Source organism: Tachysurus vachellii, chromosome 4, assembly GCF_030014155.1.
Source record: "Tachysurus vachellii isolate PV-2020 chromosome 4, HZAU_Pvac_v1, whole genome shotgun sequence".
NCBI lineage: Eukaryota > Metazoa > Chordata > Actinopteri > Siluriformes > Bagridae > Tachysurus > Tachysurus vachellii.
Window position 1 is genome coordinate 7,808,036 of NC_083463.1, and position 72,089 is coordinate 7,880,124.

The 72,089-nt window shown below is 37.8% G+C and overlaps 5 protein-coding genes across 9 annotated transcripts; 3 read left to right on the plus strand and 2 right to left on the minus strand.

Annotated features, from left to right (window-relative positions):
• The first annotated feature begins 3,082 nt into the window (after positions 1–3,082).
• On the plus strand, positions 3,083–14,430 carry mpl (MPL proto-oncogene, thrombopoietin receptor). The gene is made up of 12 exons (XM_060867535.1): positions 3,083–3,200; positions 4,592–4,712; positions 5,647–5,819; positions 5,893–6,050; positions 6,301–6,454; positions 6,827–6,932; positions 7,027–7,190; positions 11,376–11,518; positions 11,637–11,796; positions 11,875–11,944; positions 12,043–12,130; positions 13,293–14,430. The coding sequence occupies exons 1-12, from the start codon at positions 3,119–3,121 to the stop codon at positions 13,722–13,724; spliced, it is 1,851 nt and encodes a 616-aa protein (XP_060723518.1). The 5' UTR covers positions 3,083–3,118; the 3' UTR covers positions 13,725–14,430.
• A 522-nt stretch (positions 14,431–14,952) lies between these two features.
• orc1 (origin recognition complex, subunit 1) lies at positions 14,953–32,439 on the minus strand. 4 transcript variants are annotated; one of them, XM_060867533.1, is made up of 19 exons: positions 32,191–32,439; positions 31,291–31,392; positions 31,001–31,128; positions 29,927–30,099; positions 26,866–27,244; positions 26,316–26,565; positions 24,251–24,373; positions 23,842–23,904; positions 22,132–22,233; positions 21,830–22,052; positions 21,257–21,363; positions 20,624–20,725; positions 20,356–20,527; positions 20,165–20,272; positions 18,466–18,615; positions 18,198–18,317; positions 17,601–17,767; positions 16,602–16,689; positions 14,953–15,607 (listed from the first exon to the last, which is right to left on the minus strand). In XM_060867533.1, the coding sequence occupies exons 2-19, from the start codon at positions 31,386–31,388 to the stop codon at positions 15,413–15,415; spliced, it is 2,748 nt and encodes a 915-aa protein (XP_060723516.1). In that variant the 5' UTR covers positions 31,389–31,392; positions 32,191–32,439; the 3' UTR covers positions 14,953–15,412. The 4 variants fall into 4 exon arrangements, with proteins under 4 accessions (XP_060723516.1, XP_060723515.1, XP_060723514.1 ...); XM_060867532.1 differs by having other exon boundaries at positions 21,830–22,055; positions 32,163–32,439; XM_060867531.1 differs by having other exon boundaries at positions 21,830–22,055; positions 32,191–32,438.
• Positions 32,440–33,815: 1,376 nt separating this feature from the next.
• Positions 33,816–42,225, plus strand: prpf38a (pre-mRNA processing factor 38A). The gene is made up of 10 exons (XM_060867536.1): positions 33,816–34,030; positions 36,013–36,172; positions 37,191–37,312; positions 37,440–37,525; positions 37,615–37,728; positions 39,035–39,141; positions 39,312–39,338; positions 41,570–41,679; positions 41,917–41,965; positions 42,058–42,225. The coding sequence occupies exons 1-10, from the start codon at positions 33,901–33,903 to the stop codon at positions 42,092–42,094; spliced, it is 942 nt and encodes a 313-aa protein (XP_060723519.1). The 5' UTR covers positions 33,816–33,900; the 3' UTR covers positions 42,095–42,225.
• A 1,439-nt stretch (positions 42,226–43,664) lies between these two features.
• On the plus strand, positions 43,665–58,187 carry pomgnt1 (protein O-linked mannose N-acetylglucosaminyltransferase 1 (beta 1,2-)). 2 transcript variants are annotated; one of them, XM_060867537.1, is made up of 22 exons: positions 43,665–43,798; positions 44,778–44,931; positions 45,045–45,147; positions 46,099–46,214; positions 46,505–46,570; positions 47,385–47,498; positions 47,585–47,702; positions 48,508–48,606; positions 48,771–48,898; positions 49,079–49,149; positions 49,229–49,304; positions 50,663–50,746; positions 50,844–50,885; positions 50,963–51,021; positions 52,346–52,418; positions 53,789–53,917; positions 54,042–54,167; positions 55,354–55,418; positions 55,519–55,563; positions 55,748–55,883; positions 56,193–56,302; positions 56,394–58,187. In XM_060867537.1, the coding sequence occupies exons 2-22, from the start codon at positions 44,812–44,814 to the stop codon at positions 56,473–56,475; spliced, it is 1,962 nt and encodes a 653-aa protein (XP_060723520.1). In that variant the 5' UTR covers positions 43,665–43,798; positions 44,778–44,811; the 3' UTR covers positions 56,476–58,187. The 2 variants fall into 2 exon arrangements, with proteins under 2 accessions (XP_060723520.1, XP_060723521.1); XM_060867538.1 differs by having other exon boundaries at positions 44,781–44,931.
• Positions 58,188–64,527: 6,340 nt separating this feature from the next.
• Positions 64,528–71,623, minus strand: LOC132843924 (tetraspanin-1). The gene is made up of 4 exons (XM_060867060.1): positions 71,567–71,623; positions 66,852–67,061; positions 66,539–66,613; positions 64,528–64,647 (listed from the first exon to the last, which is right to left on the minus strand). The coding sequence occupies exons 1-4, from the start codon at positions 71,621–71,623 to the stop codon at positions 64,528–64,530; spliced, it is 462 nt and encodes a 153-aa protein (XP_060723043.1).
• Positions 71,624–72,089: the final 466 nt, after the last annotated feature.

Genomic DNA, 72,089 nt, shown 5'->3' on the forward strand with positions numbered 1-72,089 from the left:
GCGTATGACAGGGTGCCAAGAGAAGAGCTGTGGTACTGTATGAGGAAGTCAGGTGTAGCAGAGAAGTATGTCAGAGTGGTGCAGGACATGTATGAGAGGAGCAGGACAGTGGTGAGGTGTGCTGTAGGTCAGACAGAGGAGTTCACAGTGGAGGTGGGACTGCATCAGGGATCGGCTCTGAGCCCCTTCCTGTTTGCTATAGTGATGGACCAGTTGTCAGAGGAGGTCAGACAGGAGTCTCCTTGGACGATGATGTTTGCAGATGACATTGTGATCTGTAGTGAGAGCAGGGAGCAGGTGGAGGAAAACCTGGAGAGGTGGAGGTTTGCGCTGGAGAGAAGAGGAATGAAAGTCAGTCGTAGTAAGACTGAGTACATGTGTGTGAATGAAAGGGAGGGAAGTGGAACAGTAAGGTTACAGGGTGAAGAGGTGAAGAAGGTACAGGAGTTTAAGTACTTGGGGTCAACAGTCCAGAGTAATGGAGAGAGTGGGAAAGAAGTAAAGAAGCGAGTGCAGGCAGGTTGGAGTGGGTGGAGAAAGGTGTCAGGAGTTCTGTGTGATAGGAAATTATCAGCAAGAATCAAGGGGAAGGTGTACAGGACAGTGGTGAGACCGGCCGTGCTGTATGGTTTAGAGACAGTGTCACTGAAGAAGAGACAGGAGTCAGAGCTTGAGGTAGCCGAACTGAAGATGTTGAGGTTCTCTTTGGGTGTGACAAGATTGGACAGGATTAGGAACGAGTACATCAGAGGGACAGCCCATGTTGGACGTTTGGGGGACAAAGTTAGGGAGGCGAGATTAAGATGGTTTGGACATGTTCAGAGGAGGGAGAGTGAGTATATTGGTAGGAGAATGTTGGACATGGAGCTGCCAGGCAGGAGGCAAAGAGGAAGGCCAAAGAGGAGGTATATGGATGTAATTAATGAGGATTTGAAGCTAGTGGGTGCAAGTGTTGAGGATGCAGAAGATAGGGTTAGGTGGAGAGAGATGATTCGCTGTGGCGACCCCTGAAGGGAAAAGCCGAAAGAAGAAGAAGACTTAATGCCTCATATTGACAACCTGCTCAATCAATTAGGTGTGGCTTGCTTTCAATTGACACTGGATTTGACAATGAGGTAATGGCAGACCCCCTTTACTCCCCTTCCTTTGGGGTTGTTCTGGGATCCTGTGATGTTCCAGCAACTCATGGACAGAATTCTTTGCCCACACACAGCATATACACGCTGCCTGTGGCACATGCAGCAACTGATGGCTGTCCTGACATTTCCCAGTAAAACCAAAGAAGTGTGCAGGTGGACAGGTGGATGACAGCAGAAAATGCAGCCTGCCTGAGACATCAGATCATCCTTTTGACCAAAAAGGATGTGAGACAGCTTTTGTTCATGTCTTACTAAAAAAGGAGCATCAGTTCCAGTCTAGTAGATGGATCATGGCAACAGGCTTTCACAAAGGTAACAGGTGCACTCTGTGGTGGCCACCTTTTAAATTTCCTTGATTTCTTCCTTGTTTTTTCCTCCCTTTTGTTTTACAGACAGACACATCGGACAGGGGCTGGCAGCCTTGTTGTCGCAGGTTTTACAAGGGAGAGGATTGCCCCATTCTGTACATTAGTAGTAAGCTCTAGGTGTGAGCTCAATAGTACATTTTTGTCTGGCCATCAAATGGGTGGTCCTCGTCCTCTGATACTATATGCTGGGACAGGCCTTCACCCTCTGTTTTGACATCCCATTACAGAGGCTCCACCAGAAGAATGATGCCAGCATGAGGATCACTTGGTATCTGACACTTTAGCTGTTTAAGTTTCAGGTTGTCTACAGGCTGGGGGAAAAATTGGCTGTAGCAGATTTCCTATCATGTTTGGGGAATTAACGGTAGGCTGAAAGGCTGCCCGGCCTGTCTTACCTGGTCACCTGACCTAGAAGACTGGTTAGATACATGGGAGCTGAATCATTTAAAACCTTGTATGTAAGTAGCAGCAGTTTGTAATCAATTCTAAACTCAACAGGTAGCCAGTGTAGAGATGATAAAATTGGGGATATACTGTATGGTCATATTTCTTTGTCCTGTTAAAAGCTCTGGCAGCAGCATTTTGGACTAACTGTAGCCTGTTTATTGAAGATGCAGAACAACCACCTATAATATAATACATTATAATGGTCTAGTCTGGAGGTCATGAATGCATGAGACTAGCTTCTCAGCATCAGATACAGATAGGATTGAATAGAGGGTGGAATCAAGGAAAGTGAGTGGAAAGGAATACCTGAATACCTGTGCTGAATCGCACAAAGACTCTTCTATTGCAGGGAAAAAGAGGGAAAGTGAGAGAGCCATGTGTGACAATGTGTGTACTTGTATTGGTTTAAAGCGAAAATGAACTATAAAGTGCACTTTGAGTTTTCCAAGCTTGCCTCCATTTTCTTTTCCTGAACCCACTGAATCATTTGCTGTATCAACTGATGATGTCACCAAATTTACCATATTAATGGATTTAATACGAATAAATAATATCACTCTTGGAACACTGCTTACTCAGTAAAATTAGTAGACTAGAACTAATTGTTGTATAATTACTTTTTAACATGAATTTGAATGTGAATTGTAAATATAGAGCATCGTCACATGCCTCATTGTAAAAAGGTTCGCAAGCAGGTTATTGTAAGGTTTTTTATTTCTGTACTAAAGTGTCCCTTTTTGTTTTTCACTTGAATTTTATAAGTTGCTAAACCATATTAAATTTTATATCCACGTTATTCACTGTACATGCTGGATTTCATGCTTTTATAGTATGAATTACTTTAAAAGTAAGTTAATAGTATTGATACTAGACATACTAATATGTCAGCTTTTAGCCTGCTTGTAAAGATTTGTTAGAACATTGTGACTACTTATCTTTTAATGTGCAAAAATGTGGCACTGCATAAGAGAAAATGTGTTTCTGAAGAGCGTTTGTGTGACTTCCTTTTGTGCCAAGGCTCAACACATCAGACCGCCCTCCCCATTTTTTTATGCTCAACACCCAATAAGAATTTGCACCTTTAGTTGTTTTGCACAAATTACCAAGACGATTACCACTCATGCTTCTGAATAGTCATGGGTTAAATGTGTAGCTGCCTAAACAATGGATCTACAGATAACCTGGTTAACATTGTTCTTTACTCTGACTGTGCAAGTGAATTGCAATTCTCATCTGTCAAAACAAGGTATGTTTTTGTACTAATTTAATAAATAATTTAGTTAATAACTGGACTATCTACTTATTTTAAAACATATATTTAATAAAGTGTTCCTGTATTCATTTGTAGGTACGATTAAATTACAGATTTAAAATGTTACAGCTGTCAATACATGTGTATACATTTACATTTACATTATTTACTGTAGAGTGTCACCCAAATGAGTTCCTGTCTGAGCCTGGTTCTTCTCCAGGGTTCTTCCTCACATCATCTCAGGGAGTTTTTCCTTGCCGCCGTCGCCTTTGGCTTGCTCTTTAGGGATAGGGATAGACAGAGTTATAGTATTTTAATTAATTTTAAACTTTAATTGTATATATATTCATTTATTTATTTCTTTATTTTTATCCTTATTTTTTCTTCTTCTTCTTATATATTTATTTATTTTTCTCTCTCTTCTGTTTCCAAACGTCTGTAAAGCTGCTTTGAGACAATGGGAATTGTTAAAAGCTCTATACAAATAAAATGAATTGAATTGAAAGATTGACTTATTGTACTTAAACAAGTTGATATTTTTAATCCATCTGCAACAGTGAATGCTTTCTTACTAGTTATATTATAGTTGCACTTAGATGCATCATGCATTTAGATGGTTTTATGTTGATTAGTTGATTAGTGCCAGGTGCAAGAATATCAGAGTGATATTCAGAGACTTCTATAATGGATAAGTCACTTAATCTGACTTAATATGTTTATAAAACATAATCTGACTTAATATGTTTTAAAAACCTATCGCTTTTTAACAATGAAAATATATCATTGGTATGGTGAAGCTTTCTTTGCGAACATTTTTGAAAGGATTCTCCGGTGTCAGGGCTTTGGATTGTCACTATACTATGTACAGCGAAACTAAAGCAATCCTTACAGTGCAATTCACATATAATTTGGTGCAAGCTACAATTTTAAGAATCATAAGATAGATAGATAAATAAATAAATAAATAAATAAATAAATAAATAAATAAATAAATCAACAAATAAATAAATAAATAACAATTGCAGTCAAGGCGATAGTAATGAATGAGTCAGCTATTGTAAATGATGTATAAAGTATAAATAAATACCTTGTGAATATTTATAAAGATAGAAATATATAGATAGAAATAAGTTATTGCACAATATTCAAACAGGGATTTGTATATAACGAGAGGGTAATAAAGTGTAACAGAATGCAAACGTCAATAATAATAACAGGACAATAAGGCATTAAATGCATTGATAAAGCATAATAGAGTAGAACATCTTGTTTTTTTTAGTAATAAAAATATGTCATTGTTGGCAAATTGCTTTGCTGTAAGAGGAAATGTCTGTTATAGTTAAATAATCATTTGTATACTAACAGTGCACCCGTTTTGTTTTCAGATCTGGAGCTGAAGGGAAAGGCATTCCCAATGTGTTTCACAAGAAAGTTTTCTGACTTCACCTGCTTCTGGGAGGCACCTGTAGGACAATCCTATGACTTCCTTTATCAAACAGATGAGGAGTGAGTACAGTACATAATAAACTACTTATCTATTACAACTATGATATGAAATAATAAATAAACTATGTGCAAATAAGCAAAAACCTTTCTATGATAAAAAAAAACAAAAAAACTTAAACTCATGAAAGGCTGTTAATTTCCTGCTATTAGCTGACAAAACACTAAAATGTGTAGGACATAGGATCCAGGACCAGGTCTGTGTGCCTGTGTGGAGTGTGGAGGCACACTGCACTGCAAAAAAAATATCCTTTTAATATTATATTTTTAATGTATTTAATATTTAAAAGTTGCTTTCGCAATTCCTAAAATTCCTTTTTGCCATCACAAAATTTAAATCTCACAAAAGTTACTGAAACGCTTGAATACTACAAATGGTTTGCCTGTAATTGTCAAAAGAATTTGACAGAGAACAAGAAGCGAGGCTGTGTCTAAACAACAACTTTGACCCTAGCAAAGCTCATGTTAACGCCACCTACTGGTCAAAATCAAAATTAACATGGTATGAATTAAACTCAGTGCCTCAGACCTTTTCTCCCACAGTCAGTATTCCAACACTATCTGTGGTCACAACAGACACATCTGAAACTAGTGAAACTACAAACCACTTTTAAATATCTTTGCCTAAAGTTATGGCTCTGCTTTTCTGAATTTAGCAAATTTGTTTTCAGTTTTTGTTATTATTATTATTATTATTATTATTATTATTATTATTATTATTATTATTATTATTATTATTGTTGTTGTTGTTGTTGTTGTTGTTGTTGTTGTTGTTGTAATTGTTGTTGTGTTGTTGTTGTTGATGTTGTTGTTGTAATTATTATTATTATTATTATTATTATTATTATTATTGTTGTTATTCTTCTTCTTATTATAATTATTATTATATTGTGTTTTTAAAATATATTTTTTGTTCTTCTATTATCATTATCCACAGTGAAGAGAGAAGATGTAACATAAGTCAGCGGCAGACTGCAGAAGGAAAACTCTTCCATGTCTGCTTCTTCCCATCCAATGTTGTTTTTATGTTCTCCTCCATAAACATCAAAATGGTTGATAAAGACACCAACACAACTGTCTATAACGACATGCTTTATGTAGAGGACAACTGTAAGAGTTATGTAAACATTATGTAAAGTTGGTGTCTGTGAATGAGTTATTAATAAGCATTTCCTCTCTGTAGGCCTGTTATATCCCCCATCAAATATATCTGTTCACCATACTGGAAAGGCAGGGGAAATTCTGGTTAAGTGGCCAGCACCAACAGAAATCATTTTTAAAAAATTGGTTCTGTATGAGCTACATTACACCTCGAATGCATTACAGGATACAGTTAAACTGGTGAGTTGCAAACAGACTCAAATTTATAAGGACAGAATTTCTATAGAAATGTTTTGTAATAATAATAATAATAATAATAATAATAATAATAATAATATTTTATAACAAATTATTTTATTTTGTTTTGCTTATTATTATTATTATTATTATTATTATTATTATTATTATTATTATTATTATTATTATTATTATTATTGCTGTTTTTTTTATTTATTTATTTATTTATTTATTTATTTATTTATTTAAATAGAAAAAAGGTTCCAAATGTGAGCACACGCTGACCTCCCTGGTCCCAGGACAGCTATGCACAGTACAGATAAGGGTTAAATTCACTTTAGCTGATACTAGTGGCCACTGGAGTCACTGGTCACATCCAGTTACAGTCATGGTACCTCAGACAGCAGGTGAGAGAGCTCATTAAAAGGTGCTTATTTACATTTTATAGAACTATGTGCATTTCCATCTAAATGATTTCTGTTTGTTTTATTGTAAAGCCATATCCAGACTTATCCAAATCTTTTAAACTGCTATTCACGGTGTGCCTTTTTTAAACTTGTAGGATATTTTCATTTAATTTAGAAATCCATATTTACGTACAGAAATATTTGTGTATATATTTTAAAATAAAACTGGCCATGGCAACATTAGGAAGAAACAAAAAAAACCTGAAAAGAAATCTAATAAACTGTCCCAAACATGGCATTCACTGATTGTACATGAATGAATTATCTGTGGCTTTAAAATCTGAACTCCTCATGTTTTTTTTTTTGCTGTAGCTGACATTGAGTTAAAGTGCCACACTTCTGATCTACACCGAATCCGTTGTCAGTGGAACGAGGAGCGATATGGTCAAGCAAACCTTCATTACCAACAAACTATCAGGTAGATATGTTGTCCACACTGTATAAACACTGTAGTCTCTGTAGTTATTCAATATAAAACAAATCTCTGGATGCGAACGATGATTCTTTTTCAGGAATATTTGGGGGAGTTGGAAGACCTGTGAGAAGAGTATTGCCTCTGCAAGTCAATGTGTTCTCTACGGAGAGAAATGCACCATGTTTCAAGTTTACCTTAATGCTACATTCGGGCTCTTTAACCGAACCTTTTACATGGACGTGTTCAGCATGAACAATAGCAGTAAGCTATTTTTCAAATACTGTGACTTTATTAATATGCACATTTATATTTTAAAAGACAGTCCTAGTACAGAATATTCACTACCCATTTATTTCCCATTCTAATAGCAGTTCTTATATATTAAAGAATGACACGTAGTACTTTTCTAAGTTATATTTAATGCTTTTAATCTTCTGCAATACAATGTCATTCCAGTTATCAATTACATTATAGTAAATATAATCTTCAGCAGTTTTCACTAAACAGCTAAGTCACTATGCTGTGCAAAAAAAAAAGAATAATAATGACACAATGCATCTCATTCATCAATCTTTTAGTAAAGCTATGTATAAATGTTTGTGTAAGCCAAACCGAATAAATCTCTCATAATTTATCACACATTCAAATTAACAGGTAAATAGTAGCAAAAACTTATCTATTAGTTAACAAAACTCATACCCTGGTGATGGTGTAAGGAGCTCTCGGTTGCACAATTATAAACTGTTGTACAAATGACATTGTCATCCAAATGAGGATGAGGATGCCTTCTGAGTCTGGTTAGTCTCAAGGTTTCTTCCTCATATCATCTCAGGGAGTTTTTTCCTAGCAGCCGTCACCTTGGGATAGATATATAGTATGTATATTTATATATATATATATATATACACTCACCGGCCACTTTATTAGGTACACCTGTCCAACTGCTCGTTAACGCAAATTTCTAATCAGCCAATCCCATGGCAGCAACTCAATGCATTTAGGCATGTAGACATGGTCAAGACGATCTGCTGCAGTTCAAACCGAGCGTCAGAATGGGGAAGAAATGGTGATTTAAGTGACTTTGAACGTGGCATGGTTGTTGGTGCCAGACGGGCTGGTCTGAGTATTTCAGAAACTGCTGATCTACTGGGATTTTCACGCACAACCATATCTAGGGTTTACAGAGAATGGTCCAAAAAAGAGAAAATATCCAGTGAGCGGCAGTTCTGTGGGTGCAAATGTCTTGTTGATGCCAGAGGTCAGAGGAGAATGGCCAGACTGGTTCGAGCTGATAGAAAGGCAACAGTAACTCAAATAACCACTCATTACAACCGAGGTATGCAGAAGAGCATCTCTGAATGCACAACACGTCAAACCTTGAGGCGGATGGGCTCACACCGGTACTAGTAAGGTGTACCTAATAAAGTGGCCGGTGAGTATATATATATATATATATGTATGTATGTATATATATATATATATATATATACATACATATATATATATATATATATATATATATATATATATATATATATATATATGTATGTATATATATATATATATATGTATGTATATATATATATATATATATATATATATATATATATATATATATATATATATATATATATATATATATATATATATATTATGGCATGCCGTTTAGGAAATTATTCATGAGAGAATTGAATGAAAACTCGGAATATATTGAATGGATTCTCCAAAACTCGGAATATATTGAATGAAAATTCGGAATATATTGAATGGATTCTGAATATATTGAATGAAAACTCGGAATATATTGAATGGAAACTCGGAATATATTGAATGGAAACTCGGAATATATTGAATGAAAACTCGGAATATATTGAATGAAAATTCGGAATATATTGAATGGATTCTGAATATATTGAATGAAAACTCGGAATATATTGAATGGAAACTCGGAATATATTGAATGGAAACTCGGAATATATTGAATGAAAACTCGGAATATATTGAATGGAAACTCGGAATATATTGAATGAAAACTCGGAATATATTGAATGGATTCTGAATATATTGAATGAAAACTCGGAATATATTGAATGGAAACTCGGAATATATTGAATGAAAACTCGGAATATATTGAATGAAAACTCGGAATATATTGAATGGAAAGTCTGAATATATTGAATGGATTCTGACGTCATCAAGGCGCACCCGATATCACTTGAGTAAAGTTGGCTGCATATTCACAGATTCGAGTTTCCCAAGTCAATAACTCCTGAGCTAAACGCTCTAATTACACAAATAACACCTTTTTTTTATGGTAGTAATGTAGAGAGGCAGCTACAACCCAATTTTCCTCAATATCAGCTTTCCTCCGCGTTGGAAAAAATACATAAGTCTCTATGTGCGAACACCTAAGAGACAGATTCCAAGGGACCGTCTGCAAAGTGCAAAACCGGGTTTTCGGGCTTTGCAGACGGTCCCTTGGAATCTGTCTCTCAGTCGTCTGCACTATAGAGACTTATGTATTTTTTCCAACGCGGAGGAAAGCTGATATTGAGGAAAATTGGGTTGTAGCTGCCTCTCTACATTACTACGATAAAAAAAGAGGTGTTATTTGTGTAGTAACACCCTTTAGTTCAGGAGTTATTGACTCAGGAAACGAATCTGTGAATATGCAGCCAACTTTACTTAAGTTCCCCTATTTACATATCTAACAGACACGGATCAAGATCACTAATTTGGATCTCTTTTGGTGTCCACTACACTACTGTCTGCCTATTGTCTGATGCTAGGTAGGTGGGTTAATATGGGTTTGTAATAGCAGATTTGGTTGTAAATAATTTTATTGTTATAAACTTTCAAATTACACTAGGCCATCTCACTGTATCCAAAAGACACATATTGCTGCTGAATTGACAGTTGTAAGACACAATATGCCTGAAGTATTGGAAAAGTCACGCAAGACTGGTGACTTTGTTAAATTTCTTTAAACCTGCAAATATCTGTCTTTTGGATACAGTGAGATGACCTAGTGTAATTTGAAAATTTATAACAATAAAATGATTTACAATTTACAACCAAATCTGCTATTACAAACCCATATTAACCCACCTACCTAGCAGCGAATAAGTTTATCGCTCACTCAGTCATTCTGCCTAAAGTACAAAATATCGGGTGCGTCTTGATGACGTCAGGATTCATTCAATATATTCCGAGTTTTCATTCAATATATTCAGAATCCATTCAATATATTCCGAGTTTTCATTCAATATATTCCGAGTTTTCATTCAATATATTCCGAGTTTTGGAGAATCCATTCAATATATTCCGAGTTTTCATTCAATATATTCAGGATTCATTCAATATATTCCGAGTTTTCACTCAATTCTCTCATGAATAATTTCCTAAACGGCATGCCATAATATATATATATATATATATATATATAGGGATAGATATATAGTATTTTAAATTTTAAGTTATCAAATTAAATTATAGTTATTAAATTATAGAATCTTTTTCAAATGGATTTTAAACTTTAATTGTATGCATTCATTTATTTATTTTTATCCTAATTTTTTCTTCTTCTTTTTATTATTATTATTATTATATATTTTTATTTCTTTTTTTTTCTCTCTCTTTTGTTTCCATACTTCTGTAAAGCTGCATTGAGACAATGGGAAATCTTTAAAAGCGCTATACAAATAAATTGAATTGAATTGAATTGAATGGCTCCGTCCAGGGTGTATCCTGCCTTGATGCCCAATGACGCCTGAGATAGGCACAGGCTCCCCGTGACCCGAGGTAGTTCGGATAAGCGGTAGAAGATGAATGAATGAATGAATGAATTGAATGGTAGACACCAAGCACATTGCATAGAGAAAACACTTTATTGTATATTTTAATTCAAAGCACTTATCGGTTACTTAGTGCTGGCTCTAAAAAGTGTTGTACAGAATTAAAAGATGATGCTGCAGGAAATTGGGCAGACCTATACACTGCAAGCGGTCCTCCTTTGAATCTCCTTCCAGTTGCATTTCTTCTTACTGAAATGACTAAATGTCTAATTTGTCTTAATTAACAGATTTTTATTAGCTTGCATTTATTGTTTGTTTGTTTTTTCACATTTAATATTTTTTCAGTTTCTTAAGATTTCTTCTTCTTTTTATTTAATCTGACAGAATAACGTGTCTGTAAATGTGCAGAAACTCATAATAACTGAATATAAGTTATGGTTTGAAACTGAACAATCAGTAAACAAAAAAATAAATTTGGTCTTCTTACGGATACATTTAAACACGTACCGAAGACCACAATATGATACAAAGGTTTCTTCTTAAATTACAGAATTTTCGTGAATAAGAAATATCCTACAAACAAATCCATTTTCCTACATAGTTATTGTAATATCATGCTTTGTTATGAAAAGTCTTTTTTCCCCATGATTAGTCAAAACAGAGCCTCCAGGAGAGCTGAAAGAGGAGATCATCGACGAAAGGCTTTGTCTGAGATGGCTTTCTCCTCTTCCACAAATATCTGAGCATTTACTGTATCAGATTCGCTACCAGACACAAAGAGAGAACAAGTGGAAGGTAAGGAACATACACAAGAACACGCATAAAGGACAAAGTCTAACTAAATAAGAATGGATTATGACTTTATAGAAGATTTCCACTTTTTGGTTGTGAATTAAACGCTTTTGTGTGCCAGATTTTTACAATGCAAAATCCTAATACCAGCACCTGTCTGGATGTACAAGCCAGTGGCTACTACACCATTCAAATTAAAGCTATCCCCAATGGATTATTGTACAGAGGGCAGTGGAGTGATTGGTCTAAACCTCTCACACAACAATTTATTCCACAAACAGGTACTCAAGCTTTCTCGTGCGCAATCCACAAGAATTTGAATTACTAAGATGTTCACCAGTGTTTCTATCCTAATACAGGGTTGCTGTTTCTTGCCTGTGGACTATTTGGCTTTCTCATTTCTGTTGTATTGTTCTTCTCCTTCTCCAGGTATGTTAAGCCAGATTAAACAACAAACATTAACACTGTACTAAATTCTAAATAGGCAAATGTGTATTTAGTGTGTGATTCATGTCATGTTTCTTTAGAACGTTCAAGCGGCTTCTGTGGCCACCTGTCCCAAATCTGAAAAATGTTCTGGAAAATATCCTGAAAGATATTGATGGAGAACACTGGGTACATTACATCTTGGCATTGTAGAATTTACTTAAGCATAATCTTAACCATAATGCTATTATGTTTAGCATGCCATTCATGTTCTAAAGCAAAAAAAAAAAAAAAAATTCTAAGTTGTGTTTGTGTTACATATTATTAACCCATAGCGAATAAATGCACATACAGGTGCATCTCAATAAATTAGAATGTCATGGAAAAGTTCATTTATTTCAGTAATTCAACTCAAATATGGAAACTTTTTTCCACACAGACTGAAGTAGTTTAAGTCTTTGGTACCTTTAATTGTGATGATTTTGGCTCACATTTAACAAAAACCATCACAACAAATTAGAATATGGTGACATGCCAATCAGCTAATCAGCTCCAAACACCTGCAAAGGTTTCCTGAGCCATCAAAATGGTCTCTCAATGTGGGTCACTAGGCTACACAATCATGGGGAAGACTGCAACGTCAGAGGCGTCTTAGCTGGACTAAGGACAAGAACAACTGGACTGTTTTCAGATGAGAGCAAGTTTTCAATTTCATTTGGAAACCAAGGTCCTAGAGTCTTCCTTCTGCTGACCAGCATTTTAAAGATGCTGATTTCATTTTAAAGCAGGATTTGGCACGTGCCCACACTGCCAAAAGCACTAAAGGTTGGTTAAATGACCATGTTTTTGGTGTGCTTGACTGGCCAGCAAATTCACCAGACCTGAACCCCATAGAGAGTCTACTGCAGAATTGAGGCAGTAATTAAAGCAAATAGAGCCCCTACCTAAGTATCGCGTACATGTACGATAAATAAACATACTTTCCAGAAGGCCAACAATTCACTAAAAAAAAATTTTGTTGTGGCTTATGAAGTATTCTAATTTTTTGAGGTAGTGAATTGGTGGGTTTCTGTTAAATGTGAGCCAAAATCAACACAAATAAAAGTACCAAAGACTTAATCTACTTCAGTCTGTGTGTACTGAATTTAATACGAGTTTCATTATTTGAGTTAAATTACTGAAATAAATGAACTTTTCCACGACATTCTAATTTATTGAGATGGACCTGTATTACCAAAGAATTGTTCAGTGTATTTTTATTTGCTGTCACAGACAGTACAAGAGTTATTAATTCCATATTTATTTTATTTACTAGAAGTAATAATACTGTGCTAATGTGCTCCTATTCTAGGAGCCCAACATCAAGCTGTGTGATGATGAGGCCCCTGCTTCTGTGGTGGAGATCATGTCTGATAAGGAGGCTCAAGTCATGAAGAAAATTTCCTGGATATCAAACTACTCAGATTTCCCACACTTCCAGTTGGCTGTGGATAACAAGGAAGAGCAGGGCCTGGAGATGAGCCAAGAGTACGTCATCTTAAAATCCAGCCCCGTCTACGACATCTCAAACCTGAACGGGAACGATTATGTTTATGGACTGAATGCTTCATTGGATCAGCTTGAGGAAAAAGTCTGCTGTTATTCTTCTCTTTGTTCGGACACTTTTTCAGTCTCCTCCACCAACATCCTAAACCATTCTTATTTAGCTGAGATTGAGAGTCTCCGAACCATAACAGGCAATTACACCAATATTGAAAAGGTAGCAACGGCTAAGGACAAGTGAAAAGGGCAGGGCCGGGCAGATTCATCTTCCGGTAGGCATAGTGTAGGAAAATCTTTTGGGGTTTAATTTGCATGCTGTCAGTTTTGAAAGCATTAAAGTAAAATGGAAATCTCTGTGTATCTCTGAGAGTAGTACAAATATGCAATTTCTCTGCTTAAAACTAGAGGCTGTGCAGTATCTCTGAATACATTATACTGAAAGCATAAGGCATGCCAGATAGAGGAAAAAAAAACCTGCAAAACTTTAAAATGAGCCAGCAGTAAGTGTTATTTCTGTTGAACCACTTGTGGTAAAAACCAACTGATTTTCCAAAGTCATCACTTTGAAATTTTTTTACCACAAGTTAAAAAAAAGTGCCAGACTTTTCAGACTCAAATACATATCGATAAAAAAAAAAACAAAACTCCTCACTGAAGCAAATGATTATCACAATTTTCAGTTTCGTGTGTGTATATATATATTTTTATTAGAGGAGAAATAGAGTTCACCGTGTTGTAAACTATTACATTTATTCAGTGTGCAATCACAAATAGTTGTTTATATTATATTAACAGTATGTTACAGGATAGCAAAATATGTTGCAGATGTATTATGTAATAAATATTTAGCAATCTATTGTACGTCATTTTAATTTAGATGAATTTCTGCATTATTTTCTCAATCTATTTTTTTTTTTAAATAAAAATTCTTCATTTTACTGAAAATTAAAATGTATGTGTGAATAGGCTGGACTAATAATCTATTACCGTTATACCTATTTTTGGAGTACACTATAAAGGACATGACAGTTCGGCACCATTCGTAACAGCAGAGAAATATTCACAAAATCGTGTTTTTGCTGTAGAAATGTAGACTAAAATTGTACACACAGATAGATGACACAGACTACAGACTCTTAATGCATACTGTACGTTAGGAGAGGAACTACTTTTTACCTTTTTTTTTTTTTTTTCCATCCCCCCCCCAAGAGCGGTGAATGACCCGAAGCTGTAGTTATACTAATCTCTCTCATGCAATAAGCATATATGTTATTAGAAAGTTGAGTTTGGTTCATAGTTATTTACTCTCTGTTTGGTTTGACCACTTTTTTCATGAACAGGAAGTCCTGAGACCACAGATTTAGTTTCTTTTGACCTTATACTTGTGAAATGCACACATGCAGGCTTACGGGTGTGCTCACACACACAAACTCACTCACACTCTCTCACGCTCACACTCTCACACAATCATTTTCAATATTTATTTAATAGTAGTTCATTTTATTTTGTAGTTCAATGATATTAAAACTAAAAACATAAACATTATAAAATTATTTGGCTCATGACAGAGCTACAACATTCATCCCACACACACCGAGACAGACCTGGACAATAAGCACTGAATACAGAATGGGGAGGCTTGCTCTCCAATGTTAAAAACACATTATTTCTTTGCTTGTCTCTTTCTTGCTCCGCACCAACGCATTAGTGAATTACTTGACTGAAAAGCCCAATTCGATGTAAAAATATTGTTCTTGTAAGTGCACGATGTCACTACCTAGAGTCGGAGTTCATCTGTTGGTGTAAATCCAACAATGTATAAACTCCATTTCAGCTTCACTGAGGTTTTAATGTATAGCTTCTGAATTAATGTCAGTCTCTGTGTGTGTGTGTGTGTAAGTGTAAGTGAGTCTGTCCCTCACTCACACCTCAATCTCCCTTCAATGCATACAACACATCATCCTGGCTGAGATTTAGGCGAACACGGAGGAGAAGATCCAGACGGCTGGGCTCGAGCAGGAGCAGACGACAAGCTCCTAACCTCTGACACACAGCCAGGCTCTCGGACACGCTCGCCGGCTGCAGCCCTTCTACCCGACACAAGGCCTGGTGCTGTACAAACACCTGAGAAAGAGGAATAGAAACTTATTTAGCACCAACTGATTCTATGCAAAGGTCAGCCATACTGTTTGTTTCAACAGGCTTAGGGTGTGAGAAAGAGTGTGAGCCGTTGCCACGGATACGACTACACCAATGCGCTGCTGGAGTCTCAAATCGTGCTAGTTACATAAACACTCAGTTATAACAGCAGCAGTATGCAAGATTCTCTACATAAATGGAATTAGAAAAATTGAAATTTGCTGTGATGAGAAAACAAGCATTTCTAATTTTGGAAGGAGTCTCCAGTATCAGTGCTCGTAAACAGTCAGCCATTTTGCCTTTTTTTTTTTTTTTTATTTAAACACAGCTATATATTTTTTTTGTCTCTTGTGAAGTCAAGAGTAAGGGGGCAAAAAAAGAGGCTGATAGAACGATTATTTACAGGAGAGTGTAAATCTGTCTAAGTAGTATATCTAAGTAGTATAATGTGTTGTTTATTAAACAAAAAATTAGTATTGGAAAATTGCTGTATGATAATAAAAATACAAATACAGTTAAAGGAATAAAACACTTTGGGACATTCCTTACAGTAATAAAGTCAGTGAGAAATGAATGTAATTTGCAGATTTAAATGACTTAATTTTGAAAATTTTGACATTTTGACTTTTTCCTTGTCTGTTTCTTATAAACAAATCTGTGCTTTCAGCTCTATTTTATCTGTAGGGAGAAAATTAATTACAAAATATTCGATAATTTAATCTGGCTATTAAGTCATACATAATCCAATAAATAAATAAATAAATCTTACAAAACATCTGGCACTTTATAAGGTTTTTGTAATGATCTGTTTATGAGTCAAGCACATGTGAACATGTTTCTAAACCATTACTCTAAATTTAACTCATTATGGAAGTGGTTTTAAGTCTCCAGTCTTCAACAGACAACGCAATGATGACATTTGCACAGACGAATATGATGATGATGGTCACCTTACAGCCACACATTAATCAGACATTACCTGCTGAAAAGTGGCCTCTTCAAGACCCAGCCTGCGAAACTCTGCAATCACTGCCCTCAAGAAGAGCTGCTCCTGCAGTGAGGAACACCTGAAATAAAACAGGATCATGACTAAGTACAAGGAGCAGGAATATATAACTAAATAAAATAATTGATTCAAATTCAGTCAATTAAAGAAAGAAAAAAAAAAAAAAAAAAAGCCCTCTCTAATATATACATATATATACACACACACACACACAGACACACACAGACACACAGAGAGAGAGAGAGAGAGAGAGAGAGAGAGAGAGAGAGAGAGACTGGTGTTTATTGTAAGCGTCTGTTGCCTTTTTGGACTCCCATTTAAAAAAGTTCGGCTCAAGCCCAGCCATTTTTAGGGTCATGACTGAGGACAATGTCATGTACAGAGACAAGCTGTTTCGTGTTGAGGTTTTGCTCAAACAGACCATCGAAAATACCCTCTCTAATGTATACGTTTTTTTTTATTGGTTGTTGCATTAAATCTTACCCAGATTGTGTACCCTCTTTTTTTGATTGGCTGATAAGTGTCAGGCTCGACTAAGAGCTCGCCCTTGATTCCTTCCCGGTTCCATAGAGACAGGGGTGCGGACAGATATATTTAATATGCCGCAGCGCCCAAAATGTATGATAAAAAGTTTTTCTGTGTGAGAAATACAATGTGTGGCGGGAGAGCGTGACAAAAGACCGAAATGTGTGACTGTCACTCTCAATGCGTGACACTTGATAGTCCTGTATATGTATATATGTGTGTATATATATATATATATATATATATATACACACATATATACATATATATATATATATATATATAAAATATTATATTATATATCTATATCTATATATATCTATATATCTATATCTATATCTATATCTATATCTATCTATCTATCTATATATATATATATATATATATATATATACATACATACATACACACACACACACACGCACACACACGTGTTCTCCAACATACCTGATCGCTGTGACGTAGGATGAAGAGAACATTTCGTCCAAGGCTTCCATCACATGACTCATTCCAACCAACCCGACGGCACCCTTCTGATCGGCGTGCTCACAGATCTCAGTGGCACGTCTGCAGATATCCAGGCAGCGACGTGCATCACCTGACAGAGCTGCAACCTGGGGGCAATCAGAGAAGCAATCAGACAGTCAGAGGGAAGAGTTTTAGATTTTTGACAGGGAGTACGTGAGGACATTATTCAGTGTGGGCTTCCTGCGGCATTACTTTTATTTCAGAATCTTAAATGGTGCTTTATATAATATAGCCTTTAGCTAATAACTGACATTATTTTATACACCAAAACCATTAAGGACCAGTGTGGATACTGGTATTACCTCCATGAAGAATTTCTTTTCATTTAGATTTATTTGTGATAACTTTTTCTCTACTCCTGACATTATTCCTTACAGCATAATGGTTTTTCGGGATGTTCTATCACATTTGCTTTAGTTTTCTATTCTGTAGTTGTGGTCGTTTTGCCTCGGTCACATTTATGATAAACTTTGCTGCGTCTCTGTGGGTTTTTGGAAAAGCACTAAACCTTTTTACCTTTCTGGAGACCAGCTGTAGAGCGTCTTCCTCAAAAGCTTTTACTCGGTTTAGTCGAGATGTGATGATTTGCTGCAGTTGCTTAAAAGTGTACGGTTGGAAGGACATGCGCGTAAGACCCTACAAAGCCAAACACACATATTGGTCAAATTTCTTAAACATAAACATAGTTTACTAATGAATCCAAATACTAATGCTTATAATTTGTCCAACAACTCATAAAAATCACACTGTAGTTATTGTAAGGTCTTGTTGATGGGAGATTTACCAGGCGACTGGCCACACGGTTGATCATGATCCTCTCAGGCAGGTCCATAGTGTTAGCAATGGTCAGGACCACCAAGCGTGCATGCCGTCTCGTTGGCCAGTCAAATATATTATACATGACGTTCTGCTTCCTGGTCCATAAAAGATCCAGCTGGAAAAAAAAAAATCCATAACTATATTAAATCACTGGTGTTCAGATTAATCTAGTGTACATGTTTATCCATTTAACACACTTTCACCAAGAGAGCGTTATGTACACGCTTAATGATGGTGAAGTGATGTCATAACATGGGCTGCGATATGCAAATTAGATGATTTAGGCATTGTACTTGATTAACAATGTGACTGTTAAACAAAACTGTATTTTGTGTGGGTTTTTTATTTAATTATTAGTTTTACTATGTGACAACTTGAGATATTCTCAGTGACGGGTCATATTGTACAGACGGTGACATTGAGGAAGCTAGTTGTTTGGTAGATTAGTGAGACATTAAGCCATTCTTGTACATCACACAAGATTAAATGTTCTTAGGCCACTTTGAATGTTTTCTTTGAAAGTGTTTTTCTTTCTGTAACATTTTTTAGCCACTTTTGCCATGATATTTGTCCGTAACATAACAGGGGTGAGGATTCCACAAATTCTAAACCTGTACTGATTCAATTCTGATCAAACTCTTTTATTTAATAAAATTAAAAAATATTGAATTAATATTTTATAATAATAATAATAATAATAGGGGGCACGGTGGCTTAGTGGTTAGCACGTTCGCCTCACACCTCCAGGGTCGGGGTTCGATTCCCGCCTCCACCTTGTGTGTGTGGAGTTTGCATGTTCTCCCCGTGCCTCGGGGGTTTCCTCCGGGTACTCCGGTTTCCTCCCCCAGTCCAAAGACATGCATGGTAGGTTGATTGGCATCTCTGGAAAATTGTCCGTAGTGTGTGATTGTGTGAGTGAATGAGAGTGTGTGTGTGTGCCCTGCGATGGGTTGGCGCTCCGTCCAGGGTGTATCCTGCCTTGGTGCCCAGTGACGCCTGAGATAGGCACAGGCTCCCCGTGACCCGAGTAGTTCGGATAAGCGGTAGAAGATGAATGAATGAATGAATGAATAATAATAATAATAATAATAATAATAATTATTATTATTATTATTATTATTATTATTATTATTATTAGTATTAGTATTATTATTATTAGTAGTAGTATTATTATTAATATTAATATTAATAATAATAATAATAATAATAATAATAATAATAATAATAATAATAATAATAATAATAATAATAATAATAATATTTGATTTAAATAAATATTTTTGGCTTCATTATTTAATAAAATAAAATATTTAATTTTATTTTATTAAAACAATTATTATTAATAATATTTGATTTAAACAAATATTTTTGGCTTCATTATTTACTAAAATAAAAAATAATTAATATAATTTTATTAAAATAATTATTAATAATATTTGATTTAAATAAATATTTTTGGCTTCATTATTTACTAAAATAAAATATTTCATTAATATTTTATTTAAAAAAAATAATAACTAATAATAATAATAATAATAATAATAATAATAATAATAATAATAATAATAATAATAATATTTGATTTAAATAAGTATTTTTTATAATACCCACCCCCCCACCCCCACTAGTCCCACAGGTACCCTGTGACAGATTTGGGACCTCACCTCGTCCACCAGCAGCACTGTGGTCTCTTTTTTTGGTGCTGGCGTACTGAAGCGTTTCTCCAGCAAGGCAGCAGCATGGTCTGGTGTCGCTTTCTGATCTGTTAATTTCTAAAATACACAGCACCGCAAACATGATCAGAATGAGTAAAAAAAAACAAAGGAGAAGGTGGAAATACAGCCGTAGCACACACCTGAAGAATCTGGACGTAGGCCTGGTGCGGGTCGGTCATCTTCATGCCGTTGATCTCTATGAAGCGAAACGGTGTGATCTCCTCCTGCTCTGCTGCCTGCTGCAGAGACCTGATCACCTCATGCACTGTGGCAGTTTTCCCTGTGCCAGGAACACCTGAGATATACATACACCTGTACAACAAACACACAGCACGCAATTATATACCACTTTGTATGCAAATGAGGTGTTGAATTGAGAAACGTGGTGCACGACACGGCAGGACGCACCCTCCAGTGCCGTCCATGATCTTGCTCTCCACAAAGTTGTAGATGTCTTGGAACTCCTGCTCTCGACATGGCAGAGACTCGGGGACTGAAGATACATGCAGCCTTTTATTGAAAGAGAAAAAAAAAACAAATGAAAATTGAAGAATTTTGAAGCCGATTCAAGAGTAAAATATTTTGACCAGACATGAAGCAGCAGTGATATACAATAGCATAAAGCCTCTCTATTGGCACAGGGATTGAAGGCTAGGTTTAATTTTTTACAGTAGAGTTGGAGATTTCACATAGCTACCGGATTTAAAATAAATAACAACCAAAGACATAGATAAATCGTATATATATCGCCGTCACACCACTTTGATGTTTATTCAGGTTGATTTCAATGCACGGTCACATCCATCAGCCCATTTTCTCTGTCTGAATAACAGCAAAATAATAGTCATGGTGATAAGAACCCTAGTATCGCTGAAAATGTCTTGAAAAAAAGAAAGAAAAACAGTGCAGAAATCACTCAAACATGGAAAAAAAACAAATAAATGGCTTGATAATATTATTTATACACCTGAGGACACACTGCTTTGTAAAATACCCCGAGAAATTATAAAAAGCTTTTAAGAAAAGAGTTATGACTCTTACCTTGCCCTTGCTTCCTCCAATACATTTCCAGGCTTCCTGGCCGGCAGGCTTCTGCTAGGAATGCTGGGAGTGGCGTGCCGAGGCGTTCGGGGAGTGTGAGGAGCAGACTATATATCCATGTGCGGAGGAGAAAAAAAAAAAAAAAAGCACTGAAAATGAAAAACTCACTCTTCAAGTGAGAGCTATTGGACTACAATTTGGTACATGGGACATTTACATAGTTTCAATATAGCAGATCGAAGTCTGACACGAACGTGTTGAATTGAACAAGCTGAGGAGCTTAACACAGACAATTCTATAGCAAAATATCTCAAGATATGATTTTTTTCCTTCATATTTAACAAACATAAAATGTTGATGAGGGAAACACTTTTTTATTTCTTACATTTTGTTTCGTCTGATTATTTAATCAGATTATTATTATGGATAGCATCTGAGCTTGTGATACAAAAAGACTGAGGCTTGACCAATGAGCAAAACCCTGAAACCTAAAATGTATTCATTTGATGCTCTTCTGTTTCACTTCTATCTCCTATTCTGCAGTAAATTTCACCGCTTCCCGTGTTGCCGTACCTTCTTGTTCGGAGTTTTGCGAGGGGTTCTCGCTGAAGCCCGAGTCTTTTCGGTAGACGGCGTTCTCGGACCTGCCGACCGCCTAGTCCTCTTCACTACAAGCTCGTCTTCACTGTCCATTTTCGTTTCCTCTTCCTCTTCGCTGCTGCTCTCCAGGTCGAGCTTCGAAGGCACGAAGCAGCCGTCGTCATCCGCGTCTTCCCCGTCAGACTGCAGCTCATCACTGCTGGAAACAAGTCGATACACCGATCAGATTAAGAAGAGAAAAGACTGTTGCGCAGTACCTGAGCTTGAGAACTCACAGCTGCTTTCGAATGAGAGAGGACACCAGCTGAGCGGATTTCCTCTTGGAACGTGGAGTGGCAGTAGTCTGTGCAGGTGAGTCTTCGTGCTCTTCTTCAGCCCTGAGAGCAGAATGAACACAAAAACAAGGTGTGTTTACATACACTGAGATTTTACTCCATAAACACACTAACTTTAATCCTGGTTATTTCCTTTATTGAGCAATAAAGATGTTTTTTTTTACTCTGACTGAGCCACAAATAAGTCTGTTGGTCTGTTGTAAATTATAGGTTTCATAAATATGTTTATTAAGTTATTGCTCTTTTAATGACATTTCAACATCAAAGGCTAGATTCATGGTAATATAGAGGTAGGAAAAATGAGATATTCCATAAAATCTTAAAGCTTTTTAAACAGTTTTAGTGACAGCAGCTATATATATATATATATATATATATATCTATATATCTATATATATATATATATATATATATATATATATATATATATATATATATATATATATATATATATATATATATATATATATATATAGCTGCTGTCACTAAAACTGTTTTGCACCCTACTGTGCAAAAGTTTTAGGCAGGTGTGAAAAAATGCTGTAAACAAAGAATACTTTCAGAAATATAAATAATGAGTGTTTATTTATGTAAATTTACAAAATGCGAATTATTCATTCACTCACTCACTCATTTTCTACCGCTTATCCGAACTACCTCGGGTCACGGGGAGCCTGTACCTATCTCAGGCGTCATCGGGCATCAAGGCAGGATACACCCTGGACAGAGTGCCAACCCATCGCAGGGCACACACACACACACACTCATTCACTCACACAATCACACACTACGGACAATTTTTCCAGAGATGCCAAACAACCTACCATGCATGTCTTTGGACCGGGGGAGGAAACCGGAGTACCCAGAGGAAACCCCCGAGGCACGGGGAGAACATGCAAACTCCACACACACAAGGCGGAGGCGGGAATCGAACCCCCAACCCTGGAGGTGTGAGGTGAACGTGCTAACCACTAAGCCACCGTGCCCCCCCCCCAAAATGCGAATTAAGCAAACAAAAAAAAAAAAAATCAATCAATATCAAATATTTAATACTAAATAAAATCAATATTTGGTGTTCATTCACTGCATTTTGTTCATTTATGAAAGTAAATGTTTAACACTTCCATTTTTGAAAGCATTCTTTGTTTACAGCATTTTTTCACACCTGCCTAAAACTTTTGCACAGTACTGTGTGTATATATATGTATATATATATATATATATATATATATATATATATATATATATATATATATATATATAAAATATTTATTATTATTTGTTCTATTATATATATAAATAAATATATATATGTATATGTGTATATATATATATATATATATACATACATACACACACACACACACACACACACACACACACACACAGTATATATAGAAAGTCTAGTATTTGTCTTATCCGTGTTAAAAACAGGAGAGTCCATTAGTATACAATTCTACATTCTACACATAGGTTAGGTTATATAATTAGCACTCTCGCGCACTCTCACATGATGCAGATGCTTGCATTGACCTGTATATGCAAACATGTAGGTGAAGATCACCTAAGTGCACATGTTTTAACCCAAAAGAAACCTTAGATTTAGTTGCTAAAATGTTGCCCGTTTTCCTATAAACACCATGTACTTACAGCACAGCAAGCGCAGGCTCTCGGCCTGAAGCCGACTCTCTCTTCCTAGACGGAGTTCTTGAGCTGCCAACAGACAAGATACACACGAGTTACAATTTTCAAAACGCTTACTAATATTCCTTAAATTTTCAATAGACGCGTGTAGAGCTGTGTGTTGCAAAACCATCGGTGGCCCGTGTATGTGGTATATACTGTAATAACATCCCATATTACAGACCAGATTATGATCCTTCACCACAGTGCTTTGGGACTTTGGAGGAACAACAACAGGCAAAGAAAACTGCTGGTGCACGAACAAAGTAGTGCGAGACACATGAAATCAGGTGTGTGAGTGTTGGAGCTCCATCACCAACCATAACTGCAGTGTGTGTCTGCTCACATCACTATAAAGCAGGGGAGACAAACTCACTTGTGCCCCCTCAGACCTGCTCTCCTGGGAGTGGCCTCTCTCCTACGAGGAGTCCTGCCTTTACCGATAAGTGCTTCGGCCTCGAACACGTCGTCTTCCAGAGGCTCGACTCCAAGCAAGTCCCTGGATGAGCAGCAGCAAGCTTTTTATAGCAGGCTTTTCTTTACATTAGTCATTAATTAAGGTATAAAAGCGGTTTTCGTGTTCGGAGTTGAATTTCTTTGTCGTGTCTCACTCCACAGTGGTGCTTAATATGAAGGAGAAATAAAAAATCCTCAGGGCTTTAAGAATTTCAAGATTTTTTTTGAAGTATTTCTGTTTCTAATCTAACCTATTAGGGGCAAGATATTAATAGAAAAGTAAAATAATAAAAAATAAATAAATAAAAGGGGGGCACGGTGGCTTAGTGGTTAGCACGTTCACCTCACACCTCCAGGGTCGGGGTTCGATTCCCGCCTCCACCTTGTGTGTGGAGTTTGCATGTTCTCCCCGTGCTTCGGGGGTTTCCTCTGGGTACTCCGGTTTCCTCCCCCGGTCCAAAGACATGCATGGTAGGTTGATTGGCATCTCTGGAAAATTGTCCGTAGTGTGTGATTGTGTGAGTGAATGAGAGTGTGTGTGTGCCCTGTGATGGGTTGGCACTCCGTCCAGGGTGTATCCTGCCTTGATGCCCGATGACGCCTGAGATAGGCACAGGCTCCCCGTGACCCGAGGTAGTTCGGATAAGCGGTAGAAAATGAATGAATGAATGAATGAATGAAATAAATAAAAAGACTCAGGGTTTTGAGTGTTGACCAATTTCTGTTCTTTTGTTCATAAGCTAAAATTTTGAAGGTGTTCTCTTCAACCATTAAAATTCTGAGTAAACGGAGGGGGGAAGGAAAAAAAAAAAAAAAAAAAAAAAAAAAAACACGTCTTGACTCATTTTAGATCAGACTTGTAGTGATGTAATAATTCATCTGTTGATACTGATTGAAAATACCAGATGGGTCGAGTTCTATTTTGCCGACAGAACGGATCGCTGGTGTGTTGGATGAAAAGGTTCATTTTCTGGAACAGGTTTATTATTGCATTTTTAATTCATTGTCATTTCTATAAGAACAGCTTCCTCGAGGCTTTGTGTGTTTATGTGGATGCTGCAAATAAATGGGTTAAAAATTGATTAAACCTTTTAGAAATAACATTTGGGAAGGAAGCTCTAGTGTCAGCTACTAACTAGCTAGTGAGTGTTTGCGTGTGTGTGTGTGTGTGTGTGTGTGTGTGAGACACGAGAACGAGTGTTAAAGAAAGACCTCTAGAACATAATTAAAATCAGAAGATTATTTAAAGGTGCGGTGCACAATGTTTGAAAGCCAATGTTGACATTTGAAATCACCAAAACAAACACACCCCTAACTCAAATGGGTGTCACCCCTGTTTTGATAGCTCCGCCCCACACATACATACGTAACCCAGGCAACTATTATGACGGAACCTGCTAGGGCAGCTGGCCGTGGGGATATTTTTATCAGTAAATGAACTCAATGAGTAATACTATAGTAATACAGATGTGTTTTTGTAGTACTGTGTGTTGTACCGTGAAAGGTTTAGCTCCGTTTCACGCGGAAGACGTTCAGTTCTCTCCAGCGCTGGAAAGCTGATCCTATATTAACACGGGTCCTGCTTCTTGCCTTATCGTAAGCCTTTATCGCTTTTTGTTTTTATCCGCCATGTCAATGTTTTAATCGCTTTCTGCTGATGTCACACATGCGCACTGAACACTCTCTCCGCCGCATATTGACAAGACACGCCCCTTTCTGCTCATTGGCTACGCTTTTGTTTTGTTTGTCAGCCTGACTCAGTTTTCTGAAGCATTTCTCAAACAACGTGCACCACACCTTTAACTTATTTAAATGTCCACAACATTAAACATAACTAGAAAAGGATAAAAAAAATATATATATACACTTGGCACGTTGTTGTGGTATAAGAGGAATAACACACTAAGTGGTTATTGATTATGTTCCTATAACAGCACATCCCCCATAAACTAAACAGAAGACTATCATCATATCTCTAAGCTGACCTGTTGGAGGTGTCGTCACAAGCAGAGTGATCGGGTCGGTCTGGGCTCTGAAGAGGACGGATGGACAGATTGTCCCTCTCAGTGCAAGTCTTGTTAGAGATGATTTTAGGGAGCGGGGTCAGACGGATGGAGATGGAGATACGACGAGGTGGAGAAGCGGCGAGTTTGCTGGCCAGAACTTCCTCCGTCTCCTGGTCATCGTCCGACGTCTCCCCGAGAACACCATCTCTGCTTAGTTTCTTCGTCGGACCTAAAACATCAAATAAATCAATCTGACGTCGTTTATTTCTCCGTACGTAGATGCCGATCTAGTCAGATGAACAGATTCAGAGTTTAAAACAGTTAAAAGAAAAAAATGTATTAAAAAAAGCTGCCTGATTGGTTCAAATTTCACCAAAAAAATTTGGCACCTTGCTAAATGTGATGCTTTTTCTTTACTGCAATTAACTGTTAAAAAAAACAATTAAAAACCTCTCTTCCCATCTAAACACATGGAGCAGAAAAAAAGGCACTCGTGTAAATACAGACTAGAACACTCGGCAGCACTCACTGCACAGGTCGAGCTTCTTGCGGATGTTTGGGTTGGAGGAGACTCTGCCTCTTCTCTTCACGTTCAGCAGTTTGGCGGCAGACAGTTTGGAGGCGGAGTGAGCCGACTCGGCACCGGTGGAACCCATCTTACCGGTGCTCATGCTCCCGCGGGTGTTCACACCGGACATGGCCCGCTTTATCACGCTGGGGTCCGGGGTGGGGAGAGCACGGAGTCGTGGTGCATGCCGGGCCGGCGGGGGAGATTTGGGGCTTTGAGGAGGTTTCATCAACTCAGGATCCAGGACTTGAAAGTTCTTTGTGTCCCACTGAAGTTTAACAAACAGAGTGTTTTTGTTCTTATCGTCTGGGAAAGGATCCTTGGCAGGAACGTGTTGAATCTGAAAAGGAAACACAAACCTGGATGAGAGACAAATTTTACTGATTTTTACTGATACCTCTGTTCAGGTTAACAGCTAAAAGCCTTCTACAAATCTGTTCCATCAACAATCTGAGCTGATTCTTTTTTAAATTAACACACACACACACACACACACAAACACACAGACGCACACAGACACACAGACGCACACAGACACACAGACGCACACAGACACACAGACACACACAGACACACACGCACACAGACACACACGCACACAGACACACACGCACACAGACACACACGCACACAGACACACACGCGCACAGACACACACGCGCACAGACAGACACACGCACAGACAGACACACGCACAGACAGACACACGCACAGACAGACACACGCACAGACAGACACACGCACAGACAGACAGACACACGCACAGACAGACAGACACACGCACAGACAGACAGACACACGCACAGACAGACAGACAGACGCACAGACAGACAGACAGACAGACACACGCACAGACAGACACACGCACAGACAGACAGACACGCACAGACAGACAGACACGCACAGACAGACACACACGCACAGACAGACACACACGCACAGACAGACACACGCACAGACAGACACACGCACAGACAGACAGACACACGCACAGACAGACAGACACACGCACAGACAGACAGACAGACAGACACACGCACAGACAGACAGACAGACAGACAGACAGACACGCACAGACAGACACAGACAGGCACAGACAGACACGCACAGACAGACACGCACAGACAGACACGCACAGACAGACACGCACAGACAGACACAGACAGACAGACACGCACAGGCACAGACACAGACAGACAGACACGCACAGACACAGACAGACACGCACAGACAGACACGCACAGGCACAGACAGACACGCACAGACAGACACGCACAGGCACAGACAGACAGAAACAGAAAGACACGCACAGGCACAGACAGACAGGCACAGACAGACAGGCACAGGCAGGCACAGACAGGCACAGACAGACACGCACAGGCACAGACAGACACGCACAGGCACAGACAGACACGCACAGACACACGCACGCACAGACACACGCACGCACGCACAGACACACGCACGCACAGACAGACACACGCACAGACAGACACACGCACAGACAGACAGACACACGCACAGACAGACAGACACACGCACAGACAGACAGACACACGCACAGACAGACAGACACACGCACAGACAGACAGACACACGCACAGACAGACAGACACACGCACAGACAGACAGACACACGCACAGACAGACAGACACACGCACAGACAGACAGACACACGCACAGACAGACAGACACACGCACAGACACACACACGCACAGACAGACACACACACGCACAGACAGACACACACACGCACAGACAGACACGCACAGACAGACACGCACAGACAGACACGCACAGACAGACACGCACAGACAGACACGCACAGACACAGACAGACACGCACAGACAGACACGCACAGGCACAGACAGACACGCACAGACAGACACAGACAGACAGACACAGACAGACACGCACAGGCACAGACAGACAGACACAGACAGACACGCACAGACACGCACGCACAGGCACAGACAGACAGGCACAGACAGACAGGCACAGACAGGCACAGACAGACAGGCACAGACAGGCAGGCACAGACAGACAGGCAGGCACAGACAGGCAGGCACAGGCAGGCACAGACAGGCACAGACAGACACGCACAGACAGGCACAGACAGACACGCACAGACAGGCACAGACAGGCACAGACAGACACGCACAGGCACACGCACGCACGCACAGGCACACGCACGCACGCACAGACACACGCACGCACGCACAGACACACGCACGCACGCACAGACACACGCACGCACGCACAGACACACGCACGCACGCACAGACACACGCACGCACGCACAGACACACGCACGCACGCACAGACACACGCACGCACGCACAGACACACGCACGCACGCACAGACACACGCACGCACGCACAGACACACGCACGCACGCACAGACACACGCACGCACGCACAGACACACGCACGCACGCACGCACAGACGCACGCACGCACAGACACACGCACGCACGCACAGACACACGCACGCACGCACAGACACACGCACGCACGCACAGACACACGCACGCACGCACAGACACACGCACGCACGCACAGACACACGCACGCACGCACAGACACACGCACGCACGCACGTACAGACACACGCACGCACGCACAGACACACGCACGCACGCACAGACACACGCACGCACGCACAGACACACGCACGCACGCACAGACACACGCACGCACGCACAGACACAGACAGACAGACACAGACAGACACAGACAGACACGCACAGACAGACAGGCACAGACAGGCACAGACAGACACGCACAGGCACAGACAGACACGCACACACGCACGCACGCACAGACAGACGCACGCACGCACAGACAGACGCACGCACGCACAGACGCACGCACGCACGCACAGACGCACGCACGCACGCACAGACGCACGCACGCACGGACGCACGCACGGACGCACGCACGCACGCTCGCACAAACGCACGCACGCACAGACGCACGCACGCACGCTCGCACAAACGCACGCACGCACAGACGCACCTGGACTGTTCCTAGGATGGTCTCAGCGTCCACCTCGTTATCACACGAGCGATCCTGGTAATAGAAGATTTCTTGTGGATGAGCGTCCCGGCCCAGGAGCTTCCTTTTGTTTTGGGGTATTTCACACATCCGCACAAACCACTGCACCACCGCCTTCTTCTGCTTCCCCGAGTCTGACGAACATTCAGAGGTTATTTAATCCATGCACAGGGACTGAGCAGCTGAACAAAAGCTATAATCATATTACAAAGCTGAAGTGACACATGTCTGATAATAATAATCCAAATAATCCAATCGAGTCCAATCATATCTGAGCCACTACATACACATGACAAGCGTTCGTTGCTCAGAATAAACCCGCCCCTTTTTTATGACCCTATATCAGTCGTTAATGTGAACAAACTCACCCCATAAACTACCCCAGTATTTTCCTGAACAGTTATTTCAAACATTTCTTGGTATCTGTAAGAACCTAATCTGCAAATATACAGTAACCAAATCCACACAGGAGTGTTGCACGTATCTGATATATATCCAATCTAAAGACTACATAGAAAATCAGATGATTTGCATAAAACTATTCTGTCTACCTGATCCTGAAGAAATAAGATTAGAGCTGTGGTCACGACCATCAAAGTTCAAGACCAGGAGTAGCTGAGATCAAATCAAGATTAAATAGTCAATACTGAGTCTAAATGAAAGCGAGACAGAATCAAAGATTAAGAAAAAAACACAATCAAATATTGCCCAAGTCACCAATCTGTCCAAGTCACTACAGACACAGTCTGTCTGTCACTACGCTCTTATCCACAGGGACATACATTTTATCTCATTTATACAACTGAGCAGTTGAGCGTTAGAGCCCAAAGGAGCAGCTCGTGGTCCTAGGATCTAAACTCCCAACCTTCCGATTGGTTGTCCAACACTTTAACCACTGAGCTACCACTTTCCTGACCCGAGTCCTAAATCGGTGTCACAATAAAGCAGAAAATAAGACGGTGTCCCTTAATAACATGTGTGTGGCCTAAAAGGTGAGAACATCATTAATGTGTGAACGAAGAACGTCCTTCTTACCATCAGAGAAAAGCTTGAGGAGCTTTGCGACAAACGGGCTGTCATCATTCTCTCCTTCGATCAGAATACACTGACCTACAGAAACCACCGTATCATCCACCTTTCCTTCCGTAGATACGCTCAAACACCTGAGGAACATTTCGTACATCTTAAAAAAAAAAGGGCCATGATCCAAACTGGACCGCATTCCACCACGAGCTGAGTGATGGAGCTGCGTTTTATTCCCTGGTCCAGTTGTCAGAAACATCGATCATATGACTGTACAGTACAATATAAAGCTTTACACTTACTCATAGTAGAATTTCTTTAACTTTCTGTCTTCACTTATTGGATTTCCGGACCATGTGTAAGTTCTTCTCACACGTAGTCTTGTGAAGTAGCGACTCATTTTCCTGGAACCATCAAGAGACTGTATTAGACTTACACACACACACACACACACACACACACACACACACACACACACACACACACGACCTACAGATCAAAGTACTGACCCACGTGTGTATTAGATCTGTACCTACTGATCAAAGGACCCACGTGTATTAGATCTGTATTAGACTTATACTCACACGTGAGTTACAGATCAAAGTACTGACCCACGTGTATTAGATCTGTATTAGACTTATACACACACGAGTTACAGATCAAAGTACTGACCCACGTGTATTAGATCTGTATTAGACTTATACTCACACGTGAGATACAGATCAAAGTACTGACCCACGTGTATTAGATCTGTATTAGACTTATACACACACGTGAGTTACAGATCAAAGTACTGACCCACGTGTATTAGATCTGTATTAGACTTATACACACGTGAGTTACAGATCAAAGTACTGACCCACGTGTGTATTAGATCTGTATTAGACTTATACACACACGAGTTACAGATCAAAGTACTGACCCACGTGTATTAGATCTGTATTAGACTTATACTCACACGTGAGATACAGATCAAAGTACTGACCCACGTGTATTAGATCTGTATTAGACTTATACACACACGTGAGTTACAGATCAAAGTACTGACCCACGTGTATTAGATCTGTATTAGACTTATACACACGTGAGTTACAGATCAAAGTACTGACCCACGTGTGTATTAGATCTGTATTAGACTTATACACACACGTGAGTTACAGATCAAAGTACTGACCCACGTGTTCCCCCAGTGACCTCCTCACCTGAAGGTTTGGACGTGTAATCACGTGTAAATCCTTTACACGCTATTATCACGTGTAAATCTCAACGCTATCGTGCACAGTGACCGTATATCAATAATATATCCTGCTGGGAACTCAACACAAAACGTCTAAACCGAAATCTGCAGGTACAACAACTGAAACCCGAACAAAACAAAACTACACAAAAGTAATGACAACTTTTTTCGCGCGTAAATGACGTATTGTTACTGTTAACGCCTACTTGACCAGAGGAAGTGATTGTTATCTCACCCGGAAGCTGTTATTCATAGGCGGGATCTCAAACATGTTAGTATTTAGTGCACTATGTAGGGCGCCTCGTTCTGCCCCTAAATAACACACTGTACTTTACCCAGGAAAGGGAATCGGTTCAGACTTACAATAATAACAGTGTATATACACTAGGGTTTTTATTTATTTACCCATCTATTTATTCATCTTTTTATTTATTTATTTATTTTTATTTATTAATCTATTTATTTATTATTTTATTTTATTTATTTTTTATTATTTGTGGTTTTTTTATTTATTTAGTTATTTATTTATTTTTAAAAAATGTATTTATTTGTTTGTTTATTTATTTATTTTTGTGTTTTATTTATTTATTTATTAATCTATTTGTTTATTTATTTATTATTAATCTATTTGTTTATGTATTATTTATTTATTTATTTATTTGTTTATTTGTACTTATTTATTTGTTTATTTATTGTTTCAATAACAAATGAGAACTGTATATTAATGTTTGTCCCAAATAATGATACACAAACAGGTTTGACATCAATCTAAAAAAAAAAAAAACAAGTGTACATACAATAAAAAACAAGGTGCAGATTCTGGATTTATATTACAGAATGAACAAAAGACAGATATATATTTTTTTAATTTTTATTTTATTATTAGTTATTATTATTTATGTTATTATTATTTATGTTATTGTTATTATTATTATTGTTGTTGTTGTTGTTGCTGTTATTATTATTATTGTTATTATTAAGTTTACTAACTAACTCCCTAAAAACTTTATTATTACATTTACTTCTTTAATATTAATACCATATAAAATGATTTCTTTTTTTTAATGTTAGTTTCTTATCAGAGTCCATATTACTAATCCATATTAATAATCTCAGAAAACCTGCAGGAACTGAATCAAATATCAAATGTTATATTCTCATAGAGAAACTAAATATCATGGAGAAACTGGGATATTAATTAAAAAAAAAAAAAAAGAAGATGTAAGTAAATAACCTTAATCATTTAGCAGTTGTGAAATAAACAATATATTAATTTTAACCCAGTTATTGTAAAATATTGATTTATTGATTTAAATATTGATTTAAATATTGATTTAAATATAGATTTTTTTTTTTTTTTAAATATATATATATAAATCCTTAGTTTTATTATGTAAAATAATAAAGTATTTACATTTGGATTTTAATTATTAACAGACTACATCCTAACTAGTGCACTTCAAATTCAATAGGGAACTTTTTGAAACACAGCCGGAAGCTTTCAGCCATTGGTTGGATCTCAATCAACCCTCTGTACACTAGGTAGGGTCTGAAGTAACCTAGTGCACTTTGCGTTTAACGCTGCTGTATTTGAAACACATCCGCTCAGTGTGTTTCCGCCGGGCTTTATGAGCGCGTCTGATTTCTGTCTAGTAGCCGTGTTGTTTTATGTGTCATGGCGAACAGAACAGTTAAAGATGCAAACAGCATACACGGAACTAATCCGCAATATCTGGTGGAGAAAATCACACGGACGCGAATCTACGAGTCTAAATACTGGAAAGAAGAATGTTTCGGGCTTACAGGTGTGCTAAAGATGCTAAGCTAATGCTAACGGTGCTAGCCGCTTGTAGCTAATGCTAATGCTAATGCTAATGCTAGATAGCGCAACATTGTTATAAGAACGTTATTACACGAGTTCTTTCTTTTCCTGCAGAATAATCAGTGCTGATTGGTTAAATTTAGATTATTTATCTATAAATATATAACCTATAATATCTGAAAGCGTTGTTTTCTTAAATAATTCGGTTAAACATGAGATTTTCTCTCTGTAGTTTAACTGGGAAGTTTAAATGTTTGCAGTAAAGACGCAGCTTTGTTTTTATTTGAGATCATTTATTGGGGTTTGTTTAACTGATGTGATCCGAATGTGTGTCAGTTTAATGCCCTAAAGTATGAAAAGCCTCTTAAACAGTTTGTCGAACAGATCTAAAGTGCTTAAGTAGGAAATAATCGTTGTTTTGTTGAACTGGAGTAAAGGATTAAAAGAGTTCAGGAAAAAAGTGTTTAGAAATCAGATGAACAAGTATCTGTATCTTTAGTCATTATAATATAGATACGGTGTGATTAGAGACAGAGGGAGAGAGAGAGAGAGAGACAGAGAGAGACAGAGAGAGAGATACAAACAGACACAGTGAGAGCGAGAGAACGAGACAGACAGACACGGGGAGAGAGAGAGAGACAGACACGGGGAGAGAGAGAGAGACAGACACGGGGAGAGAGAGAGAGACAGACACGGGGAGAGAGAGAGACAGACACGGGGAGAGAGAGAGAGACAGACACGGGGAGAGAGAGAGAGACAGACACGGGGAGAGAGAGAGAGACAGACACGGGGAGAGAGAGAGAGACAGACACGGGGAGAGAGAGAGAGACAGACACGGGGAGAGAGAGAGAGAGACAGACACGGGGAGAGAGAGAGAGAGACAGACACGGGGAGAGAGAGAGAGACAGACACGGGGAGAGAGAGAGAGACAGACACGGGGAGAGAGAGAGAGACAGACACGGGGAGAGAGAGAGAGACAGACACGGGGAGAGAGAGAGAGACAGACACGGGGAGAGAGAGAGAGACAGACACGGGGAGAGAGAGAGAGACAGACACGGGGAGAGAGAGAGAGACAGACACGGGGAGAGAGAGAGAGACAGACACGGGGAGAGAGAGAGACAGACACGGGGAGAGAGAGAGAGACAGAGTCGTGTGAGAGAGAGAGAGACAGAGTCGTGTGAGAGAGAGAAAGACAGAGTCGTGTGAGAGAGAGAAAGACAGAGTCGTGTGAGAGAGAGAAAGACAGAGTCGTGTGAGAGAGAGAAAGACAGAGTCGTGTGAGAGAGAGAAAGACAGAGTCGTGTGAGAGAGAGAGAGAGAGTCGTGTGAGAGAGAGAGAGAGAGAGAGAGAGTCGTGTGAGAGAGAGAGAGAGAGTCGTGTGAGAGAGAGAGAGAGAGTCGTGTGAGAGAGAGAGAGAGAGAGAGAGAGAGAGTCGTGTGTGAGAGAGAGAGAGAGAGAGTCGTGTGAGAGAGAGAGAGAGTCGTGTGAGAGAGAGAGAGAGAGAGAGAGAGTCGTGTGGGGGGGGACTTTGGATTGTGATTTGATTCAAATGTGTTTGTATAACATGTAAAAAAATAAAAAAAGGTTCACGTTTCTGTAGACAGCGAACAGAATTTGTTTTATTTGTTGCTGAGCTGAAAAAAATGTATTTAGATGAAGAAATACAGATGATTGGACACGAGCAAAGAATGAATCACATGTTTGCACTAATTTGACTGGTTCTTGCTACAGCCTCTTTTGTTCACTGAGTCGTCCTTCAGAATAGCTTCAGTGATGTAACACTGCTGATATCTCATCATATGTGTTTGACATTCACGTTAAGAACAGATATGAACAAGAACAAAACCGTCCTTAAATGATTCACACTGAACTTTTGCACTTAGCCGTATGATTGTGTGAATACATATAATACATACGTATTCTGTGCTTTTTTCTGTTTTTTTCAATGCGGTGGCCGCTTGAAGCCGAGCTGGTTGTGGACAAAGCCATGGAGCTGAAATACGTCGGCGGCGTCTTCGGGGGCAACATCAAACCCACACCATTCTTATGTCTCACACTGAAGATGCTCCAGATTCAGCCGGAGAAAGACATCATCGTAGAATTCATCAAGAACGAAGATTTCAAGTAAAAAGATTTGCTTTGGCATTGAGCCTCATGACACCTGAACATAAACCCTTAACGTCCGCGTGTTCAATTATACAGGATCGAGAAGAAATGACTGGCAAACAAACTGAAAATAAATAATTATTACCAAAACGCTTAGAATCGAATGGAAACTGAGTAAATTTTCTTTTCCATATTAGAAATATCTGTTCCACTGATTCACCGTGTCATCGACCGGCTTGTCCTTAACCACGTAAACAATGATTATTTCTAAATTACAAATTTATCTGCTCGCACGACCCCAAACACATAATGTATTCGAATTTTCTTTGACCCTAAACCTCGATTACGTTTCTGCACGTCTGCAAGATTTAAAGGCAGCATTTAGTATCTCAATTTCTATTCATTTCATTTCACATTTAATAGTTGACATGGTCTCAAATCAGCTTTACAGAAGTATGAAAACAGAACAAAAATTACAATTTTAAAATGAAGTTACTTAATTATTTATCTCTAACATTTATCCCTAATGAACAATGTCCTTTCTACAACAGTTTGTTGCTGACTGTAAATAAGCAACCAAAAGCTCCTGAGGCGCTAACCGGTCAGGGTGATTTCTGCTTTCATTACAGACTTCACACTAATTCCTTCCTGCCGACGTTTTCAAATGTTCACAATCAGAGGCAAGACGTCTCCGATTTTCTAATGGAGATGTAAAATGTTTTGCGGTTATATACACAGTGATGATAAACACCTTGATGAGCTCTTTCTCTCTTTTTAAACTTTCACAATTGCCTTCTGATTATTATCACGCCTCAAATTTAAAACTCCGCCCTTAAACACAAACGTTTTTACAGAGACGGCTGCTACACAAAACGGGAAAGTTGTTCGAGATGAATAGTAACTTCATTTAATATCCTGTATTTCCATGCAAAATTTTAAGGTGAATTAAATGAATGCTGAAATGGAACAAACGGAAACAAGATTTAATGTCAGTTTATTACAGAACGAGTTGAATTTTGTCTTTCTTCCTGTGCAGATATGTCCGCCTGCTTGGAGCCATGTACATGCGTCTGACGGGGACCGCAGTGGACTGCTATAAGTATCTGGAGCCGTTGTACAATGACTACAGAAAGATAAAAAGCCAGAACAGAGACGGAGGTAAAACCAGCGTGTCTGTTAGCGCCATGTTGTGAATGAAATAGTAATAATAATGATACCTTTTGTTTTGTATATCAGCTCTAATACATAAAATGCAGCTCAAAGGGCCTCGTCTATGTTTCCTCAGAGTTCGAGCTGATGCACGTGGACGAGTTCATCGACGAGCTGCTTCATGCCGAGCGCATGTGTGACATCATTCTGCCCAGGCTTCAGGTTTGTTGTTCAAATATCAATGAAAATGGCGTGTTAAGGTGACCATCTGTGCTCGAGTCTGTGCTAACAAATGATGGTGACGTCTGTAGAAGAGGCAGGTTCTGGAGGAGGCTGAGCTGCTCGATACACGTATCAGTGCCCTGGAAGAAGACTTGGATGAGGTGGAGTCCAGTGAAGAAGAGGAGGAAGAGGAGGAGGAGAAGGTAGTGATCTGATAAACACATTACTTTTTTTTTTAATATAAAAATATATATACTGGTGGCCTGGTTTATTTTCAGTGGCTTTGCAGAGTCTCTCTCTGTCTGTCTCTCTGTCTGTCTCGCTGCCTGTCTCTCTTTCTGTCTCGCTGCCTGCCTGTCTGTCTCTCTTTCTGTCTGCCTGCCTGTCTGTCTCTCTTTCTGTCTGTCTGCCTGTCTGTGCCTCTCTGTCTGCCTGTCTTTCTGCCTGTCTCGTCTGTCTGTCTGTCTGCCTGTCTGTGCCTCTCTGTCTGCCTGTCTGTGCCTCTCTGTCTGCCTGTCTGTGCCTCTCTGTCTGCCTGTCTGTGCCTCTCTGTCTGCCTGTCTGTGCCTCTCTGTCTGCCTGTCTGTGCCTCTCTGTCTGCCTGTCTGTGCCTCTCTGTCTGCCTGTCTGTGCCTCTCTGTCTGCCTGTCTGTGCCTCTCTGTCTGCCTGTCTGTGCCTCTCTGTCTGCCTGTCTGTGCCTCTCTGTCTGCCTGTCTGTGCCTCTCTGTCTGCCTGTCTCTCTGCCTGTCTGTCTGTCTGCCTGTCTGTGCCTCTCTGTCTGCCTGTCTCTCTGCCTGTCTGCCTGTCTGTGCCTCTCTGTTTGCCTGTCTCTCTGCCTGTCTCTCTGCCTGTCTGTCTGTCTGTCTGTCTGTCTATACCCCCACTTTTGATGTACCACAGCCTAATATTTTTGATAATTAAGAATCATAGATGTATCCAAAAATGCACAAATTACCTGGAATTTGCAAATGTGTTAAATACTTTTTTAAATACATTTTTCCTTCAGTTTAGTTTTTGCATTTAGTAGCTTTAGCTTTTTAGTTATTCTTCACAAAAACAAAAAAAAAAACAAATGGCATGCTTATGTTTAAAAAAGAATTCACTAATTCATTGGAAATTGATGCAACATTATATATTTTTTCTGCAATTATTATTTTTTTTTTCAAAATATGAATATATTTAATTTTATTAGTTTTTGTTATGAAGGGTCATTTTATGAAGTTAATTGGAAATTGATGTCTAAATATTTTTATTAATACATTTTTTAAATATTTATTTTTATTTGTAATATGTTTAAAAACATTAATTAGTGTTTAAAGCTAATTTAAAAAAAACAAAACACATAAATTATTTGGAAATTGCACGTGGGGCCGATTGGATGCTTCATTTGTTAATAATGATCTGCCATAAGGCTCCGGTACGAAAAGTAAAAAGATCACTGATTAGCAGGTGTGTCAGTAGCTTCCAGACATTGCTTTAACTTCTTTTTGTCTTCTGATTGCGTTTAGCCGGAGCGAGTGCAGGCTCCCGAGCCGCACAGACGGAGTTACAGAGACTTGGACAGACCACGCAGATCTCCATCTCCTCGCTACAGACGAAGCCGCTCGCCCAGAAGGTCAGTAACTGACGCACAAGACGACGTCATCTATACAATAAATAATTCATTCAGGAGGCTACATTCAAGTCCTACTGAGCATTCTTGTGTAAATCTAAGTAAATGAGATAAACGTGTAAGTGAGAGTGCAGCACGTGTCTGAACAGATCCTTTTCTCTTTACGTTCACAGACGAAGTAGATCGCCGAAGAGACGAAGGTACACATCTTCAGAAATCTTCTTGTTTTTTCATATATATATATACACACACACACACACACACACACACACACACACACACACACACACACACGACTCTTGCTTGATCTTCAGTGAGGATGTGAACAATTTTGACCACATGTGTATGTCACATTTTACCTGCCTGTTGCAAGTGAAATGTCCCGTTATGAGCGGAACCCGTGTTAGATTGTCTGTTTTGCCACAAAGCTGACATTAAATCTGCTAAGAATGGAAAAAATATTCGATCTGTTTAAGGGTCGTGCAAAACAGACAATCTAACACGGGTTCCGCTCGTAACGGGACATTTCAAGTGCAACAGGCAGGTAAAATGTGACACGTCAAAATTGTTGGTACACTTCCATTAAAACACAAAAAATCCACAATGGTCTCTGAAATTAACTTGAATCTGAAAAGTAATAATAAATAAAAATGTACTGAAAATTGACTAATGCGTTGGTCATTGCATTGCATTAGACATTGCTTTTGAATCGTGGTTCAAAAGAAGCATTAAAAAACGAATGAAACTGGACAAAAATGATGGTAACCGTAACTTGTATAAACGTAATATTTTGTTGCACAAACTTTTGAGGCAATCACTGCAATCAAGAGATTTCTGTAGCTCTCAATGACACTTCTGAACCTGTCCACAGGTATTTTGGTCCATTCCTCTTGAGCAAACTGCTCCAGCTGTGTCAGGTTTAAAGGGTGTCTTCTCCAGACTGCACCTTTCAGCTCTTTCCACAGATGAGCGATAGGACTTAGATCAGGGCTCATAGAAGGTCATTTCAGAATAGTCCAATGTTTTGTTCTTAGCCATTCTTGTCCACGTGTGTATACAGTGTCGCTGTACAGTGTTGAAAGTTTGTGAACCCTTTAGAAATTTCTATATTCCTGCATAAATATGACCAAAAACATCAAGGCATGTATTCATAAAGATTCTACGAATGATCTGCGAGCGCTCCTAATTTAACTTAAAGATTTTAACTAGGAATTTTAGCTTAAGTGTGATTCAGGACCAAACTCAGAGCAACTCTGAGCAAGGGAAGTACAACAACTTTTATCTTAGAGAGAAGGCGGGGCTTATTCTGTTGCTAGGTATAGAACACATTCCTTTGAAGCCTGTGATTGGTTGTCCAAAAAAGGGGGGGGGGGCGCTTTTAAAATCTGGTCATTATAAACCTTCACTTTGTCTCTATGTTAAGATATTTGAGTCTATATCATGTAGGGATTACGTTCATGATTGATCATATTAGAGATGGTCTAACATCTGTATAAATTCTAATTTATAGTTAAGTTATAAATGTAAACATCTCCGACACAGCGCAGAAATGTCAGAGACAAATTATATCGTTTCTGCCGCTAGGGCATTTCGGTTCTGCGTCTGAGATGTTATCTCTAATATGATTGGTTACAAAAATAATCCCGACAGGATCTAATCTGTATCATCTTATTAACTCTCTATCATTATTAAATATTTTATACAACACATTTCCTCTCCCTCTTCACCTTTCAGACATTTTCTCCTCTGATAAAGAAACTCTTAATCCTCTTAAAAGTCCTCCTCACTACTCCTAACACTTTTTTTTCTTTATGAGCCCTTTTAAGTGTTATCTTTTACTGGGATCTTATCTTTTATCTTAAGGGGAAACGCTCACATTTCTAAGAATTTTATTCGAATTACATCACCAGGAGGAACTCTTTACACTAAAGATTTTCATGAATACAGACCCGGATTTGACTAAAAGTCCCAAATGTAGACAAAGTAAATACAATCAGACAAATTTATTTAACTTTTTTTTTCTCATTCAGGAACGTTTCAGTATTATATATCCTTGTTAGTGGCTAAAGTATGTGAACCTCTAGGATTAGTATTAAATACTAGGTCACTTTAGAGTCCATGTGTTTTCAGTCAGGGTTTCTGAGTGCCCTGTTTTATTCCAAAGAACAGGAATATATCTGATGTTCATGACGTGTTTGTAGCAGTGGATCATGGCAAAAACAAGAGAGATTTTATGAGAACTTCTGAAAGAGTTTAATTGTTGCTCAACAGGCTGGAAAAGGTTATTAAATCATCTCTAAAGTCTTGGACGGTCTGTGTTGTAAGTCTTGAAATGATCGCACGAAGATTCATTATTTCCCTGGAGATTATCCACTGAACCAACAGTGAGCCTTGAGCATGTTAACACGGTAACGTTTGATTTCTCCTCCAGTCCTTCTCCCAGACGTGAGCGAGAACGTGAGCGTGATCGGCACCGCAGTAAGAGTCCACGCAGACACCGCAGCAGATCCAGAGACCGACGACACCGCTCCAAGTCTCCAGGTATGTAACATCTGACAACATTGTGCTCAAGAAAAGGAAGATTCTTGTCCTAATCGTTTTGTTTCACACCACCATCTTTGCTACTAATAAGTGTTACTTATTCTCTAGAGCACTCTATATTATTGAGTAGCATGTAAATAATATTTATTACATAAACTCAATAACTCCCAAAAAATAAAAGGTCTGATGGATTTTTATATTGTATTCATCTACTTAATTTCTTTGGGGTACCTGCAGGTCATCACCGAAGCCACAGGCACCGCAGTCATTCAAAATCACCAGAGAGGTAACGACACTGTTAGACGTTATTTCAGTATTTATTTAAAGTATGACAGCTTTTCTTTATATGTTTAACATGATTTTCTCTTTTATTTCCAGTCGCTCGAAGAAGAGTCACAAGTCTAAGAGGAAATGAATATTATGAGTTGTTTTTTTTTCTTTTTTAAATAAAATTTCCTTTTTTTTATTGTCTGTCAGTAATGTTAAAAAAGTGTTCTTGTTAATTTTCTCACTAGATCATTAAATCCCCAAACGTTTTTGAAGCTACCTGATATATTTGTCAGTTTTTTTTTATCAGTTTTATTCTGTTTTGTCAGTCCAGTGTTTATCAGATTTATATATTTGCAAATTATGAACCGGTTTAAATAATCAATTAAATAATCAATGTTTCAGTTTGTCACAGAGATTTCTCCTTTTTAAAGTTCCATTTGTAATTTATCATGCCCTCTGCTGCCTGTAGGGTGAACTGCAATTGCAATAAACAAATTAAAATCTTTTGACAAATCCTGGTCACTGGACACAAGCCATGCCATCAAAATGTACCCAAAGTATCATTGTATCAAAGTATCAGGGTCCTTAAATAATTGTTAATAATTAAATGACATTTACAGGAAAAGCTGGTTGGGTGTGGAGCTCATGTCCAGACCAGTACTGTAAACAGAAGCCTAGCACGAAGGAGTTAACCAGAGTCGTTAATTTGCAAGACGTTAACTTTTTACATACAATGTTTAATATTAATTAATGGCTACATGTTTTAAACTGCGATCATTCATCAGTCATTTTGCTGACTGAATCTTGCAGCTAAAGTTCATGCGGATTATTAGGAAACCAAACAAAATGTATGGATTTATATTCTAAAGAAAATACAACACGTTTTGAAACTTGGAGAGAGCTGAATTAAATCAACTGAATATTTCATCTCATTCTGAAGAATAACAAAATATGCTCTTATAAGAGTTTCCATTCACTAGTGTAGGATTTATGTAGAGTTTGTAGAGTTTCAAGTGTGTTAAAAGTGTATCTCCCTGGGATTCCTCTGGGTTCCTCTCAACACCCAAAAAAACATGCCATTATATGTATCGGTAAGTTTATGTTGTGCCCCAGCGATTGTCTGGCGTCTCGTACAGGCTACGTCCCCCGGGATGGACTTCAGAAGAAAAACCAACCCTCACAAGCATAAAGCAAGAAAATTAAACTACAATGAATAATGTATTTCCAAATTGTTGAAATAAATCTTTGAGATGTGCTAAATGCATCACTGTTGATTTATTTTCTTAGAAAATATTGTTTTCTATGCTGCAGCTTTAGTAGTACCAGCTCAGTCTTGTTAGACATATTTCTTATCAGTAAAATAAACTAATAACAATGGATTCTGACTACAAAGGGTGCATGTATTGTTTATTTATTTATTTATTTATGAAGGGTGTATTTTATGAACATGTTGAATTATAACTTTATTCCAGTATATCTCATAATAAATATAATGTTCCAGGTATACTCTGAAACTGAAACCCTTATTATTATTATTTAGAATATTTTACAAATGAGAAATTGGGTCATATAAAGCTGTATAAATTTATAAATATTTACAAAAAAAGAAATTTTTTTTGGTCAGTTAATACTTAAATAGATTGACTACTGTATATTGCAAAGTTTTAATACTCCAAACACAGGACTTTTATTATGTAAATAGTATACACCGCCGCCGCCATTGCTGCTTTAATAACACTTGCTGCCTTCATTCTTATACATCTAGCTTTCAGCTGCTAACGACAAGCTTTATAACTTGTAATATAACACGTTCTGTCTCAACATGGGCGACACATAACCTGCAAGAAAGGTAAACGTTTTCAGTATAAACTGCATTGTTAATAATGTTTACATAGCATTTTGTTTTCATGCTAACGTTAGCTAACTAGCTAATGCTGTCTGTACTGGTGCTTTGGGACTTTTATTTTGTAATAAAATTTTATTGTTCTGTTTTATTGGGTTTGTTTGCACATTTCATTCGAACAGAGAAGTAAACTTTAGTCATGTTCAGGTAACAGTTCAGTAACGTTAGGAAGTTGAGTTTATAGCCTTTAAATCCCTTTATAACACAGTGCTGTTGAATCCTCGATTCTGATTGGTCAGAAGGTGTTGATTCATCTATTTTCTCACGTTATCATTACTATAGTGGTTTTATTTTTAATATTGTGTGGAATCATTGTGTTTTCTACACGAGGATGTTCTGTTCCTTTGACATTATTGGAAAGAGTCTCCAGTGTCATCGCTTTGCAATAGTCAGAATTAAAGATGCAGCTTTACATACATATTCAATCACAGGACACTGATGACTAGATCAAACAAGAAGCCTTTTATTTATTTTCTTAGAAAGACAAATTATAGCTGATGTAATGTAAGCGATAACAGGAGTTAACTCCATTCACAGACATTCCAAAGCATTAAATGTAACTATAAATGGATAAAAATGTGTCTGATGTGTCATTCTGATGTGGCAAAAAAACAAAAACAACACCGGAAATGTTACTGGAGAAGAGTCTTTAGGTTGCCAACAACAATGATGCATTCCTTTCATTGATTACTTTCCTGTAACAGCATGCCTTGTTGTTTATTTATAGTCTACATCTAATTTGCATGTAGAAGGTCATAGCACTGCAGAGGTTTGCATTTCTCCTTTAACACTTGACACTTGATTCGACTCCTCAGATCCCTGATTTATTAGTTAATTTATTATCTGCAGGATGACTGCTAATTCATGTGGAAATGAACGAACATGTACATAAATAATAGTTTCTAAGGTGTCTTTTTGCCCTCAGTAGTAGCAGCGGTGGGCAGTGAGTTACAGGAATAATGGATTCCTGGACCCCGAACCCTCGAGCCAAGCCGTTTATCCCCCGCCAGCAACGCAGCCTTTACCTTACCTGGAAATACAAACTTGCCAACAAACGGGCTCTCCGACGAATTTGCCAGGTGACCTTCTTATATTCCATCGCATAACGTATAATGTGTAAATGATCTGTTTCGTTTTGCTCTTTTTAAGTGCGATATTGGGTGTGTTTGTTTCGTCATTGTCGTGTCCTCAGGGTGGTGCGGTCCTATTCTTGTTCATTACTGTAATCGTGAACATCAAACTCATTCTGGAAACGAGGAGAGCAGCGAGCGAAGAGGATCCTGCTCCAGATTACGGTACTCTTCTGTGTGGACTACATTTGATTCAGGCTTGACACTTAAAGCAATGCTCTTGGGTGCTGCAACATCTGTATCACAGATTTTGACATGTTGGCTTGTACCGAGATAAGAAGGGAAAACTCACACCTCAGCACTTTCGAATTCTTTATTCTGATTGGTCAGAAAGAATTGATCGATTTTTGTATAACAGCAGCTCTGACAGAGGAAACAGAAACTGAGGAGAGGGAACGATATACGACATCATATCGAACAACAAACAGTTAAAATCATAACATACCATTTTAATAATATATTAAAAATTGACATCTTCGTCAAAAGATTAATAAACAGTGTGACATGCCGCTATAGGAAATGAATCATCTTTGTGGGAAATAAGATCCCTAATAGTTTTATGGTCAAATGTTCTCTTAAAACACACACCGTTTTATTTGTTTTACCTCACAAACATTATGAAAGCATGATATAATTCCTGAAAGGATTCTATTTCCAAAAGGGCTGAATTTACATATAATTTAAATGTCACTCACTGTGCGATCGAATTTACATCAAATTTCTGCGTAAAATTTCTTACCCGTGATAATCTCACGCATGCTACAGATGCAGTAGATATCAGGTTGAAAACGCTCAGAGATTTTGCTTAAAGTTGTGCAGTCCTGTATGACAGTACAACACTTCTGGTATGTCTGTCAATAACAGATCAATACGTACAGGGCTGTGTTCTAATACCACTTCTAAAAACCTCTTTCCACTTTCTCCAGCGGTTACATTTTCTTAGCCGTTTTGAGAGATTATTTGCGGATTTAAATAGGTCCAGTAAAATAAGAGATAAGGCATTGAGTTGTCATCACTCTACATTTAAGTGTCACAGTCTTCTTTTTTTAAACAGTCTGAGTTAGTTTATTCCTTATTCTGCATTCCACTGTTCATGCTGGATCATTTGTTACTCAGACGATGCCTTGGCCATCATGGAAACGCCTCGAAGACCAGCCAGCGGACGCAAGGTGTTGGACATCGAGGTGTACTCCAGTCGCTCAAAGGTGTATGTTGCGGTGGACGGTACCACAGTGAGTAATTCTTCCTGATGATGAGCCCTTTCAACTCTTTTTTTTTTTTTATCTTGATTCCCAGCCTTACCTTTTGTCCTGAAGTTGATGTCTTTGCTTGTCAGATAATTTTACATTTACATGTTATTACTCGAAATCCTGTTACATCTACACTGGAAATTTGTACGAATTTGTTAATATTATCTGTTAATACATTTTTGGGCTTGATGAAATGTTCCTGTCTCACATGATCTTTTTGAGCTAATGTGTATAAATAAATCGAGAAAAATCTCTTTACTGTTTTTCTTCAGGTATTGGAGGACGAGATGCGGGAACAGGGAAGAGGCATACACGTCATAGTGCTCAATCAGGCTACCGTAAGTACATCTAATGATTTCCTTTTTAATCTAGCAGACAAAAACAGTAGCTTATTTTACATTCAAATGTGAAGGAGCTCCAGCTACAGGACTCCTCTTAAGTCTGTTATATTTCAGATATGACTGAATCAATACACATCATTTTATTTTCAAGTGCCTTTAAAGTCCGTGTCACTTTCCTGATCTCTCAAAATACATCTCCTCTAATGGATATTGCGCTATTCAACGGAAGTAGTGTTAGACCCTGTGTAGTGAGTATTGAGGCGTCAACAAGGATAGAGCGAAAGAATGTATGAAGGATGGAGGAATATAAAATGTAGCTGAATATTAGTGACATTTTCTACCCATCCCGAGGCATCAGGAAATTGTACCAGCTCCGATTGTCTTCCGTGCCATGAAGATTTTGAACCTTTACTGAGATGAGGCCAACCATGTGAGAATCCCGAGGCATCTAGAGATCTACCAGCTCCGGTTGCTTCATGAAGTATTCGGACATACTAAGAGAAGATGCCAAATCAGTGTGGTCTTTTTGAGGACAGACTGTCAGACTGTATATTTTCACACCTAAATGAGGATGAGGTTCCTCTCAAGGTTTCTTCCTTTACCATTCAAGGCATTCGCCTCAGTCTCCTCAGGCAAGTTCATTGGGGATAAATACAAGTAACCTAGTGTTTAAGGTGCTGGACTGCCAATCGGAAGGTTGTGAGTTCGATTCCGACATCCACCAGGCTGCCAAAACTAGTTTAAAATGGCATGATCCAAATCAAGTCGGTCGTACGAAGTCATCCTGTAACGTCTTGTCTTCTCTGCACAGGGCCACGTAATGGCTAAGCGAGTGTTCGACACCTACTCTCCCCATGAGGATGAAGCTATGATCCTCTTTCTCAACATGGTCACTCGTGGCAGAGTCCTAATCTTCACCATCAAGGTCATTCATTCTTTTTCCTCTTGTGTATATAGTATGTGTGGTAGCGTGATAATAGCTGATTGGTATGTCCTGTGTGCTGTATTCAGGATGAGGGAACTTTCCATTTAAAAGATGCTGCCAAGAACCTGTTGAAGGGACTGGGCAGTCAGGTCTCTGCTACTCTTAGCTGGAGAGACATGTGGACTCTTGTTGTGAAAAAAGGAGGTAGGGATGAACCATTTGTAACACACAAGCAGGCAACACAGTGCTGTAGGTTTTATCCTTGCTGTACGGGGAAGTCGTGGCCTAATGGTTAGAGAGTTTGACTCCTAACCGTAAGGTTGTGGGTTTGAGTCTCGGGCCGGCAATACCACGACTGAGGTGCCCTTGAGCAAGACACCGAACCCCCCCAACTGCTCCCCGGGCGCCGCAGCATAAATGGCTGCCCACTGCTCCGGGTGTGTGTTCACGGTGTGTGTGTGTTCACTGCTGTGTGTGTGCACTTTGGATGGGTTAAATGCAGAGAACAAATTCTGAGTATGGGTCACCGTACTTAGCCGTATGTCACGTCACTTTCACTTATTTAATTCATATATTAATTATCTGTATAGTAGGTTCCAAGGGGCTTGAATCTTTTTTTAGTATCAAGTTTTTACAAGTTTTTTTTTTTACAAAAAAATTGGGAAATTCGAAGCCTTTTCAGGCATTAATGTTTAAGGGGGAAAAAAAAAAGGTCAAATTTATCAAAGTGAAAAGGCTGTTTTAAAGAAAACCCATGACATTTCTGATGCTGATCAATAAAGAAGGTACCTGAATTTTTTTATTTTTTAAATTCAGCGTGAGGTCAGAACTCATCCCCAAAAAGTTGGACATTGACATGGTGATTTTTTTGTGAGGGCCTTTGTTTTGTATACAACATTATTGTGAAGAAAACCATGCTGATAAAGTCAGAACGCAGCGTGTAAGGAGCATTACACATGCTTTTATTAGAAACCTAAAGAGACATAACATGCTGAATCTGTGCTCTTAGGTCAGTTGTACGGGGAGAAGCACTCAAAATCACCTGCTCTCTCCACCTGGGGAGATCCTGTGCTGCTGAAGACAGAGGTTCAGCTCACAGCGGCTGAAGGTACAGACCTGACTTATTTCTTTGATTCTGGGTTTATTGTCTTTCAGTGCTGATCATTTACGGCTTCTTGTTTGTGTCGCATGTTGGTAAAGAGAGCGATGTTGAACGATGACGAAAGTTTATCCCCGAACTTTAACAGCACATCTGTGTATGTCTGTTTATAGAGGCAGAGTGTCACTGGGCAGACACGGAGCTGAACCGAAGGAGGAAACTCTTCTGCAGTAAAGTGGAAGGTTACGGCAGCATCTGCAGTTGCAAGGATCCAGCACCAATAGAGTTCAACCCAGAGCCGGTAAAACATACTGAATTGTTCAGTTTCTTTTTTCTTTTTATTTTCCATTATAGGTCTTTAAGAAATAAGTCCTCTAATTTCACCATGCGATCACCACACACTTACATTTAGTTTGGTGAGATAATATATAATATATGATGTGTTATAAGGAGTTCAGTAGTCATTCTTTTTCTTATTTAGATTCCCAACAATAACGTCTACAACGTCCCAGTTGCCGTGATCGCAGGGAACAGACCAAACTATCTGTACAGGTTAGTAATGAGTACAGTCCTGTTTTCCTAATACAACATGCAGGATGTCTGATAAACAAGCAGCGCTGTGTGTCTGCAGAATGCTGCGCTCCCTCCTGTCTTCCCATGGCGTGAACCCACAAATGATCACCGTATTTATCGACGGTTACTATGAGGTACGCTTTCACTCGTCACTGCATTCGCCCCTCAGTTAAACCCATCGCACCTAAGTGGATTTCAGAGTAAGAGAAAACACTCAAGCAAAAGTACAAATTCATAACCGAATAAGTACGACTTCGCGTTCTTTTGTACATGTTATACGTCATTTCTTAAATTTAAAGTGTTAAAGCGTAAGCTGAAGAAAGCATCACAGAAGAACATGTCTGTCTCATAATCGTGAACGGTAAATAATGTCTCATTATTCAGGGGACTCTTTCACCGGGGGACGTGAGAAAACATTGGTTAAAGCTTATTAAAAACAGCTTTAGTCATAATCCCTCAAATATTAGCTAGAAATAATAACTCTGACGATACATGCTAATGAACGCTTGCTTTAGTCGTCACGATACAAATCGCATTAAAATAAATACAAACAGGGTTCCCATGCGTCCTGGAAATCCTGGAAAATTAATGAAAAATGTTCCAGTCCTGGAAAACACATGGAAAATGAGAGAAAACATAAACTGTCCTGGAAAAAATCTTGTTGTCCTGGAAAATTATTATTTTTAAATGTTCTTGATCATTTAAAGAACAGTTTACAACTGGTCGAAACAATTAACGTTAGTAACAGGAAGCGCTCTGTTCAGGGTCGCTGAGTTTTGACGGGTTTTTTGTTATGCTGTTTAAACTCGCTGTGACGGATGACGCTGTCTTGTGTTGGCGGTTTCAGGTGCTACTGTAGGAATGGTTTAAGTGCTCGAATGTTTTCAGCAAATGGTGACGGGTAAGCAGGTTATATTAACCTTGTTAATCTGAATATCATGTGCAAGGGGAATGCACAGCAAACTAAAGCATGCATGACGGCGAAAGGAAAGGGTATTAATATGTGCGGCCTTTTTATTTTATAAATGTTGATATTTCATTCACATGACAAATTGTCTTTAAAAGTATAGTTAAGTAATAGCCATAAAGTGTACGTTGTTTTTAAGACTTCTGGAGAGAAGAACATATTACTTTAGACCGTGAATCTGTGAGCCTTGTCTTTTTTTGCTAAATTTGAAATGTCCTGGAAAAGTCCTGGAAAATGATCTCTGAAAAAGAGTGGGAACCCTGACAAAGTGTGTACAGCAGCAGTTCAGTTATTGTGAAGAGTTAGGATATTTATATAAACACCTTGAAAATTTTAGATCTTAAATCCCCGAATGATTTTACATTACATGATTACAGAGGATATGATATAGAGAATGTAGTGAGTAGAAAGTATCGATTTTTTTCTTCATTTGTACTTTATTAAGCCTTGTATCAGATATTAGGGATAAAGACTGTATACTTTCACAAACCTTTTCCCCTATTCTTTATTTTGTTTATCATACAGGAGCCCATGGATGTAGTGGAGCTGTTTGGTCTTAAAGGAGTTCAACACACACCCATCAGTATTAAAAATGCCCGCGTGTCCCAGGTGATTGATCAGGCCTGTATTGTTTTATATCCGGATCCGATAACGGCACGAAAGAAGTCTTGACGAATTATTTATTCACAATTTACTTTTGTCGTAGCACTACAAAGCCAGTTTGACTGCAACGTTCAATCTCTATCCGGTAAGAATCATTCCATAGAGTAGGATGACAAGCAGTTTGCATGTTTATGGCTTTGACAAATCTTTGTTGATTTTTAGGATGCAAACTTTGCCATTGTCCTGGAAGAAGATTTGGATATTTCCATAGATTTCTACAGGTATGTAAGCTCAGTGATGATTGCAGCATGCTGCCATGCCCACTAGAGGGCAGCAAGCTCCATTAGAAAGAGCAGAAAGTTACAGCTATGGTTATAGATGAGAATCTGAACACACTCTAAGTCAGGGGTCACCAACCTTTTTAAGACTGAGGGCTACTTCAAGGGAACTGAGTAGTACGAAGGGCTACCTGCTTGATACAAACTTCCTCAATAGCAAAATTGCACAGATCACTTTTTAATAATAATAATACTAAGAATAATAATAATATGGTGAAGAGACTGCTCACATGTCAATGTTAATTATTCCCCACAATTATTAACAATGATTTATACAACAATGAAGGTAGGAATATTTAAACATGCAACATTTATTTATGTTTATCTGTTCCAACATTTGAAAGTCAGGAAGTAATGTCAAGGAAATTATTAATCAAGTCACAAGTTATCTAGTCTTTTTTGAACAATTTTTCACATTTCTGTGCACCATTTTTAGTTTAATGTTATGTTATGGTGTTTTTCAATAAACACGTCATCTCTTCTTTGTCTGTAAATGTCTGTTAGTGGGAAGCCTGGCACTGCATTCTGCTCACCATTGTACTGTAATCTGGTGAATAATTTGACACGGCAAGTCTGAGTGAGTCTTGTAAATGTGCATCAGTAAGGCGTGTTCTGTGTTAGACTCTTGATAAAGTTCATGTTAGAAAAGGCTGATTCACAGAGATAGGTTGAATCAAAAAGGCAGGCAACTTTCATAGCTGCTGTGCATCACTACTGTACACCACTGTACTTTTCTGTGTCCACAAGGCACAAAAAGTTTGATGCAGACTGATGGGCTTTGAGGTGAAGGTCATTTTGCAACGTTAGGATCTTTGCCTGTCCAGCATCCAAGTTGAATAGAGCACTTAGTTGCTCAGCAGTGCATGTCATGTCCACTTGCATGAAAGGATTTTTAACGTCTTTTTCTGTCCTTAATGCGCTGCCGGGTGGGTAGTTAGCATCGAAACTTTCGTGACACGTACTGAAGTGTCTTGCCACATTGTGCTGCAAATGAGACACGCACACTTTTCTTTGACTGGCGTAAAAAAGAACTCTTCCTCCCAAACACCATGAAAACTATATGACTATATTTTGACCAGTGCTATTTTTAGAACATGCCTCGCGGGCGCCTTAAGTGCTCCTTGCGGGCGAACAGGTGCCCGCGGGCACCGCGTTGGTGACCCCTGCTCTAAGTACTAAAACTATGACTTGACAGTTAATAAAATATTTATAGTTGATAAATTGGAAGTGTCCAATTGTTTGTAACACAATCAATTTTTTTCTTTAGTTTTCTCAGTCAGACCATTCATTTGCTTAATGAAGATGAGAGTATTTATTGCATATCAGCCTGGAATGATCAGGTAAGTCTTTATAATGTATTGTGTACAAGAACAAGTGCAGTAACAACACTTTTTACTGGACAATGTGGTAAACATACAGTGATTTAGAACTGTTTTTTTATCTCGGTTGTAAATATGAGCCTTTTTAATATCAAAGTCCGCTATAATTTGATTTATTTAAAGACAGACAGAAAGAACTTAACACTTTATGGCTACAATAACAGACACTACATTTGCATATATAAAATGTAAATTATAAATATAAAGAATAGGTGATTTTTAAAATAAACTTTTATGTTATTTGATTCTGATCTCAGCTGGTAAATAATAATATTTTTATAGGACATTAAACACAAGGCTTCATTTCCCCTTCTTTTCTATTTGCTGACTTTGCACTGAGCAGGTCTGCGGTTCTTGTATCTTTCTGAGCAATTTGAAACGTATATAGAGACAAACAACCCATAACGTGTATATAATCCTGCTTTAAATACTAGTCGCAGTACTTTATAATAAAAGAGTCTGGGAGCCAATAGAACATCACCGGGATTGTGCTTGCGTGCCAGGAAAAGTACCGAGCACGGATCCTTTAGTAAATAACATCCAGAATGTTTCGTTGTGTTTTTAGAATCATGATCACTGAGAAATTACAACGAAAATTGTAAACAGTTAGACTAAAACCATTTGATTAAGACTCTTCCTCAAGTCAAGTCAAGTCAAGAAGCTTTTATTGTCATTTCACTATATATAGCTGTTGTAGTACACAGTGAAATGAGACAACGTTTCTCCAGGATCAAGGTGCTACATAAAACAAAGACAGGGCTAAGACTTAAGTACGCAGTCCTAGATACATAAAGTGCAACTGTGCAACCTGGTGCAAACAGGGCAGGACAAGACAGACAAGACAGTGCAGGACAAGACAGACAAGACAGTGCAGGACAAAAGACAGTGCAGACAAAAAGTTACAAGACAATACACAAATTACAAAAAAGACAATACACAAAAGACAGTAAACAGAAACAGCGCAGACCGACCAGTGTAAATACTGTATACTCAATCCTGTCTAGTAGAGAGAATTATCAGCAGGAAAACAGAAAAACAGTCGAAGAACTGACACTCGACTCTCGTCAGGATTTTGTGTGATGGCATGTGATTGACTGTCTTTAGCAGCCTTGTTAACAGTAGTACAGAATTCTTAGTCGGTGTTTTCATCACCTTAATAAAAAGGATTAAGAAATTCAGGACAGATACTTGGTACTATTTGGATGACATTTGAAGTAACACAATGTGGGATCATGTATCCTCTCTGCTCCACACCATACCCTATTGTCCAGTGGAACAGAGCCGTTACTGTACAACTGGGTGTGTTTGGGGGGCGTCCCTTTGTTTTTCAGGGCTATGAGCACACAGCAGAGGACCCGTCACTGCTTTATAGGGTGGAGAGTATGCCAGGCCTGGGCTGGGTACTGAAAAAGAGCCTCTACAAGGATGAACTAGAACCCAAGTGGCCCACACCTGAGAAGGTCCGAAGGCTGTGTATAGACCATAACTTGAGTGATTTGTTGATACAGAAGTGAATCAGTCACACAACGAAGAGACGTCTCGATTTCACCTACGCTTCATTTTTGTGTGATTTCTTTCTGGTAGTTGTGGGACTGGGATATGTGGATGCGCATGCCAGAGCAGAGGAAGGGGAGAGAGTGTATAATTCCCGACGTCTCTCGCTCCTATCACTTTGGCATCGTCGGCCTCAACATGAACGGTTACTTCCACGTGAGTAATGCTTTTGAGAATCGCTAATAAGTTAACGATCATCTCCAGAGCCTGCAGCTAACCATTGTTTTAATGATCAATTAAAAAAGAATCAACACCAAAAAAACGAAAATATTTCTTTCGAACATTTGAATGAACCAATATGTATCAATGCAGAAGCAATTAAAATAAAACACATCAACTACAATGTGCCAACAACAACAATGGTTACAATATACAGCAATAAATACAAGGTACAGTGCAAAATAAGATACACCTTGTATACCCTTGCCAAAAAAATGAGCTCTGACGTCTAACTCTCTCTTGTTAAGGAGTTAAAACTTAGACTGAGTGACAGTCAGATATTCATGCAATGATTTGATTGGATCTTGTTGTTCGGGACGTAATTAAATAAAAAGTCACTAACTACAAAATGATGGTACGGATCTTTAGACATTAGATCAATTTTCCAAATCAAACACCCAAACTAATATGAGATAATGTAATGTAAGGCATTCTGGCTTGCTTTATTTATTTATTTATTTATTTAGATTAATTATTTTTTTTACTGCTTCCACGTGCTTTTTTTATACTGCATGTCAGTGTAACCAATAGAACAATGGTCTTAATTAGTGTGGACCGAGTCTGAGCTGCATTTCAGGCCCTGCTTTCTTTCAAATCCAATTTGTCAAATTAAATATTAAGGACAATAGCCTTAACAGCTGTCTCACATACTAACACACTCCGATGCTAAATTCAATTTGCTTGCCATTATTTGACGTGTTTGTGTAACATTGACCTTTCTTGACTCGACTCTTAGTGTTTGGAGCGTTTGGACTCCCAGCAAAACAGACCAAAAACAGAATGGTTACTTCATGCATTGGCATTCAACAAATGCACTATATATATATGTGTGTGTGTGTGTGTGTGTGTGTGTGTATATATATATACATATATATATATATATATATTAGTGCATATAAATAAAACTGGCCTTGATGTGTTTATCAAAATTAGCGATTAGTGCTGATAGGGTAAAACATTGTAAAGAAATTTTTCATTTTGTTTTAATATCAAATTTCATCTATTTTTAGTTGTTGCAGACCAAAAAAGGGCGTTTTATTGAGCTCAAAATGTTTGACTTCAAACTCAACTCAATCTTCAAAATGTGTAATTACGAATATTTTAATATTCCTTTTCTGTGCAGGAAGTATACTTTAAGAAGCATAAGTTTAACACCGTCCCAAATGTTCAGCTGAAAAATGTTAATAGGTACGGATGTGATTCTGTTGTCAACGTATTACATTTAAATATAGCTAAACATTTTTTTTATTTTCCATTTACTTGCGTTGTTTTGTGGTTGTGTTAATAGCTTGAAAAAAGATGCCTATGAAGTAGAGATCCAGAATCTGCTACGGTACGTCCAATTCGTCTTATTTACAGATGCAACAAAATAAACATTCATTTATGTGTACATTTTTTTGATTTTGATTGACTATTATAGAGATAACACACTTTGTAGCTACCCTCGTTAATGTAAAAAATAAATCAATTTGATATCTGAGAGATATAACTGTCATATACCTTTTATTTAATTGCAGTGAGGCTGAAGTTCTGGATCACAGCAAGAACCCATGTGAAGACTCGTTCATCCCAGACACTGAAGGAAAGACCTACATCATGTTCATAAAGATGGAGCAGGAGACGGACACGAGCACCTGGACCGAACTGGCCAAGGTTCAACTGACCTTTAATAATGAAGTGCAAAAGAAAGATCACCTGATGTTGCAAAACGTTTAGTATTGAGCTTTTAGTATTAAAATCCAAGCACAAAATTAACACAGATGCCGTGTGTATTGTTTATTCTTTTTTTGTAGGCATTTTTATTTCTGTGTGTAATTTTGCTGTACTTTGCTGTGCGTTTCCCTTTAGAATCTTAGATTTGCACATATGTATATTTTTAAAAAGTATAACTGATCAAAGAAATCACGACGTTGCTTCATGCATACAAACACATGAATGGAAGCTTGTGTTCTCTCTCTGTAGTGCCTGCATGTGTGGGATCTAGATGTTCGCGGCTATCACAGAGGCCTCTGGAGGCTCTTCAGGAAGAAAAACCATGTCCTGGTTGTAGCCGTTCCGGTCTCTGCGTACTTGTAAGTCATACAGCAACATACCTCTTTTGCAGCCCTGTGTGTCTCTGTAGCCATTTTTGTAGACGTTAAAAACATAACATATCCCTTACAGCACTCGGAAACCTGCCCACGTTACCCCTATTCACCTGGAGCCTCCACCTAAAGACGAGGCAGCCCCTGTGGAACAGATCTAGAGCAGCTGCAGTTGAACAGGTCTCATTAAACAAAGGGTCCCACTTGCACTAGGCCTGCACTGAAAGAACCTTCTGCCTTCAGGCCACAGCGTAAGCTGCTACAGCTGCTACCGCTTCTTCTACTGGAGCATCCTCTGATACTGATGCTGTCTGTATACGTGCATTATATGAGCGAATGAGGAATATGCAAATGAGTAGAGTAGCTCTTCCAGACCCTCGAATGAGTTCTGTAATGGGAAATATGTGTGTTCTGTCAGGAACGGGAGAAAATTTCAGCGTCGTTTTTTTGTTTTTTTCCCTGAAACACGCATGTCATTTGATGAAGTAATGGATAAAAAGGGCTGTGTTACTTGTTAGATAGAATAGTTCTAAACAGGAAAAGTGGACAAGATGTGAATCCCGTTTTTAAACACTACTGAATGCTTTTGGTTGTACTGTATATACATTTTAACTTATTTATTTTCCAAGTATCAAGCTAGTTGAGGTTGTTGCCAACACTTGGTGAGTGAGAGTGGTGTTTATTGGGCTACATGTAGCCTACAATAGTCCTTCTGTGATTATGATTACTTGACATAAGTCAGTAAAAATTCATAAGCTCTTTTGTGGGATTAGGCTGTTTGTTCAAACCCTGATTGTGAAGTCAACAGGAATCGGGAGACGTGTTATGACACTATCCAGATTAATGACTTTATAGTTTTATTCTTTAGTATTTTTACATTGCCCTGATTATTACACATCAAATATCAAACAACTGATACCGTAAACAACTATAACACAAGTGTCGTCATATTGCCAAACTCAGAATTATGAGATTTATGCCATGTTCCATCATCACCATTATGTCTCAATTCTTCTGGTCAAAAAATTGAAGAAGAAAAAAAAAAACAGTCTTTATAAAAGGGCATGTCTTATGTAACCCTATGAACACCACCCTGAAATAAAAACAAAATTACACATAGAGTTTTGAATAAAGAAATGTTTTATAGGCATATATTTTTGCAACAAAAAAAAAAATCAGATTTTTTATCATGCATTTCAGGTGAGTGTTTTAATTTATTAATCACCTGTGATTGATTTACTGGTAGACAGAATGTCTGGTACACAGCATGGCCTGAGGTGGAGTTTTCTAGTTCAAGGCTGCATCAAGATGCCTTCATCTAGCAGACTGGATGGAGTATTGGCAGGCTTTTGCATTGATGATGTAGCCATGGGCGTTTTTTTTTTACAGACTGAAGGAAATCCATGTAAGTCTGGTTTGCTAGAAAACATCACCTCTACCTGATCTTGAATCGAACACGCTTCACATATTACAGTTTCGACAAGTTCAGCCATCTGAACATTTACAACACTCTACACTGATGCACTCTATTTCTTCATACGTTTATCTGTATTGTGACATTTGTTATATTAATGGAAGTGACTTGTCTTACGATGTTTTCTATGACTGGTATTTTAAATGATAAATCATTACGGTACAACTGGAAGTATCGAATTTACAGTTTGGTCTGTCAGTTATTAATAGTTTGCATAAACTGCAATAGGTTTGGATTTGCCATTTTAAACAGACTTATTGGAAATGAATTTTGGAGTCCCCACTAGTCTTCGCGTCCTGTAAACATGTCCCTGTTGATTTTTCTATACTTCTAAATTTGGTTTTGTATTTTGATGGTGATTTTTTTTGTTTGTTTTTTAATAAAATGAAATATTTGTAAGCGTTTGCTTTTTATTCCTTTTATTCCATAATCAGCTTTGTCAGATTTTATAAACCTACTCAACCAGGTATATTGTCTTAAATCATTCCTTTCCTTTTGTATATCTATATAGATTTGGTTTAACCAATGTATTAATTAGCCTAGTCTTGCTTATGCGTATATTTAATCAATGAAATTTGGAGAAGATGGACATCTATTAAATTTAGTTGCTTTAACACTGTAGTTAAAAGAAAAGTTTCCATTTTGTTCACAGTTGTGTTTATTATTTTAGGTAAGTTTTTATTTGCACTTAAAAGCTAGTTTCATTTATTTTCCCTGTTATCTCGAGTTGTTCTAAAAAAAACTTTTTTTCAATTTTCCCTTACACTTTACATCGGTACATTTTATTAATTTTGTTCCTATAACACACACACATATATATATTATTTAATATATATATATATATATATATATATATATATATATTAAATCTATATATGTGTGTGTGTATATATGTATATATGTGTATATATTTATAAGTAATATATATATATATATATATAATATATCATTTTACTGTAAAATCTTTTTTGTTTGTTTTGAGTTTTTTAGCCATAAGCTTTTTTTCATTTGACCTATTTCTTTAACTTGCTGATTTTTTTTCTTTTCTTTTCTTTTTTTTTTTGGGCATGGGATTTTTTTTTTTTTTTTTTTTTTATGCCTCTTTTAGAGTTTTGCAGCAAGTTTCACAATTTATTTTTCTTCAGTTGTTGTTTTTCTTCTGATTTGCAGGAAATTCCATTTCTAAATCTTATCATTTACTTAGTCTTACTAATACTTCTATAAAATTCTTTCAGAAAGCGAGTATTCTGAAATGAGCTTCTTAACATGGTAGTTAAGGAAAGGAAAAGTTCTCATTACGCTTACAGAACTCTGGCTTGCAAAACTTTATTTTAGCTGCCATAAGACGTGCCATAAGACCTTTATTTACCAGCTCTTCTGCAGATATCTCCTGGGAAACAAGGCTTTATACTAAAAAGCTTTGAATACTTTGATGCTATACTGATGATATGATACTAAAAGGTTTTACTCGTGAACGTTAAGTGTACACAGTGTACACTGAAGACCCGTGTGACTCACTGCAGCTCTGGTAAGCACCGAGCACCACAAGCAAATCAGATCTGAATAGGAAATTGTGTGGGCATTGAAATCCAGGCAAATTGTCCACAGCTCGGTTTCTGATGTAAATATAGTCAGCCTTGTGGATTTATCTGCATGGAGCTTTTAAGATCCACTTAATATATATCTTCTGGTGTAAAGCAATAATAGAAAAGGAATAACTTTAAGAGAAAAGCAAATATTAACAATTCAAGTTGATGGCTTAAATTTACTTATTGATAATAAGGTTTTACAGTAAAGCATTTTTTACCCTTTCATAATAAGAATGATGTACTTATTTTTAAATATTTAAAAATAAGTACATTTTACAGGTTTTTTGTTTGTTTTTCGTCTTGTTTGCCCTTTTACAGTATGTTTTTATTTTAAAATTACTATTTAGCCGTAAGATGGTTGCTTAAACTCAGTAATTTATTTACTTAATTTCTCCACCTTGTTGAATTACTTCTCCATTTCAGATGCAGTATATTTATCTAATTGTTCAAGACACAACAGAACAATGAAAAATACAAGAAGAAGAGACGAAGAGTTACAAACTCCAGATTAAGTTCATTGGCATGTTTATGTTCTTCTTCACTTATGTATTTTGTACTTGTACTTTTGTACTTTAGGCTCTGGCTATTTCTCAGGTATTTGGCTCTTGTTATTTTATTTATTTATTTATTTATTTTTTGAAAAGAGATCTAGATTTAATAGATTTTAATTATAGATATTAATGCACTTAAACCAAGGTCCCACTTTCAGTTCCACTGTTTATTCAAGCAATCTATAAGACATTAGCTGTGTTCAAAAACAAAACACTTGCCTTTCATTTGCACATGCAGATAACCAAATCTACTTACATTTCACTTACATAGTCTTACTTGCACATCATTGTCTATTAAAAACAATAAACCAAATCTTCTGTGCTGCATTAGAAACCCATTTCTGTCTTATTTATCCAGGAGCCAAGACCATTTATCCATTTATATAGTTTTCTCTCAATTAACATTTCTCCACTGCAGTTCTACAAAATTAATGGCCAATAGACTTTCCTCTGGTGAGTGAATCTAAAAAGCTCCAGACAACAAAAATAAAGAGTAAACATGATGTTTATTTACTGCAGCAGTGAATATGTGATAGCTTATTTTACCTCTAAGGACTGGTACCGGTCATATATCATGGTTCTTGGATCTTATAACTATTCTATGGTTCTAATTTTCGTTAACGTGTCAATTACAAAAACATGAACTCAACAGGTCATACATGCAATGCAGTAATGTTTCGTATTAGCAAAAATAGCATTATTCAGTTCAGGATATACTTAAAGTGCATAGAGTTTTTAACATTTTTAACTAGCTGTGTGTGCAGAATGTATGAATGTATATATATGTATGTACATATATGTCTAATGTTATACTGTTCAAAATTTTGGAATTACTCCTGGATTTTGACATTTTTTTTTCAATTAAGTTAACATTATTAACATTAGTTTGATCAGAAATACAGTTTAGACATTCATAATATTGTGAATAACAATAATAAATATACTTGAATTTTTAATGGTACATCAACATAGGAACCCCATCACTCCTGTGGCACACTGTGTTAGTTATTAAACCTATTATATTACAAGGCTAATTTGTCATGAAATGAAACAGCCTGAAATTTTAGCACAGCTGAAAATGGTTGTGTTGTTTAAGGAAGCAATGAAACTGGTCTTCCTCAGGCCACTGGAGTATCTGGAGCATCATCAAGAGCTTTCTTTAGAAACTCAACAGTCAGTGATGTTTTGAGAAATAAAGGCTATTGGATATATCCAAAGAAACTGAAGATATCTTACGAAGATCTTTGCTTCTCTTTTTATGGAACAGTGCGAGGACAAAAACGTCAAAGTCTGTAGATTGAGAAGCAAATGCCTCATCGGTCCTCAACTAGCAGTGTTATTAAAAAGTCCCTGTAAAATAGTGAAGATTGACGAGATGACGACAGAATTTTAAAGAAAAAACATATCTGTGATTAGCCAATAAACGGAAAGGATGAAAAGGACATGGAGATTGGACAGGAGATGATTAGGAAAAAGTATGAACAGGCAATTTTAAGTCTGAGTTTGCATCACAGTGGAGAATATTTGTGAGGCGCAGAACAAAAGAAAAGATTACGGAGGAGTCTTGACATGGTGGAGGAAACCTGATGGTCCTGGGTGCTAGTAATGGGAATTTTGTTCAGGGTGAAAGACATCTTAAACAAGGAAAGCTATCACTCCATTTTGCAACGCAATGCCATACCCAGTGGCCGACGCTGGAGCACCAGCCAATTGCAAGACCAATTTAGGGAAGAAACCGTCAGCTGGAGGTCTGTAGTTCAATCACTGGATCTCAACTTTATTGAGCTGTTGCGAGATGAGATTGACCAGATGACAAAATTGCCCATCAATCCAGACCAACTTGTGGGAGGTGCTTCTGGAAGCATCGAGTGAAATTTCTGCAGATTAACAGAATAAACTGACAGCTAGAATCCCAAAGGTCACAAAGGATTTAATTGCTGCATGTGGAGGATTCTTTGATGGAAGCAAAGGTTGAAGCATGAAATGGAAATTACTTTGCTTAACCTTGTTGGTGTTTTTTAGTATATATTTTTATTTATCCTGTAACTTACTTGATGAATATTAATATGAGTCTTTATAATAATGTAAAATCTTTTGAGTGATTTCAAACCTTTGAACAGTATTTTATATATAACTTGTGTTACTAGCTTTCATTCATTCATTTTCTACCACTTATCTGAACTACCTCGGTCACGGGGAGCCTGTGCCAATCTCAGGCGTCATCGGGCATCAAGGCAGGATACACCCTGGACGGAGTGCCAACCCATCACAGGGTACACACACTCTCATGTAATCACACACTACGGACAATTTTTTAGAGATGCCAATCAACCTACCATGCATGTCTTTGGACCGGGGGAGGAAACCGGAGTACCCGGAGGAAACCCCCGAGGCACGGGGAGAACATGCAAACTCCACACACACAAGGTGGAGGAGGGAATCGAACCCCCAACCCTGGAGGTGTGAGGCGAACGTGCTAACCACTAAGCCACCGTGCCCCCTGTTACTAGCTTTGATTTTCACTATTTAAATGTAATAACTATGGGGTGGTCTGGAAAACCTTCATATGGTGAAATTTTGTCACGATTTTAAAACTATATAGTTTACTGAACTATTTCTCAGAAATATAAAATAACCATTGAAAAAAGTGAAATAAAAAGAGACTACTGCAAAAAAAGGTACAATTTTGGTATCTTAATGCAAACTCGTTAAGTTTTGTTGTCCATTTTTCTAGGACACATAGCTATCCAACTGGATCAAAGTGTGACATCCACTCTATGTGGAAGTCAGGCTTAGTTAACAAGATCTTACTACCATGTTTTGTTTACACAACATCATTTTTAAAGACAAATTTTAAATGTAAGATGTAAAAGCAGGTTGAAATCTAAGTTACTACGTTGCGGCATGCATTACAGCATGTTAAAGGCAGAAAAAAAACCCACTACTGGCCAAAGACCTTGATTTCCAGAATTCAGTCATTTTGACAGATGATGGGTTTTTTCACACCAGGACACTACTGTAAAAGTCTATTTACAACTTGTACAGCTGTTTAAAAAAACACTAACTCTAGAACCCTCAAAGATTCTTTGGCTTGTCCCTCTGGTTGAACGCTTTGTTCTAAGTATAACCTTACAGCAAAGTGTTTCTCAATTATAGAGGGTTCCAAAGAGAACTCCTTTAGTAACTGAAGAAGCCTTAATTATCCAAATAACTTTTGAGAAACGTTTTTTTTTCTATTCTTTTCTTTTTTTAAGGCTTGATCATCTCAACTGGCATCTTTGTCCAGGTAACAGAAAAGGTACAAGGACACAAGCATCGCTCCAATCTAAGAGACAGAAATAAAAGCACAAAATGATTAAAGTTTGTGTGTTTGAAAACTTGGGCAACTTTGATTATCCTGGAAATTTTGATTATTCTCTGAATTTACCTCGATACCTCCAACCCCTGCTGCGGTTGCCCCCAGAATGTAAAGAAGATCATCTAGGGTCTTTTCAATCTTTTTAAAACAGCCCTGAAGAAAGAAAATCCTGATACTATAAACCTGAACAGCCTTTATGTGTTATATGCTATTTTTATACCACATTGTTATTGAATTCTCCATTCTGATTGGTCAGAAGTTAAAGATTTCATTTCTGTTACAAGACAGTAGTTAAAGCTGCAAGGTTTATAATAATGATTATTTGTTTTAATAATTAGCATTTTTAATGAAGGTTGTAATAATTAGCATCATAATTAGCAACTCAATATTTTAACATTTAAAAAAGAAATATAGTAGTTGATGTGGTGACATTTTCTGAAGTGACAGATGAAAAATAGTGAACACCATACGAATACGAACACCATTGGTGAACACCAAAGTATGATTCTTTGATTAATAAAAACTTATTAACTTATTAAAACTTAAAAAAAAACCTTATAATTATTGTCAAAACATCATCAATAAAACATGCTGTTAACATGCTGTGAATAACAGCATCATTGTGGTGACAGTATTTCCACCTCACATCAGGACACACCACACCACCCAGTAGACAGTTTGTAAATTGTAGATTGGATAAAACCAACAGAAAACATTTCCAATGCTTCTGCTATAATAACTTTCAGGCAATACAATTTCGTTTAGCACTGTGCTTCCTCACCTGTACCGTGCTGTTACGTGCGTTCTCCATAGTACATATGATTGTTGTGTTTGCACAGCAGCTGGAATGATAAATCTCACCATAGAGCTTAGAATAATAGGATCCAACGAAGTCAGTGTAGTTATTAAAACCACAACACTGAAGCTATCATGCAACAAAACAGGAGAGATGTCAGGTTACACGTCTAGCATGTTTTGCACCAAGAATTTAACGAGTTGTTCATTTTGATGTCACTTCATACTGTAGCTACATGTCTGAGTATTGATCCCAAAGCACCATATCAGTTTTTATTACATGTTTATTGCTAGTTCTCTTTGACAATTTATTTTGCAAGATTTTTAACCCACATATTATCTTTAACCCACATTAAATTTTTCTAAATGTGATCTTAAAAGGTTGTGGAGACTGTGGTCTTAAAGGCCACAGTCGGTGTGCAGTATGAGTATCGTGTGAGATGCTCTTATTTTAAGCCTTGATTTACCTTTGTCATGGTCATGTTCCACTGGTTGGTTAACTTAAAATTGCTTCCATATTGATTCTGCAGGACAGGTTTGGCCCATGATTTTAAAAGATTCCCAATCTGAAAGAAGAAAAAAGGCTAGATGTGCATGCAAATTTTAATCCAAGCTAACCCATTTCCTTTATTGTGCTTCCATATGGCCATCAGTAAGGCCCATCAAGGTATTCAGCCAAAACAAATAAAGATTCAGTGCAATAACACAGGAGATGATAATCTTCTGTAGGCTCTGATCATGGGAAAATTTCCATATATATTGATGCATTTGGTTGGAAAGATTTCAACCAATTATGTTGGATCAAATTACCATTTTAGGCAGCAAACCGTCCAAACGGGTATACGATGAGGCAACTATCTGGCAGAAAATGTGGTGTACCCTTTCTCTTTGTTTCTACCTCCGCTTTGGTTAAAGTGATGAGGGGGAGAAAACATATATGACATTCTGTGAGAAAGATGGATGGATTGGGGGAGTGAGGGATTGAGGGGGGCCAGTGCGAGTGGTCCTCTGTATGCCTGGGGGGACGTGCAGACAAGCGGCAATTAAAAGACCCCCCTCCGTCCCCCGTGAAGAAAGCAGAGGAACACAGATCAGTAGGGTTATTATGCACTAGCTTGGCTAATCCATCACCATCTACGTTGGCAGGACAAAGTGCTGTAGGGAAAGTGAGCCTGCTAAAAGCCAAGATCACTAGCGCTGTAAAGCAGAGAGAGCAACTCATAACTGGCACAGACCTCAGACCTGCTGAGAAAAGCATTTTCCACAAAGCAGACGTGATACTACACTAATATAGGAATGTGATATATTCAAACTCAGTGTTTTAATGGTGAAATGCATTCACGTGTTTTCTTATACGGAAATAGAGCATGTGTTGGAGATGGTATAAAAATAAAAATATTCAAGTTTCTATGTATGACATATTTCTGCTAATGTACTGCTCGGTATTACTGACACATATTCCCATAGGGCGAGCAAAATAGCCCCAAATATGGCTTTGCGTACTTGTTATTTTTGTCCGTACATATTAGGTTTCTGATTTATTCTCCTGCGTCAAATTGCAGCAGGGAATACAAGCAATACTGCAATACATTTAAGCATGTCAGGACTTATCACTCTCACCACTACTGATTATGCAGGTAGATGCGTAAACTATTCAAATTTACATTACAGTGATATTGTAATGCATCCGCATCCCATATTTATCTTAAAGGCAGCAGATGCAGCCGGTTACAGACAAGCATATGCATTATTAAAACGACAATTTCGTTTGGCACCGAAATGAAAAAATGGACATTTGCTTGTCAATGATGGTGACAAAGAGCACATTAAATGAGCTTGTGCATGCCTAATGTTCCCCATAACAGTTCAGACTGTCCATAATTCAAACATATGTCCTTCTCAGGTCCTTCCTGTTTGCTAATGAATAGCTTTCGCAGAATTGGATCAGCCCATGAGCCCAAATATTCATTCAGATAGTGTTGTTTAAGAGTCAGAAAGACTATGATAGACTATGATAATGATAGACTATTCCCAAAAGAAATAAAACTGAAAAGTGCATTTGACCAATAAGATTTGAGAATTTGCCTAAAATGTTTTATTTACTTGATTAAAATGCAGTATTTGCCTAAATCACTTTCCATAACTCACTCAGAATTATTATAGATTTCACTAAATGGCCACAGCAATATATGTAAATAAGCTCTTTTGCATATAAATGCTTGAACTTGAGATGTAGAGGTGAATAAATTGCTGGGAGTGAGAGCCCTGGTGCGCAGCTTGGGGCAATCATATAGCCATTAAGGATCAGAAAGCACCAAGCCAACCGCAGCTCCTCATATTTAATAATGGGCAGAAAAATAAAATAATAAAAATAAAAGGTACATTCAAATAAAATAGGTAGGAACAGGAACGGTAAGAAGACACACATGGAGGCTGGGACCCAAAAGCAAAACTTACATATGAAGAATAAATCACGGTGAAAATCCCAATCGTCAGCTCCGAGATTAAAATGATCGCAATGATGGAAAAGAACTGCATAAGAAAAGTGCCATTACTTTACTACCAAGTAATTAAATGTATAAGAGGTCACATGGCAATGTACTAATGTATTGTAGACTGGAAATCAACCTTACATTTTAAGCAAAGTAATTACCAAATGATTAATAATATTTAATTGAATGAAATTTAATTAAAAAACCTTGAACATAATTGATAAATTACTAATCTACAACTTATCTCGTTACTTAATAATGTGATTGTTTTTCAATACCATTATCAGGAGACACTTGCTTTCTTTTTTTGCCCCACAGCAGCCCAAAAGTCCCAGCAGGGCCATTATAATTCCAACAATAATGAAGAATATGTTCACTCTGATGGTGTTCACTGTGTTCACAGAGAAAACCCCCAGTAAGCTCGATCCCAGGACATCTCCATTGAACTGCACCCAAAACCCCGAAGCTATCAAGCCCGATCCTGCCATCTGAAAAAAAAAAAGGTTTAAAAATTGTATTTGAATATTTAGTACAGCTTTCAGGAAATCCAGTATAATGCATTATAGTTACTTCATGCATAACACTTAATAAAGTACAAATATATGAGGCTATAACAAACAAAGACCATACTAATCTTATTCTATGCTAAAATACAGTACTGGCTCTAATAAATACTGACTTGTACAAAAATACACCTAAAGTGTTTTATTTCTCTTATACCACAGCAATTTGCCAGCAATTACAATTTTACTTTACAAATGAACAATACACAATCCATTCATAGTCAAAATTCACAACTCAACAAGTATGTTTTTGTATTCACTTACATTACAGCAGCTATAAACAGTTATTATCATTAATGACAAGCGTTACTTTTTAACCTCTCTTGATTAATAGTAAGACCCTGAGGCCTTTCTTGTGGAAGAAAACTTGTAGATGTATCTAACTTATAGATAGATAGATAGATAGATAGATAGATAGATAGATAGATAGATAGATAGATAGATAGATAGATAGATAGATGCTTTGTTAATCTTGAAGGAAATTTAAAAAAAAATAGTTTGTTTTTAGATAGATAGATACTTTATTATGCTACAAAGGACTGACACCCGGAGACGTCTTTCAGAAATATATTTTAAAAATCTTTTTACGTAAAACTACTTATCGGGATCTAAAGGCATCTAAATATTATTCATTTATTTATTGGTAGATTTGGATTATCAACTACATGCAAATACAAACCTTATAACAGGTACTGTTATTATACCTGTATTGTTTTAGAAACATAATAAACCCCTTCTGACCAATCAGATTTGAGAATTCAATAGAGCTCCGGTATGAAATGTATTACAGTATTAGTGTCTCATCAAAAGATATTATAATGCATTATGTAATCAGATAATCATAAATTAATGCCAGGTAAATATACATACTTATAATCAGGCTTGTTCCAGGCTTTGTAAGGTTTTCTGTATGTTATATAATGCATTATAAAATGTACCAAATTCAGACAAAACCCTATGTAATAGGACACAAACAGTTTTTTTTTTTATATGTAATTTCATCTCAGTTTATAAAGAACTCGATTTTCTTCTTAGTTTATGGATTAAACCAGTGGATTTGATCATTCTGCATACACATTGAATAACCGATTTGTTTCCTGAGCCACAACCAAAAAAAATCATCACTTTTATTCTTCATATTTTTTCTCATGGCTCACCCCCAATATCTGAGGCAAGTGTGCAGCAACATGTGGCTCATTAATTAAGGGTCATTAATTAACGTTACAAAGCTCCATAACAAACACAGAAGGGTGTCTCTCTCTCTGTATATTGGCCTGGAGCATTGTGTATACTGCTATAACCTTTCTAATGGAGGTGCAACTCAGTGACACTGTCTGTATGTGGGCCTGATTAGTGCTCCAAACATCCGTGTCTGTGTCTGTTTTCAGATTTATTGTGGTAGCTTAGCGGTTAAGGTGTTGGCCTACTGATCCAGAGGTTGTGAGTTTGAGTCCCAGGCCCACCAAGCTGCCACTGTTGGGCTCTTGACCAAGGCTTTTAACCCTCAGTTATATAAAATGTGATAAAAATGTAAGTCGCTTTGGATAGGTATGGGTAAGGGCATCTGCCAAATGCCATTTAATTCCTGAAGTGGAAGTGGACTAAACTGCAAGTGTTTTTTGTTTGCTTTTTTATGTTTTTGAGATTTGCATGGGATTTTTTTAATCCCTCTAATACATTTTTTACATTGGCACATCTTCTCAGTAATTAAGTTGGATCTCTCACTCTCTCACTCATTTTCTACCGCTTATCCGAACTACCTCGGGTCACGGGGAGCCTGTGCCTATCTCAGGCGTCATTGGGCATCAAGGCAGGATACACCCTGGACAGGGTGCCAACCCATCACAGGGCACACACACACACTCTCATTCACTCACACACTCACACACTACGGACAATTTTCCAGAGATGCCAATCAACCTACCATGCATGTCTTTGGACCGGGGGAGGAAACCGGAGTACCCGGAGGAAACCCCCGAGGCACGGGGAGAACATGCAAACTCCACACACACAAGGTGGAGGCATGAATCGAACCCCCAACCCTGGAGGTGTGAGGCAAACGTGCTAACCACTAAGCCACCATGCCCCCCTTAAGTTGGATCTGTTTGGCAAAATATAATCAAACTAGGAGGTTCATTAAAACAACAGTGACCTTGGTCAGGCAGTTACTACGGATGAATGGTCATTTTTTTGTTTGCATTAAGAAATGTGCACAGAGCTGATCGTACACTTCTAGTCTCAGCCAAATGCCCTGTGAAGCTCTTAGGAAAGTTTTCTGGAGGAAAAAAAATGATTTGGCTAAGTGTATGTAATGTATCAGTATATATTCATTATACATCCAAGCTTTTAGAAATCAAGCTCTAATTCAGAGCAAATGTAGAAATCTATTGATATCATTGTCACAAAATGACTGTAAACCTTTTTAAATGAAAAACTGATTTGAAAGGTTAGTATTTTTTTCTGTAAAACATCTTGAACTCTAGATCAATTTTACTTCATTTTTTTTTTTTTGCTCCCGTAGCCTACGAGTTAATGGCAGGGTTGATGCTGTGAATGTGAATGTGAGTTCAAACATGACACTGTATCCATGTCTGAAACCTGACTGTTAATGTCAAATGCAATCAGGGCTGTCACAGCTGTCCCTCTGTGATTGTGCTGCATGTCCCATAAAGCCTACATGACTCTGAAGCACCATTCTCTGACACCAATTTTAACGTGGCTTCCAGAGCAGTTTACGCATTTATCACGTGACATGTTTCCCCAAACTGCTTTTGATAATCAGTACAGCTCACAGCTAAACAAATATGACAAGCATATTACACTCAAGTTCCTATCTCCAAATGTTTCCTGTTGCCTGTCACATTCGTTTTGGCATTGTCCTTTCTTTCAGCAGAACAGGCTGGAACTTATAATAAAATACAATATGTAGAGAATGTCATTTCAGGAGAAGTTGCGTAAAAAATATTACATGTTAATCAGTTTATGGGAAAGGTAAATGCACAAAAAAAGGCAAAAAGGCAAACTGCAGAGGGCAGAACGGACTGCCTTTGTCAGAACAACAAAAGGCCAGGGAGATCCCAAAGGGCAAGAACTGGATAAAGATTACAAATACAGAAACCCTACCATGCTTGAAGGAGAATTGAATAAATAGCAGAATTTGTAATCTTGGAACTCAACAGAATGAGTGAAGCATGCATTTTAAACTAAATTTCACCAGGGAGTTGCTTTTCTGAGAAAGTAGAAGCTATTTGGCTTGCATTTGGAAGTGACTCGTGTCATCTCAGGGGATTTTTCCCAGGCACTACCTCCATTACTACAATCTTCTGTAAAGCTTTATTGTGACAATGTCGATTTAAAAAGCACGATACAAATTTAATTGAATAAAAAACTATGATAGCAAACCAACATGCAACCTACTGTAACCTCTATCTTTTGGCCTCGCAGGCTGTGACCAGCTTAAAGCGCTCATGAATGGCACTTGGGTTACATATGGAAATATGTCACAGTCCATTTTACTGCGAAACGCTACCACTAATTAGCATGGTTTCATAATATTTTTTTTTTCAAATTCAAGGACCAACAAGCTGCCACTAACCCTCAACTGCTCAGTTGTATAAATGAGATAAACGGAAATTACTCTGGATAAGGGAATCTGTCATAATGCTGTAAATGTACCATCCAGGTCAAATTGTTCAAAGGCTCAATGTTAACGCATTCAAAATCGAAAATATCCGAAATGCCTTGGAGAATTCGGTTCTAGGTACAAATAAATCCTGCATTACGCTGTCTGCTCTAATTTCTTTAAAGAAACATTAAGTTTATATTACACACATATTGATAGTACAAAAAAATATTAGACCTTAAACCGGTTGACATCCGGACATCCGTACCATCCGATCCAATTGTAACATGCTCAGTGTTAAAGCAATCTCATCTCAGAATGCCATTTAAAAATTGCTTTTAGGAAAATAAAAACCATCCTCCATTATGCTGTGAAATTACCCTTAACAATTAAAGCATACAAAATGGGCAAGAGTGCAGCAACAACTGCTCTAAAACATCTACTAGTGATTGCAGAGCTTCATCACCATTAGCTATCAAACCAAGTTGGAAAAATTAGAAGCTTTCAACTTAATGAGATGAAAATTGCTGCATGTAAGAAACTGTAATTGCTTTGTTGACGGTATAGACTTCGGCGCACGTCTGTGACATATAGTTTGAAAACGCCTTTGTTATATGTTTGCGTTATGGGGGTATAAATTACTGTGTGCATATTCACAGGCAAACTGAGTCTCTTTAATACTTTACATGGCACATAAAAATCTCAGGCTATAAATACAGAAATGTAATTACTCTTCTAAATGCCACCACCACCCCTCCCATCATACACTTACATGCATACATTAAATGAAAAAGCACGACGCTCTTACCAGGATTAACAAGTTGTACACAACCATCATAACTTTGGCAAATTCGAAGAAGCCCATGTTGATCTGTAAGAAAGCATTAAACATCAGTTTTGAGTTGAATCTCGGTCACAAAAAGATCATTCTTGAAACACTGAGGACTGATTAATATGAAATAAAGTAACATACCTGCTTCTAGGGAATAGTGATGAGACTTGAGAGGTTGACACTGAGAGTGAAGGTGAGTGAGGTGAAGGAAGACGAAATGGAGTGATAGAGAGATGGATAGATAGATAGATGCACACAGGTAGAATGGGTGTGGTGTAGGTTGTGATAGAGGTCACTCAAGTGGTCAGAGGTGTACGTGTGAGTCGTCTGCCTTGATTTCCGCTGCAGTCCTAAGACACACCTATCGAATCACCACATTGAAAGAAGCGGCCTTCGTCTGTCGTGGCCTAATGGAACTATTTAAATAACAGTAAATGAAATGAACAATTAATATGTGATTGATGTGTGATGAATAGAAAGTAATAATAGGGACAAAAAG

Excerpts from the sequence above, each read along its gene's own strand:
- mpl (XM_060867535.1), top strand. The coding sequence starts at position 3,119 with ATGGATCTACAGATAACCTGGTTAACATTGTTCTTTACTCTGACTGTG. Across the intron at positions 5,820-5,892 it reads GCTTTATGTAGAGGACAACT|GCCTGTTATATCCCCCATCA; the intron begins GTAAGAGTTATG and ends TCCTCTCTGTAG. Across the intron at positions 11,797-11,874 it reads ACAATTTATTCCACAAACAG|GGTTGCTGTTTCTTGCCTGT; the intron begins GTACTCAAGCTT and ends ATCCTAATACAG.
- orc1 (XM_060867532.1), bottom strand. The coding sequence starts at position 31,388 with ATGAGTCGCTACTTCACAAGACTACGTGTGAGAAGAACTTACACATGG. Across the intron at positions 26,566-26,865 it reads CAAGAAGCTCGACCTGTGCA|GTCCGACGAAGAAACTAAGC; the intron begins GTGAGTGCTGCC and ends TTGATGTTTTAG. Across the intron at positions 17,768-18,197 it reads TACAGCTGGTCTCCAGAAAG|GTTGCAGCTCTGTCAGGTGA; the intron begins GTAAAAAGGTTT and ends GATTGCCCCCAG.
- prpf38a (XM_060867536.1), top strand. The coding sequence starts at position 33,901 with ATGGCGAACAGAACAGTTAAAGATGCAAACAGCATACACGGAACTAAT. Across the intron at positions 37,313-37,439 it reads AAGCCAGAACAGAGACGGAG|AGTTCGAGCTGATGCACGTG; the intron begins GTAAAACCAGCG and ends ATGTTTCCTCAG. Across the intron at positions 41,966-42,057 it reads CATTCAAAATCACCAGAGAG|TCGCTCGAAGAAGAGTCACA; the intron begins GTAACGACACTG and ends TTTTATTTCCAG.
- pomgnt1 (XM_060867537.1), top strand. The coding sequence starts at position 44,812 with ATGGATTCCTGGACCCCGAACCCTCGAGCCAAGCCGTTTATCCCCCGC. Across the intron at positions 45,148-46,098 it reads GGATCCTGCTCCAGATTACG|ACGATGCCTTGGCCATCATG; the intron begins GTACTCTTCTGT and ends TTTGTTACTCAG. Across the intron at positions 53,918-54,041 it reads AGTGGCCCACACCTGAGAAG|TTGTGGGACTGGGATATGTG; the intron begins GTCCGAAGGCTG and ends TCTTTCTGGTAG.
- LOC132843924 (XM_060867060.1), bottom strand. The coding sequence starts at position 71,623 with ATGGGCTTCTTCGAATTTGCCAAAGTTATGATGGTTGTGTACAACTTG. Across the intron at positions 67,062-71,566 it reads TGTACAACTTGTTAATCCTG|ATGGCAGGATCGGGCTTGAT; the intron begins GTAAGAGCGTCG and ends TTTTTTTTTCAG. Across the intron at positions 64,648-66,538 it reads CCGTGATTTATTCTTCATAT|ATTGGGAATCTTTTAAAATC; the intron begins GTAAGTTTTGCT and ends TTCTTCTTTCAG.